This window comes from Ictidomys tridecemlineatus, chromosome Y (genome assembly GCF_052094955.1).
Source record: "Ictidomys tridecemlineatus isolate mIctTri1 chromosome Y, mIctTri1.hap1, whole genome shotgun sequence".
NCBI lineage: Eukaryota > Metazoa > Chordata > Mammalia > Rodentia > Sciuridae > Ictidomys > Ictidomys tridecemlineatus.
Window position 1 is genome coordinate 14,645,070 of NC_135494.1, and position 72,089 is coordinate 14,717,158.

At 36.6% G+C, this 72,089-nt stretch overlaps 1 long non-coding RNA gene and 1 pseudogene across 1 annotated transcript; one reads left to right on the plus strand and one right to left on the minus strand.

Annotated features, from left to right (window-relative positions):
* Positions 1-9,162: 9,162 nt before the first annotated feature.
* LOC144371878 (elongation factor 1-alpha 1 pseudogene) lies at positions 9,163-14,760 on the plus strand (annotated as a pseudogene).
* Positions 14,761-40,309: 25,549 nt separating this feature from the next.
* On the minus strand, positions 40,310-42,160 carry LOC144371869 (uncharacterized). The gene is made up of 3 exons (XR_013431970.1): positions 42,045-42,160; positions 41,613-41,648; positions 40,310-40,540 (listed from the first exon to the last, which is right to left on the minus strand). It is a non-coding gene; the product is annotated as an uncharacterized LOC144371869 (long non-coding RNA).
* Between the last annotated feature and the right edge of the window lie 29,929 nt (positions 42,161-72,089).

Sequence of the window (72,089 nt, forward strand, 5' to 3'; positions counted from 1 at the left end):
TATCCAATGCACATTTGGGCTCACACCTCTCTTCCTGGCCCATTATCACAGGGTAATGCCTGTGCTGACTCGGCAACTAGAAGCCAGTTGGTATGCTTGGCCTCCTCCTTAGAAGAAGCTAAATTGTTTCATCACAACTTTCATGTCAATGCTATGACACTGCGTAGACGGTTTTCCATCTCCAGAGCAGATGCTCGTCAGATAGTATTACAATGTCTCCATTGTGTCACATTTCTTCATCCTCCTACTTATGGTGTAAACCCACGAGGATTGAAGCCATTGGTCGTCTGGCAAATGGACGTAACTCACGTGCCTGACTTTGGTAATCTCAAATATGTACATGTTTCTATTGACAGATACTCTGGAATTATTCATGCTTCTGCTTTATCGGGAGAAAAGGCACGTAATGTTATTACTCATTGCTTAGAGGCATGGGCAGCATGGGGTGCACCTGCATCCCTTAAGACTGATAATGGACCTGCTTATACGGGCAGACAGTTTACATCTTTTTGCTCTACTATGGGAGTACAACTTGCTCATGGGTTGCCTTACAATCCTCAAGGGCAAGGCATTGTTGAACGTGCCCACCGCACCTTAAAAGAAACCTTAGAAAAACAAAAAGAGGGAATAGGAGTTGACCACACTCCTTAAGAACGCCTGTCCTTAGCTCTTTTTACCATTAATTTTTTGAATTTGGATATTCATGGCCACTCTGCGGCCGATAGACATGTGTCCCCTCAGCCCTCTGTGACTGGCTATGTTAAGTGGAAGGATGTTCTTACGGGCCAATGGAACGGCCCTGACCCCGTGCTGACATGGGCACGAGGATCTGTATGTGTTTTTCCCCAGGATCGCACGGAGCCGCTGTGGATCCCTGAACGCCTGACAAGAAGAGTCTCGAGATCTACTAACCAGCAGCAGGAGGTGCCACAACAGTCCCATGATGAGGAGCTTCATTCTGATGAGTGCTCTGGCTCTGATGCTGGTGCCAACGGTACAGATGGCACCAATGCAGTGGTGGGCAGTGGCACGGGCATGGCCAATGCCAATGCCAGTTCATAGTAATTCTAGTGTCCTCCCCACTCTTTTTTCTACCTCATGTGAGATGTCTGCTCCTTGTACCTCTCCTAGAGGGGACATGGAAAATATTTTTAATCAGTCTCAAGTTAATCTCACAGGAGTTTTTTGTTTCAGCCTTGGGAACACTAATTGTATTAGCCTTAAGACCAAAAATTTGACTAACTGGGAGGACCCATTGTGGTCCAGTCGAGTCTCAGGGAGTATTCTCAGTGCTGTATTGAGCCAAGTAGTTTCAGGGAAGCAATCAGGCTCAGGGACCCCCGCAACTAGCTCTGTTTTAAACATAACTACTTTAGCTATTATCTCCGAGGTATTAATCCCAATGCCTCCTTCTTCTAATAGTACTTGCAATGCCACTCATTTCAAGGCCTCTTCTTACTGTACCCCTAATTTTGGTTTTCCCCCAACATTTACGCCTTGTCAGGATCATTCTTGGGAGAAACATCAAGTTGCTAAATGTTTCTCCTTTTCCCCCCCTCTGAAGAGATATGTTTATAACTTTAACAACAATGCCAACTCCTCTACAGGAACAGGTTGGTCCTGGTTTCAATGGCTCATTTCCAATGAGAAGGGGGCTTCAGCCAATATTTCCGCATTGGCTCAATTACTAGGAGCCAAAAGTTGGCTGGCTAATGTTTCTGGCACTACTAAGGAGAGTGAACGAGGTAATAGGCTTACATCTGTTTCGTTCAACTCTCTGTTACATTATGCCACATTGCCTCCTGCAATGGTCTGTATCCAATCCCCGTTCCTGTTCCTTTTAGCTAATCACACCTCATCGGGGATGCTGGATTGTTCTATTATTACCTGTTTCTTATCTGAGTGTTGGAATGGTTCTTGGACTGTAGCAGTAATTATGAAAATTCCAACTTTTGTCCCAATCCCAGTCACTGCGGATCCAGATAAATTTCCTATTGTAGAGCTACTTAGAGTCCGCAGAGATTTTGGAATCACAGCAGCTATAGTGACAGCCGTGGCGGCATCTGCTGCTGCAGCAGTTATGGCCGGAGTAGCCATGGCCAGTCAAGTACAAACTGCTGCCACTATTAATCAAGTTGTTCAACAAACGTCCACTATACTTGAATCGCAAAATGCGATTAATCAACATATTTTGTCAGGGATTTTAGCTACCAACCAGAGAATAGATTTTCTTCAAGCTCAGGTAGAAGAATTGGCTGACCTAGTACTTTTGGGCTGCATTGACCAACGTGCACATTTATGTATAACCTCTGTCAGATTTAATGATTCCAGGAATGCTTCCCACATCATTGGTGGATATCTGGCCGGAAATTGGTCCATGGAAGCGGAAGACATGATCCAGTCTCAACTAACCCAGATAGCTGTCTTGAATAGTATCCGTGTCGATCCCGTGACTCTGGGTCAATTCACCAATTGGATATCTTCTGCTTTTTCCTTTTTTAAAGAGTGGGTGGGAGTAGGCATTTTTGGTGCACTGTGTTGTTTTGGTATGTTCCTCTGTTTGTGGTTTCTCTGTTGCCTTAAGGCTCGTAGTGTTCAAGATAAGGCTATGATCATACAAGCTCTTGCTGCTTTAGAAACTGGCAACTCGCCACAGGTCTGGCTTGCGCATCTTAAGCACTAAACTTTTGACATGGTCATTGCACCCCAAGTTATTATAACATTGCACTGGGATTGACATGTCTTTCCTCGTTATTCTCTTAGTGTCAGAAAGCCCTTGCACTCTGCCGGTCTTGCTACCATTGCACGCAGATGGGTTTCTACACTAGTGCCTTTGAAATGGTCGTTGCACCCCAAGTTATTATAACATTGCACTGGGTATGACATGTCCTTCTTTTGTCTTTCTCTTAGTGCTGGAAAGCCCTTGCACTCTGCAGGTCTTGTTGCCATTGCATGCAGAAGGGTTTCCACACTGGTCTTTATCTATCACTTTAAAGTCCATGCCTTTCTTTCAGGGTGCTGCCAACTTGTTTGTAGTTGTACTTCTGCATGGCCACAGTTCAACCTCAGCTATTCCCTCTTACTCACCATCGTCACGATACAGGAAGCGAGGCAAGGCACTGCACTTGAGTGATCCATTGAGAAGAGGGACCTCAAGGGGAGCATGTCCTATTGCATGCGGGTTTGACGTGTCTCCGCCCCGCCCCACAAAAAAAGGCGTCGGCTGATATGGTGTCAGATCTGGGGAAGGTGCCCCCTGGGGCTGGCCCATACTATGCAGCCACTTTTGCACAGTGGGATAGGACCTCTACTCTCGCCTGTATTGTCTTAGTGAAACAAAAAGGGGGAGCTGTGGTGAGCCGTTCCTGCGGACTGTGGTCGCCATTACATGATGGCGCTGGCTCCGTTGTGGTCTGTGAAGGACAACTCCATATCAAAGAGAGTTGGCGTGTTCCCAGCTCCTTATCAGAGAAAGTTGGCGTGTCATTTTCTAGCACCCTGTGAGAAGGGTACACGTGGCAGCTTTGCATTGGGGTTCGCGGTGCTTTATTAAGGCTGGGAGGGGCATCCGAAGTTTGGTAGAGTAGTAGTAGAAGAATTATTAGAAGAATATCAAGGGCCTGAATAAACTGCTGAAAGAAGATTCCTGAGTCGCGTCTTCCTTGCGGGCAAGGGGGGTCGCGACAATCCTGTGCAGTGACTAACTGTACATATCACTTGGATTGACAAAAGACTTGTCACTGATGTTCTCTTGTAGTGCTATACTGTTAGTTTTATGTTATCTTTGTTAAAAGAAGTATTGTTTGTCAAAAACTTAAATATTTTCCCAGTGTGCTTTATGATTTATTTCTCATAATTTATCAGACTATCCAAAAATTCAAGACCTATTCATTATTTTTATTTGCAGTGTATTTCTTCTTCTTATGGAATTCCGAAGAAGCAAACTCATGTGATAAAAACAATTAATATATGGTGCTATCTTAAACCAACAAAGTAACACTTTGAATAATCCCTAACTAAATATTGTGTACTTCTACAGTTTTGGTAATATTATTTCAATAATCAATGCCACTAGTAGAACATCCTTAAATTTTTTATTTTTAAAAACACAACTAAAGAAAGCACCATCGTAAGTGTTCAACAAATCATTAATATGATCTCATGATGAGTAACAGAATGTATCATGATGTGTTTTAGTGTCATCTAGTGTTTAAAAAGTATAAGTGAACTTTTAATTTAAAAACTTCTCATAAAATAAACAATTTAATTTTTATTTTTGTCAATATTTTTCTTGGGTTCTACATTTCAGTGATTCTAAGACTTTATATGAAAACTTAGCAATGAAATAACTGTACAGCCATAAGGGCTTCTAGGAATTTCTAAATTATCAGGCAATAAGAAGAATTCAGCCATTCCCTTACAATTCTGACAGGAAATTTCAGTCCAGACTTAAAGATACCACTAAGACAAAAAGCTCAGTTCTGACTGAAATGTCCAACCAGATATTTTTCACAGCATCTTAAGTCTAGAAATATAGATTTGATTCAAATCAAGTTCAATCTAAGCTATACATGATATTTTTTAAAATAATGATTTATTTTATGACTAACTTTACAGCTCTGTTAAAAGAAAAAAAGTCTTATTTAAAAGATCAGTTGATTTATTATTATCCTTACCAAGGTAGACAGTTAAGTTCTTTTATTTTATCAAAATAATATAACTTGGGGCTGGGATTGTGGCTCAGTGGTAGAGCACTCGCCTAGCACGGGAGGGACCAGAGTTCGATCCTCAGCACCACATAAAAATAAAGGCATTGTGTTGTGTCCATCTACACCTAAATATAATCTAACTTATTTTGTTTTACTTTTTTAGTTCTATAAAACAATGCTACATGAGCAAAAACAAAAACTTATTTAAGCTATTTTAGTGTAATGTGTGAAGCATAAAACTAAAAATGAGAAAAAATTTCTATAAAGTCAACATGAAAAAATAACAAGAGAGACTTGTTTTTTATCTTTCTACTATTAATTTATTGACAGTATAAAACAACTGAACTTATTATATTAAACTCATATTGCCCTTTTATCGGAGACTTTCGAGTGAGAAACAAGTTTAGATTTTTTCAAAACCTGGTTCTAACTACAAATATCACAAGATCCAGAAAATATTATAAAGTAGAATGATTTTTTTTTAAACTCAGAGTAGCAGACTACACTCCAATCACTCACAAAGATGTTTTGAAAACCCAGCAGTGTCACACAGTGATGGTTATCATGGTACACTGGCACAATGGTTTATTTTATTTATCAACTTGACTAGGCTAAAAGATACCCAGATAGCCAGTAAAAACATTTGTGGGTGTGTATATAAGGATGTTTCCAGAAGAGATAAGCATTTGTGTAAACTGGGTTTAAAAAAAAATCACTCTCACCAGTGTGGTTTGGCACCATGCAACCATTAAGGGCCAAAATGGTACAAACATGAGTAGGTTTGCTCTTTATTTGGAGTTGGGACATCTATGGTCTCTCTTCTGGGACATCAGAAGATTTTATTGAGACTTTAGGCTTGAACCAGGGTTACACGACTAGCTTTCTCAGGCTTCTAGTTTGCAATGATGTAGTTTATGGCATTTCTTAGCCTCTGTATTGATGTGAACCAGTGCTTCATGATACAGTTCTTTCTATGTATCTATGCATATCCTATAGGCTCTGTTTCTGCGGAGACGCCCAGCTAATACAACTAGTGCTTCTAATATAGGTGGAAGCTTGCTGTTCGGTCATTTGCAGATTCATCCAAATAATTCATCACCTCTCAGTTTGCCACCCTAGATTAATCAATCTTTTCCAGATCTACACTATGCTAGGCATTGTAGGACTAAATATTCATGGCCCACCAGAAAGTCATGGAAATATGAAATTAGTTATTTCCACTAAATTATCTATCAATCAATAGATTGGCAGTACTGAAACCCAGTCAAACCCAGGTGGAAAGAAGGAAACATAGGCAGGTGAGTAGTTCCTGGCTGGAAAGCCCCTTGATTAAACTGAAAATTGGGTAACAAGAGTAGCAGTGGTGGGCTGGGGATGTGGCTCAAGCGGTAGCACGCTCGCCTGGCATGCGTGCGGCCCGGGTTTGACCTCAGCACCACATACAAAGATGTTGTGTCCGCCAAAAACCAAAAAGAATAAATAAATATTAAAAATTCTCTCTCTCTCTCTCTCTCTCTCTCTCTCTCTCTCTCTCTCTCTCTCTTAAAAAAAAAGAGTAGCAGTGGTGTGTGTGGGTGTATGTGAGAATCCATGTACATTAAGTGACAAGCAACACCAAGAAGCCTCTCTGACTAATAATCCAGTAGAGTACGTTTTTCTGTGAATTCATCTCTGGTCCATAACTGTAACTGATATTTCACATGGCAGGCTCTCTATTACTCCGCTATACCCTGGAGCTACTTGATAAAAGCCGATGAATGATTTCTCCCTTTAAAAAGAGTCAGTGCAAATGAGAAAAAATTTTTATGTATCTAGAGAGGAAGCAATTTTTTACCTTATTAGTTTCTGATTAATCCAGGTGCTATTAAATTCCACCTGCTGATTAGAGTTGCAATGTTAAAAAAAAAAAGCTCTGAGAAATATTTCCTGAATTATTCATCTTTAATCTGAAATTTATTCTGGTTACAATAGTGCATGGTTGAATCTTGGCTGATAATTCCTGTTTATAATCTATTAGAATATTAGTTCTCCAGCTGAATATAGATACAATAAACAAACAAAAAATGAGTCATAAACTGTCATAAATTTCACTTGCTGCTTGGTTTTGCTCATAATTTTTTACTCTAAACACCACATTAAAGACTGATGCAAATAGGATATAATGCTATTTATTACATAATAAAAAGGTTAGAACATTTTAATTGCACATTATATTGTTTTCAAAAATAAATTTATGGGAAAGTCAAATATTAGTTGTACCTTTTATTTGTAAAATATTATTTTTATTTAACCATTTATTCTATCCTGTCCACATAGAATCACAAATAAGTGGTCTCAGACAGAGGAAATCAAGTTATTTTAAAGAATCACCTAAGTCTAAATTACAACTACTGTCATTGATCTCTTCCAACATGTCACAATTTTATCTTCATAGAAATTCTTTCTAATAAATACCTATCATATTCTCCATATTTCTAGTAAATAATTCAAGCTTACTTTCTAAGCCCCTGTGTTTGAAGAATATCAATATTAAAGCTCTACTCCCTTTCATATACATGAAAAGTAAGCTTTAAAATGTTTCATGAAAAGCTGGGAATGGAACCACCATTGACCTAGCTATTCCTCTTCTCGGACTATACCCAAAGGATCTTAAAACAGCATACTACATGGACACAGTCACATCAATGTTTATAGCAGTACAATTCGCAATAGCTAAACTGTGGAGATAACCTAGAGGTCCTTCGGTGGATGAATGTATTAAAAAAGTGTGGCATTTATACACAATGGAATATAACTCAGCACTAAAAAAGAATAAGATCGTGGCACTTGCAGGGAAATGGATGGCATTAGAGCAGATTATGCTAAGTGAAGTCAGCCAATCCCTAAAAAACAAATGCCAAATGTCTTCTCCAATATAAGGCGGGGGGGTGACTCAAAGTGGGTTAGGGAGGGAGAGCATGGGAGAAAGATTACCTCTAGATAGGGAATAGGGGTGGGAGGGAAAGGGAGAGAGAAGGGGAATAGAAAGGATGGTGGAAGGAGAAGGTCATCATTATACAAAATACATGTATGAAGATGTGAATTTCGTGTCAACATACCTTATATACAAACAGAGATATGATAAAATGTGGTATAAAGGTGTATTAAGAATTGTAATGCAAAAAAATAATAATAATAAGAGCTCATGTATAATGGCATAATTTGGCATAAACATACTTTATATACAGAGTTACAAAAATTGTGCTGTGAATGGACAATTATGAATGTAATGCATTCCACTGTTGTCATGTATGTAAGAAATAATAATAATAAAAAACCCTCACAAATCAGGTCAAAATACACCCCTGCTAAATTTCTTACAATATCTTTTCACTCTACAGACTATTGAAGCCATTCTTCTCATTAGCTTCTGCCTATGTTCTGTCTTCCTTCAGAAACTTCTTCCTCATCCTATGTCAGTAAGATGTAGTAGCAAATGCCTTCAGATAAGAGGCAGGTTAATCTTCTGTTGTGTAATTCAGGATAAACCAGTTTCCTTTTTCTCTTTCCTAAACTCATTTTTTTAAATTTATTTTATTTTTAGAGCCTTTGCAAGTGCTTCAGTATCTTCCAGCCTTAATTATACTTGGTGAACTCAAATGTCACCTTCTCAGGTCATTCTTAACTCCCTTCTGTCTATTGCTGGTCACATCCCTTCCACTTGTTCCATATCCTGGGAGCATGTATCAATTAGTTTTCAGAATATAATAGTCTAATGTGTTTATTATGAATCATCCACACAAAAGTTTTGCCCCTTATAGCATAAAACTTATCTCTCTTACTTACTACTGTTTTTCCAGAACTTTAGCGGTACTTGAAATATAGTATGTAGTTTTTTTAAGCATGCGTTTAATAAAGAAATATGTTTATTGGTCAAAAAATAAATAAAAATAAAAATGAAATGTTTTATGAAGCCCTCCTCTGTAAGATAAGTAATCCTTCCCCAACCTGGTCTTCACTATAAACCTTCTAAGGCGTCCAAGGCTAGCCTCTTCAACTTAGCAAGGCCCTAAGCAACTTTGCAAGACCCAGTCTCAAAATAAAAAATAAAAAGGGCTGAAGTGACACTTCATAATAAAGTGACCTGAGTTCAATCCCCTGTGCAAACACAATAAAATAAAGTAAAATAAACCTTCTAAGTACTTTATTTATGTAAACGGCACATGTTAATTTGCTTGTTCATTCATTTGATATTGAAATCCTTTCTTGATTTCAAAATAGCTGGAAGTATTTTACAGATTTAAAGGACTTTTTTTTTTTTGCCAGAATAAAGCATAAAGAAAAGCAAGTACAAGTGAAACGAAGAGTACCATAAGCAGAAGAGCAAATGCCTTCAGATAAGAGGCAGGTGAATCTTCTGTTGTGTAATCCAGGATAAACCAGTTTCCTTTCTTCAAGTTGTAAGATTCCCACAATGGTGAGAATCGTTAACCATGCGTGGAACATAACACTAAGCAGCCCACACAAATCCTCCACGTACTTGTGCCCACACCAGCTCAGCCAACTCTCCAGGAGCAGACTCTTATTCTCTAGTACCTCCATCACCAAGGTGAGTTCACCCAGGCCTGCTGGCTCAAGAGACCAAAGAACACATTGGGGAGGATTCTATAAAGAAACAGAGAATCATCAAGGCTTGAGTAATGGGTCCAAGCCCCACAGGTCAGTGTCAGAGGGCAAGAAGTGTGTTATTTTCACTTTGGAGAAACAGCATATATGTGACAGATGACATTTTATGAATCCAGTGAGCAGCAAGAGATGAGCACGGAAGCCTGGTTAGCAAATCAGACTGGCTTATTTGGAGTGGTGAACCACCCTCTGGTCTGTAGGCTCCACCTTAAAATTGTGCCCAAAATATGGCAATTCTTCGCATCTCTGCCTCCATCACCCTAGAGCAAGCAGCTAGATTCCCTCTCCTAGATCACTTTCCTAACCTTCTTCTCACTAGCTTTACAAGCTTCCTGTCTTGGCCCCTATCGAATTCTCCACTTAGTAAGTAGAAGGATGCATTTACAATATAAATTGGATCATGTCACTTCTTCTACCTTAAATCTCTTTAATAACTTCCTCATATGCTTGGAATGAAATCAACTTACCTGACCATGACTTGAAACCTGACCATGACTTGAAAGACAGTCTCAAGGCTAGCCGCAGGATACATATCTAGCCTCATTTCCTACCACCATCTCTCCAGTTCATAGCATCCCCCTTTTTCTTTCTCAAATACATTAAAATACTCCCACCTCAGCCTCTTATGGTTGCTGCATAGGAGAAATAAGCACTCTGAGAAAAGCAGAAGCAGAATATGTCTCTGAAAAGAGAATAGGGCTTCTCCTTCTCTCACTCCCTCTGATTCCATATGTGTTTGTAACACACACAAAAGGAACCTAAGGATACTGATAGGGGAAAGGAGAGCAAAGATGAAGCAGTACATCAGGAATAGAGAAAGGAAGAAAAAGAAAAGATGGGCCTTGGTCATGACTTCGTATTCATATTAATTTGCTATTTCTGTCATAACAAAGTACCACTTACTGAGCTGTGTAAAACAACACTATTTTATCATCTCATAGGCCATAAGTCAGAATGCCTCTAGACTTAGGTAGTTCTCTGGGACCTACCAAGTTCAAATCAAAGTGTTGTCAAGACTTCATTTGCTTCTGAAGCTCTGGAGATGAATCTGTAGATATTCGCTCCATGCAATTGTTGGACGCGGGTACCCGTTTCATGGCTAGCTGTTGGCCACGGGTTGTTCTTAGCTTCTGGAGGCTGCCCCCATTCTTTGACTCATGGCAACATTGGATCACATTTTATTCATGGTTCAGATGTCTCTGACTTCTCCTTTGGCCGTCTCTCTCTGAGTGATACTTCTGTGGCTTTCACGGACTCCTACAATGAAAGTGGACCAATCTAGATAATTAAAGGTAATCTCTGTTTTAGGGTCAGCTGATATGTAACGTTAACCACTTTTAGAAAGCTCCTTTCAGGATAGTATCCAGATTAGTGTTTGGTTTAATAATGAGAGATTAGGAAACTTGGGCAGACATCTTCAGAAATCTGCCTACTATGACATCAAATGCCAGCTGAGTGTTTTTCATACATTAGGAAGTTTAATTTTCCTAAAACTAATATAACCAGGCAATAGGTCCTGTTATCACTAAAAACAATAGGAGCAAAAAAAAATATTTAATATTTTTTTTTATTTTCAAACCAAATGAGTATACCTATCAGACTATTTTAATATACCTGTAACTGGATTTTACTGTGTAAAGTTTATACACACACACACACACACACACACACACACACACACACTAAACTCCATGGAATACGTCTATTGCATATGCAAGGGACAAGTATAACAGAGGTTTCTTTGGATCTCCTGTTATCTAAAATCTCAACTTGCCTTCCCTCTATGCTCATTTGAATAGTGTGGCCAAAAATTCTAATGCTGAATCAGTGATCACGGCATTGCCATGGCAACCCAGCGGGGGTCTCCAGCAGGAAGCCACCTTCACTTAACTGCAGCATAAACAATTCACCTGATTATGGGCTATTAAGAGGCAACACCCAAGAGCATGTGAATAGAAAAAGAAAAGAAGGGTTTTGGTAATGTACTTTGAAATACATTCTGGTAATCTCTAATAAGCCAAGATGAAAAGAGAAGATGCTGAGAAAAATGGCAAAGAATCCTTCCCGTAGATTTTGCAAAAAATTGGACAGGTTCACAGCTAGCTGACTTTGTGGAAGTGCTTCTGTGAGATTTCAGGATAGTTTTTTCACCGAATTTTGCAATATTTCTCTCTCCTTTTCCCTCATTTCACACACACACACACACATCCACACATACATAATCCTTTTCTCACCACATTAAAAAAAACACAAAAGTGAGAAAGTTTATGTTATTTTAAGCTGGGGAAGAAGAATATATATATATATATATATATACACACACACACACACACACACACACACACACACACACACACACACAATATTTCTGATATTGGGTTCCTGATACAGGAACAAAGCCCAGGAAGAGAATGACTTTTACAAAACAAAACTCACAAATATTTCTTTAAGCCCATAAATTTATAACACTGTCCTGAGAGATGCCCTGCTAAATGTCAGAGCAGATAGCCCCTCACATCTGACTTGAGACTTTCTAGGCAGACCTCTCACGGAATATCTGCCCTTGCCTAAGCTGTCAACTGATGCAGACATTTCTGCCTAGAAGAAATGTATTAAGTCACATTAAAGTTAATGAGTTTTATCTAGCATAGTTTCTTGCTACCAAAATGTTTATAGCTTACCACCTTCCTTTTTAAAAAGGAGGGAGAACTCTTTCTTCAGGCACACACACTTCTCACATATCTCCTAGGCTGCCTTTTCTTAAATTCTTCTCCCAAGGGTAACTGTGCAGCCCCCACCTCAACTTTATCCCACCCCAACCCTCCACTAATCACCCTTTGTTCATACACCTGTGCACAGCTTTCCTGAGGATGAATTTCAACCATCTATACATGACCCCATCATTAAAGTTTTAATACAAAGGATACTTTGTTCTCTGACAATGACACCATTTTACCAGGAACTCATCAGTAAAATTATTATTCAACAAGGTCAACACTTTGATCTGATAGAGCCTTACAGAAAGGACAGAATATTAAGCAAAGACAATATAGCCTTTCAATATGAGCCTTTGATGTGACCCAGCAAAGCACTCTGTGGTGATCAATCTACAAAGTAACCAAATGCAGCCATTTAAAGAGCTGTTAGCATTCATGAGTAGTTGCATCAGGGAGACCTATGTTTCATTTTGAAAATGGAATTATATTTTATGGAGAACGCTTAACTGAAGTTATGACTTAGCCTATAAAGTCTGCAAGATAAGCAATAAATCATATCTCCCAAAGAGTAAAGGAAGGTAAAGAATGTCCTGAAGAAATTGTAAAGATGTTACAGATGGACACCATCTTCTCAGCTTTAGGGTCAGGCACAATTTTCTTCTAGTTGCAGTACTGGACAATTTAGAAACTGGTTACCTTGGAAAAGTTGTTTAACTTCTCTGGCCATGGTTCTCACCAGTGTGATATACAGGTGATTAGAAAAACATAGACTAGATTAGTCAAATTGAGACACTTTGAACAGTGAAACAGGGGTCATTATTAATAACTACACCCGGACAACAGGAGTGACCCAAGACCACTGGGGCAGGCCAAATACATATGATTTTCCTGTCAAGATAATGAAAAATCAATGCCTCCACAACAACATTAAATGCTGACACAGATGGGGAGCAACAGGAATTTGTATTTGTTGCTGAAGGGGATGCTAAAAGGGTATGACTACTTCAAAAGGCCGTTTGGGAGTTTCTTTAAAAATCAAACACATGAAAGGCAATATGTCAATCAATGGAAGGGTAACTGATGTGATACAGCAATCTGTATATGGGGTAAAGTTGGGAGTTCATAACCCGCTTGAATCAAACTGTGAAATATGATGTATTAAGAACTGTGTAATGTTTTGAACGACCAACAATAAAAAAAAAAAATCAAACACATGCAGGGTTGCAGCCAGAACACAAGTGTTTCGGAAACCATCACTAAATCAAAGCCAAAATGGAAAAGGAAAAAAAAATTGTATTGACATTGTTGTCTTTTTTTTTTATATAATCCACCATAGCCATGTATTTATTACTGTTGTAATTCACAAAGCACTTTATAGAAATAATTTCTATAAAAGGAAAGAACAAAATAAAATTAAAATAGTGTTAACATCTTAAATTTCTTTTAGTAATTTTATCAGCTACTCAAATGTACAAATATTATATAGAATTTTCTAAAAGTACGTCATTGGACATGTTGAATCAGGCAAGTCCACAACTACTGGCCATCTGATCTACAAATGTGGTGGGATCAACAACAACAACAACAACAACAAAAAACATTGACAAAATTGAACAGGAGTCTGCTAAGGTGGTAAAGGGCACCTCAGTATGCCTAAGTGTTGCAGAAACTGAAAGCTGAACATGAGCATGGTATCACCGTTGACATATCCCTGTGGGAATTTGAGACCAGTAAGTATAATGTGACTAGAACTCATGCCCACAGCCATGGAGATTTCACCAGAAACCTGATTACAGACACATCTCAGGACAATTGCGCTGCCCTGATGGTCACTGCTGGTGTTGGTAAATTTGAAGCTGGTATCCCCAAGAATGGGCAGATCCCTGAACATGCCTTTCTGACTTACACACTGAGTGTGAAAAAACTTATTGTTGGTGTTAATAAAATGAATTCCACTGAGTGACCCTAGAGTCAAAAGAAATATGAAGAAATGGTTAAGGAAGTCAGCATCCACGTTAAGAAAACTGGCTACAATTCTGACACAGTGCAGTTTGTGCCAATTTCTGGTTGGAATGGTGACAGTATGCTGGAGCCAAGGCTAATATGCCTTGGTTCAAGGGATGGAAAGTCACCCATAAAGAGGGCAGTGCCAGGGAAATCATGGTGCTTGAAGCTTTGGATTCATCCTACCATCAATCCATCCAACTGACAAGCCTTTGCATATGTCCTTCCAGGATGTCTACAAAATCAATGAAATTACTAATGTGCCTGTGGGCCCAGTGGAACCTTTGCTCCACTCCATGTCACAACTGAAGTCAAGTCAGTTGAAAGGCACCATGAGGCTTTGAGTGAAGCTCTTCCTGGGGTCAATGTGGGCTTTAATGTCAAGAACGTGTCTATCAAATATGCTGATCATGGCAATCTTGCTGGTGACATCAAAAATGACCCACCAATGGAAGCAGCTAGTCTTCATTGCTCGGTGATTATCCTGAACCTGCCAAGCCATCAGTGCCCCTGTCCTGGATTGTTAAACAGCTCATAATGCTTGCAAGTTGCAGAGCTGAAAGAAAAAAATTGATCATCATTCTGGTCAGAAGCTGGAAGATGGTTCTAAATTCTTGAATTCATGTGAAACTGACATTGTTGATTTGATTCCAGGCAGGCTATGACAGTCCAGAAAGCTCAGAAAGCTAAAGAAATATTACCCCCAATGCCTGCCACCCCAGACTTAATCCATTATGAAAGAACAATCTCAAAACTTGTTGTCCCAATTGGCCATTCAGGTTTAATAGTAAAAGACTGGTAACAATGCATCATGAAAACTTCAGAGGAAAGGAGAATGTTTTATGGACCACTGGGGCATTTTTGGTGTGTGTGTGTGTGTGTGGCAGTTTTCAGTTTTTTTAAATCAGTACTTTTTAATGGAAACAAATTGACTGAAAATCTGTCACAGAATTTTGAGAGCCATTAAAACTAAAGTTTAGAGAAAAAAAAAAAAGCTAAACCTACTCTTACCATACTATCCAGCATTGTGCCACTTGTTATTTACTCAAAAGTGGTGGAAACTTATGTCCACACAAAAATCTGCACATGAGTGTTTCTGACAGCTTTATTTAAAATGGCCTAAACTTGGAAGCAACTAAGATGTTCTCTGGAACTGATAAACTCTTATATCCAGGCAATGGAATATTATTCAACATTTAAAGAAATGAGATATCAAGCAATGAAAATACATGAGGCCAATTTAAATGCACACTATTAAGTGGGAAAGAAAACATTCTGAAGAGGCTACATACTGTAGGAGTTCAAATATAGAAATTTCTGGAAAATGCAAAACTATGAAGACAATAAAAAGATTGGTAGCTGCCAGGAATTAAGGATGAAGGTAAGATGGATACATGGAGTACATTTTTTTTAGTGCTGTGAAACTACTCTGTATCACATAATAATGATGGTTACAATCATATATTTGTCTAAATCCACAAAGCACCAGGAGTGAACCCTAATGTAACCCATGGACTGGTATAATGCTGTGTCCATGTAGCTTCATCAGTTGAAACAGGTTTGTGGATAAGAAGGAAGTTGTGGATGGGGGCAGGGCAGTGGTACATGGGGATCCTCTATCCCAAATTTTGCTGTTAATCTGAAACTTCTCTTACAATTAAGACTGCTATATATCCAGAGGACTTAAAATCAGCATACTTTAATGACGCAGCCATGTCAATGTTTATAGTAGCTCAATTCACAATAGCAAAGCTATGGAACCAACCAAGGTTCCCTTCAACAGATGAATGGATAAAGATAATGTGAAATAAATACACATGAAATATTATTCAGCCATGAAGAAGAATGAAATTATGGTATTTGCCAGTAAATGAATAGAACTGGAGACTGTTAGGCTAAGTGAAATAAGCCAGTCCCAAAAAGCCAAAGGCCAAATGTTCTCTCTGATATGTGAATACTAACCCACTATAAGTGGGGGAAGGGATGGAAGTTCATTTGATTAGACAAAGGGGGATAATGGAAAAGGAGAGGGAATCAGAATAGAAAAGACAGTAGAATGAATTGGACATAACCCTTCTATGTTCATGTATACATGTATATACAGTGAAACTCCACATGGTATACAACCAAAAGAATGGGATCCTAACTAGAATAAATTATATTCGATGTATGTATAATATGTCAAAATACACTTTATTGTCATGTATATCTAAAAAGAACAAGTTTTTTTTAAGAGAGAGGGAGAGAGAGAGGGGTAGAGAGAGAGAGAGAGAGAAAGAGAATTTTTTAACATTTATTTTTTAGTTTTCAGTGGACACAACATCTTTATTTTATTTTTATGTGGTGCTGAGGATTGAACCCAGTGCCTCACATATGCCAGGCGAGCATGTTACTGCTTGAGCCTCATCCCCAGCCCCAAAAAAGAGCAAGTTTGAAATTGTCAAAAATAAATAAAATATTCTTTGGTCTTTTATTTTAATATAATCTATCAGCCTATGTCTTTTGATTGGTAAGTTTAGGCCATTAACATTTAAGGTTATTATTGAGACATGAAAAATTGTATTACTGGTCATTTTTGTTTATTTTTGGTATTTAGTTTGACTTAGTTTCTCCTCTAATTAGCTTTTACTTTATTGTAGTTCTTCCCTTTGCAGATTTTTATCATTTTTCATTTCCTCTTTGTGAAATATTTTGCCAAGAATGTTCTGTAGTGCAGGCTTTCTTGCTGTAAATTCTTTTAGCTTTTGTTTATCATGGAAGGTTTTTATTTCATTTTCAAATTTGAAGCTTAATTTTGCTGGATATAAGACTCTTGGTTGGCATCCACTATCTTTCAGAGCTTGGTATATGTTGTTTCAGGATCTCCTGGCTTTGAGAGTCTGGGTTGAAAAATCTGCTGAGATCTGAATTGGTCTTCCTTTATAGGTAATCTGATTTTTCTCTCTTGCAGCCTTTAAAATTCTATACTTATTCTGTAAGATATGCATTTTCATTATAATGTATCTTGGTGTAGATCTGTTGTAATTCTGTACATTTGGTGTCCTATAGGCCTCATGAATTTGATTTTCCAATTCATTCTTCATGCTTGGGAAATTTTCTCATATTATTTCATTGAGGAGATTGAGCATTCCTTTGGTTTAATTTTCTGAACCTTCTTCTATCCCAATGAATCTTAAATTTGGTCTTTTCACGGTATCCCATAATTCTTGGATATTTTGTTCATGGTTTCTTACCATCTTTACTGTGAGGTCAACTTTATTTTCAAAATTGTATATTTTGTCTTCATTGTCTGAGGTCCTGTTTACAAGTGATCTAGTCTGTTGGTGATGCTATCTATTGAGTTTTTTAAATTGTCTTATTGTTTCTTTTGTTTCAAGGATTTCTGGCTTTTTTTTTTTTTAGTATCTCTATCTCTTTCATGAAGTAATCTCTTGCAATCTATATTTGGTCTCTTACCTTTTTGTTGGTTTGATTGATGGTCACTAGTATTTGTTCTCTTATCTCTTTGTTGGAGTGATTGATTTTTGCCTGAATCTGCTCATTTAGGTCATTCTTTAATTCCCAAAACATTTTAGTTATGTATATTCTGAACTCCTTCTCTGACATTTCACCTACTGCACTATCTATAGATTCTGTTGTTGTAGTATCTTGGTTTGTTTGGGACACTTTCCTCCCTTGTTTATTTATGATATCTATGTGTCTTCATCTCTTACAGTGTAGATCTGAGGTATTACAGTTTCTGCTCTATTGTCTTATAATGTCCCTATAGGTTACCAATACCTCACTTTTAAGGGAGAGATTAATATTCCAGCACTCAATGTACCCACGTGCAGCCATATATCAGTTAGCTTCTATTTTTACATTTACAGTTTTGTCACTATAATCAGAAATGATGAGTTCAGTTATCTTCTTACCATCTTCAATAGGTGAGAAGATACCATATAGTCAATAAGCTTGTCTAATGATTTTATAGTTTCTAATGTTATAACATGGGCCTGGGGGTGTTGGCTGAGATGTTTAGGAGGTAGGATGTGAGAATAGGGAGGTATTTGATTTTATGACTAGTGACAGGGTAATCATAAGAAGTTGACTGTTAGTAGAAACAAGACATAGGCAACCCCATGCAAGACTCCCTGTTACCTCAGCAACAGGATAAATGTTAGCACCCCTAGTAGAGAAACTTTTGGAGCAGCCAGGCCAAAAGGGACTTTAGTTATGTCCTACCAGTTTCTTATTGTTGTCCCTTGATAGAAGTGGTGATATCTGTTTCATGTTTGTGTCAGCCTCCAGCCTGTACCCTGATGTTAGTTTACGAAGCCATGCTTGGATAAATAAGGAACCCCAGTTCAGGGTGGCTCTCTGTGCAGGCATCTTATAGGAAAAGGCATCCACAAAATGAAGGTGAAAGTTTGGGATAACATATACCATTCACATGGTCTACATAAACAAGACGGGGTTTCCATCCTCATATCAAGTAAAGTAGACTTCAAGCCAACATTAATCAAAAAGGATAAAGATAGACATTTCATACTGCTAAAGGGAACCATACATCAACAAGACACATAACAGTTATAAATATATATGCCCCAAACAATGGAGCATCTACATTCGCAGAGCAATAGTAACAAAAACAGCATGGTATTGGCACCAAAACAGACTGGTGGACAGAATAGAGGACACAGAGACTAACCCATATAACTACAGTTATCTTATATTAGAGAAAAGATGGCCTCTTCAACAAATGATGCTGGGAAAACTGGAAATCCACATGTAACAAAATGAAATTACACCTCTATCTCTCAAAATGCACAAAACTCAAAGTGAATCAAGAACCTAGGATTTAAACCAGAGACCTTGTGCCTAATGGAAGAAAATGTAGGCCCAAAATCTCCATCATGTCAGATTCGGCCCCAACTTCTTTATTAATACCCCTATAGTGCAAGAATTAAAACCAAGAATCAATAAATGGGATGAATTCAAACTAAAAAGCTTCTTCTCAAAAAAAGAAACAATCAGTGAGGTGAATAAAGAGCCTACAGAATGGGAGCAAATCTTTACCACAAGCACATCAGAAACAGCACTAATCTCTAGGATATATAAAGCACTCAAAAAACATTAACATCAAAAAAACACAAATAATCCAATCAATAAATGGGTCAAGGAACTGAATGGACATGTCTCAGAAGAGGGTATACAATCAATCAACAACATATGAAAAAATGTTCAACATCTCTAGCAATTAGAGAAATGCAAATCAAAACTACTCTATGATTTCATCTCACTCCAGTCAGAATAACAGCTACTACGAAGACAAACAACTATAAGTGTTGGCATGGATGTGGGGGAAAAGGCACACTCATATATTGCTGTTGGAACTGCAGATTGGTGCAGCCAATATGGAAAGCAGTATGGAGATTCCTTGGAAAACTTAGAACGGAACCACCATTTGACCCAGCTATCCCACTTCTCAGTTTATACCCAAAGGACTTAAAAACAGCATACTACAGGGACACAGCCATATTAATGTGTATAGCAGCACAATTCACAATAGCTAAATTGTGGAACCAACCCAAATGCCCTTCAGTAGATGAATGGACAGGGAAATTTTGGTATATATACATGATGCAACATTACTCTGCATTAAAAGAGAATAAAATCATGGCATTTGCAGGAAAATGGATGGAGGTGGAGAATATAAGTGGAGTAAGCCAATCCCAAAAAAAACAAAGGCTGTATATTTTCTTTGATATGAGGATGCTGGCTCATAATGGCAATGGGCAGGGAGCATTGGAGAAATGGAGGAATTTTAAATATAGCAAATGGGAGGGAGGTTAAAGGAGGGGACATGGGGTAGGAATGATGGCAGAATGAGATAGACATCATTACCCTAAGTACATGTATGAAGACACAAATGGTGTGAAAATACTTTGTGTACAATAAGTGACTTTAAAAATTGTGCTCTATATGTGTAATATGAAATGGATTGCATTCTGCCATCAGATATAATAAATTAGAATAAATAAATAATTTAATAAAAAAGAAAGTAAATAAATAAACAAATAGATAAAATAAAGACTGCTAATTTTTTTTAAAAGGAAGAAAACAGTGATGCCTAACCGGTTGTTGTGGAAATTAATAAAAATAAAATACATAAAACACTTAGCATGTAGCTGGCGTTGTGTAAAACCTAACATCTATCTTCTTCTCCTATGACTTTTGAAAAAGGATAAGAGCACAAGTTTTAGTAAACATAACTATGTCGTGAAGAGATTATCTAACAGTATTATAACTGTCTCCCAACTAGGATATTAGAAATTAGATCATATTTAAATTAGTTTTGAAATGCATACAATTCACAAATCTCACCTTCCTTGTTAGATGAGTAATTGAATAAATGAGTCAAAAACTCTTCTCTGTCTCTTTTGTCACTCTTCTGCTTGTCTCTATCATTTTTCATGTAGGGGAGGACAGACTTTGGGATTTGGAAGACTGGATGCCTGGCTCTACCAATTATGTAACTTTGAGAAAATAATGGTGCTTCAGATTTTTCATCTGTCAAACCAGCAACCATTGAGATCTTCGAGAAGATGGCCAAGGAGTTCCTAGCACTTCAAATGACATATGATTTTGACTCCTACACATAAGCATTTTAGAAGCTTCTGCTACACCCAATGGTTCCTAGTCAACCACACTGTACTTCAGATAAACTGTTAATTACTAGCTATTAAAATTAGATAGATTTCAAAAAATTAATAACGGATATAGGAATTCTGACCCAATCTTCAAATCTGGGGATAGGAATAAGAATTTCTCATACCTACTGGTAAACAGAAGAGGGAGCTCTAAGACTGGAATTCAAACTCATGTTTTCATGCTAAACTTATCATATTTCACTATAAGCAAACTGTAAACCAAAAACATCTAAGGTACATAATAAATCCAGAAAGACAGCAAAAATATAAATTCTGAACCATTATCCAAGGATTTAAATATGGGGTAATTTATTTTTTTTCCAAATGAAATACAAACTTTAATGATATTAACATAAAATGCTTTCTTTCAATACACGTTTATTTTAAAATATCCATTTATATGTCGAAATACACACAAAATTGTACAAAGTTTCCTAATGTATGACAACATGAAATATCTATTTTTTGGCACTGGAGAGTGAATGAACCCAGAGGTACTTTTCCACTAAGCTACATCACCTGTCTTTTTTTTAAAATTTTAAGACAGGGTTTTCCTAAGGTGCTTAGGGCCTTGCAAAGTTGCTGAAGCTGGCCACAAACTTGCAATCCTCCTGCCTCAATCTCCCAAATCACTGGGATTACAGGCATGCTCCTCCATGCCCACCTAATAATGTGTACTTTTTGGTGTTCAAAAAAAAAAAATGGGGGGAAGGGTATCGGGGATTGAACTCAGAGGCACTCGACTACTGAATAACATCCCCAGCCCTATTTTGTATTTTACTTAGAGACAGGGTCTCACTGAGTTGCTTAGCACCTCGCTTTTGCTGAGGCTGGCTTTGAACATGTGAACCCCCTGCCTCAGGCTCCTGAGTCGCTGGGATTACAGGCATGTGCTACCAGGCCCGGCTAACAATTTTTGATAATTTGTAGAGGATGGAGTTGTTTTTCCTTTTGTTACATCCTTCTTCTAGCCTGATTTCTCCTTATTGCTAAAATTTAGGGACACAAAAAATTTCTAAGGCCACCAAGTGGCCAAGTTCTATGATTCTCAGTCTTTTATCCACTTATTGTCAGGCTCTGACTCCTGCTGTTTCTAATAGCATCTATCATCTAACTATAATTTCATCAGTTCAGACCGCATAGCCTAAGTGGTCGTAATTTATCAGAGATCAAACAGGAACTACACAAAACATAATTATTTTGTGACTCATTTTTAACATTGTTACATATACAACAGAAAGAGTAAGAGGAGATTAGTGCACAGATAGCTTCAAACCACCTAAAGTATCAAAAGAAGAAAAAAATCAGACTCCATTCAATCAATAACAGGGCTTAATCACATTTTTCTACAATAAAGTAAAAAAAAAATGGGGAATTGGGGTTTTTAAAATGGCTCTGCGACTAATGATCTCTCTGACACAGATTTTACTTATCTCAACTCTGAAATGAGAATAGCCACTGTTCCACAAGGCTCTGAGGCAGGTTGAATGAGAGAACATATGTGTAAGTTCCTTTCTCAGTGCCTGTGACACAGCTGCTAAATATAAGTGACTTTCTTCCTTTCTAATTTTACACGACCTCTATCGTTGAAGGCTGTGCTTTGACACCAACTGCGTACAGAAAACTAACAGTCAAAATACTCCATATTAAAGCTTTCTCATTAATAGACTTGATGGTTGATTATAAAATGACAGCAGCAAGAAAACGTCAACTTCTAATGAAACCTAACATTTTTTTTTTAACACTGTCTACTAGGCATTGAATGTTACATTATCGTGAGCATGCTGTCATTAACGTATATCAAACACTATTGTGTCTCTCCACAATGTCAGCATTTATTGAAAAACAATACATTCACAGGTTATACCACTTTCATCAATGGCAATTCACTGAATATGTGTGGGTCACCTGTTAGTCATCAGCCAGGAGATAGAGAGAGATATAAGACAGAAAGGCTAAGAAAGGGTTGAGGCAGCCACAGGGTTTCAGGAGGGTGAACTGAGTGCAAAGGCAGAGAGCAGATATAGACACAGAGAGTCACTACAGAGCGTCAGATAAGATTATGAGCTCCCCAAGGAATTGTTCAGGGCACGGAGCTGTCAATATACAAGTACTGGTTCTAGGCCAAGGTCTGGAAGGTGGTAGCTTCTCAGTGTATGTCACTGTGGTGATTTTCCTAGGAAAGGCTGCTGACAAGTGACCAGGTAAGGGGGTCAGGGTGCTGCTCTGTCCAGTCTCAGGGTGTCTCTCCTTTTATGGGTCTCTAACGAGAGTTTGCAGAATTTGGAGATGTGGAGTGCTTGATAAGCTCATGGGCCTGATTTTCCAATATGAGTTTGCTATGCTTAATTCAATAAGTTCACAGTGGTCATTCTTATTAGGAGGATTAACTTATTTATCAGTTTATGCCTTATGATTGTGACAGACAGAGGATGGTTGATTATTTGTTCAAACAGGATGTGGCGACACACCACCTCGGCCCTTAAACTGAAAATAAAGTAGCTTATGGCAAGCTACTGCCTCACAAAATGGAGGAACTCAGATTTAGACAGCCTGAATGCACTGTTCTATGCATCATGAGCAACTCAGCAGAGCCCAGAATGCTGTCCTTACACAGGCTAGAGTTAGGCAATCTTCATTCTTTTGAGGTGGGTCATTTTATGGTCACCTTTCATTCATGAAAGCAGGGAGACACTTCTTAACTACCTCAAAACCAAGGAATTAGTGGTCCACAAAGCAGGTGTCTTTGACCATGAAAGTGAGGATTCTGAATTATTTCCCTTCAGTGCTCAAGTATCTTCTGAAATAGAAAATTTTCCAAATTGTTATTTGCAGTATGGTTTAAATACTCGGTAAACAAATTGATTGAACCTGTTGTAATTATACTGGCTTGTATAATCTAAGCATCACAGTCTCCATCTCTTTGATTTGAATCAGAGATTACAATAGTATTATTATTATGTTGTCCTAGGAAATAGAAAACGTAGTAAATAAAACAAATTAAGAATAGTTGTAAATTTGACTTGGACACAATATATTAATAAATAAATAAATTGGGGCATCCCCTTAATTCACTATTGATTAAAGCTCAACGGATACTATCTGTGCAAATACACCTCCTTTGAACTATATTTAAATGGAAATTATGTTTAGTGGTTCTCACCTTCCTAAAATCAATAATTAACTCTAGTGATGAGCCCTTTGTTCTATCTATAACAGTGACTTCCCTAGAGAAGCTAACTTAGTTCATTTATCCTTGAGCAAAATTTCTCTTTAGTGAGCTATGTGTCAAGGTAAAATGTTCACTTGTTGCAGTATATATACAGAGTTTTATGTAACTGGACCATTAGGCTACTACTCTTTATCACATGGCCTACTAAGAATTTGTACAAAACAAAAGCTTTTAATATCAGTCTATTTGCATTAGTTATCTGTCAATCAATCTTTCTGACCTGTAGGTGTGAATTTTTCTTTTCCACAGGATGAAAGTTTATACCATTTTCAGGCTTCGGTTTGCTTTTCTGAAAAGCAATTCCCCTTCAAAGTGTTGCTTTTGCCTGAGGCCTGGGATCATAAACACAATTGAACAGGACACACTTAAGTATTCAGCAGATACCTCAAACTCCCCTTTCTCCTAAGATAGAAACCTCAGAATCATTACCAAACCCCACCTCCACAAATCCCTCACACCTTCCATAACTGAATCCAGAGGATTCCATCAGTCTCTTGAGTATGGTTTTCTTCCTGTTCTTTAATTTCAGCCTTTATCATCTCTTTACTGATAGTTTATATTTTCTATCTCCTCATCTTTCCATACTACATCCAGGTCAATTTTCTTATACCTTTCTGGTCAATTCTCTCCTGAGCTATGCCTAATCTGCTATTTTAATCCACTCATGGAATTCATTTTATTCAATATACTTTTATGTCTATACTTTTCAACAGTTTGTCTATTCAATCCTTCTTTTATTTTCCAATGTTCTGGATTATTTTATTGTCCTCTTAGCATTTCCTTGAAAATTTTGAACATCCTAAGTTAAAAGTTTTTCAATGTGTTCTATATCAAATTGTTGGATATAAATCTCTTAATTATTGCATCTGCTGACATTATTTTGTAGTCCTTCATTTTCTCATGTGGCTTGAAATTCTTGATCATGAGCTTCTTTTTAGTAGTATTTGCAGAGATCCAATGAATAGGATTAGTACCCCCATGAAAGAGAGAGCTAGTTCCTCTCTTCCAGCATGAGGAGAAAGAGCTAGAAAAGTTACCATCTGAACCAGTCAACAGGAGCACACATCAAATCTGCCAGCATGTTGACTTTGGACTTCCCTTGCTCCCAAACTGTGAGAAATAAACATCTTTTGTTTATAAGCATCCAGTATAAGACATTTTGTTATAGCATTTCATAAGTGCTAACAGTGTTATTTTCATAAACTAAGAGTTTCAAGGAGATCTGTATTGTAGAAGCATTTCTACAGAGTAGTTTCTCACTTTTCTTTGGTTTGTTTGGTACTACAGGTTTCACCAGCTCAAGATCAATTTTTTAATTGAAAACTTTATTGAGAAAATTGTAGTTTCACATACAGTTGCAAGAAATAATAGTGAGAGATCCTGTGTACTGTTTGCTCAGTTTCTCTTAAAATTGGCATCTTGCAAAATGATAAAACAGTATCATATTAACAAAGATACTGACATTTCTAATTTACTTAGTTAAGATTTTCCCTATTATTATATTCATTTCTGAGTGTGTTTTATATATCATTTGCATATATGTCCAAATTTAGTTCTACAGTTTTAGCTTTGATGTTTGTTTTCATTTTTAGTTGTTAAGTAATATAAGATTTAGGTAAAGATTCATTCATTAGCCTATGAATATTCAATTTTTCAGAATACTGTTTCTACCATTGTTGAAAAAGCTATCCTTCTGCCACTGCATTGTTTTCGTGCCTTTGTCAAAAATAGTTGAGCGTATTTGTGTGAGTCAATTTCTGGTTTTTACTCTATTAATCCATGTTCATCTCCTAGCCAACTTCACTGTCTTGAATAATATAAATGGTAAAACTTTTCATTAAGTTGGGTTATTCCCCCCACATTTTTCTTTGAAAGGTTTATTTCGGCTGTTCTAGGTCTTGTGCCTTTCCATATAAATTTTAGAATAAACTTGTCTATGTCTAAAAATTATGTCACAAAGATTTTTATAATAAATCTGTACCTCAATTTGAGTATATTGGCATTTTTACTCTGTTAAGCCTTTCAATTCATTAACAAGATAGGTCTATTTGTTTAGGTTTTCCTTGATTGCTTTCATCAGCATTTTTTAAAACAGATGCTATACACATTTCATTCAGTACATACTTAAGTTTTTAATTTTTTTAATGTTTATAAATATTGTATTTTTAATTTCTGCTACTGAGTCTTTCTTGTTCATATAAAGAAATACCATTGATTTTTGTGTGGTGTTCTTGTATCCTACAACCTTGCTAAACTCATTAATTGTAGAGGTATTTTTTTTTAAGATTCCTTGACATTTTTTAATGTAGACAATCTTTTTTTTTTAAATAGAGTGTTTATTTTCTCATTTCTAATCTATATGTATTTTATTTCTTTTTCTTGTCTTATTGCTGTGTCTAGAATTCTAGTATTTTGTTGAGTTAAGGGGAAAGATAACAGAATCTTTGCCTTATTCTATATCTTATTCAGTATTTCAGATTAAGTATAAAATTAGTTGTGGGTTTATTTATTTATTCATTCTTTAACAAGTTGAGGTGATTTCCTTCTACTCCTAATGAGCTAAGTTGTTTATTTTTTTAATCCTAAGTAGATGTTAGATGTGAACAAATTATTTTCTCTAAGAATTGATATGATCATATGAATTCTTCTCCACTAGCCTATTAATATCATTGATTATGTTAAATGTGAGTGAAATATTGAAATAACCTTGTGTACCTCAACAAATGCCACCTAATCATGGTATACAATTGGTTTATGTATTGTTAGATTCAGTTTGCTGACATTTTACTGAAGATTTCTGCATCTAAGTTGATGAGAGATGTTGGACTGTAGTTTTTTTTTCTTTCTTTCTTTTTTAAAAACTATTTTTGACAGGTTTTTATATCAGAATAATACTAATTATGTAAAATGATTTGGAAACTGTATTCTTGTCTTCTGAAAGATGTTGTAAGAAATTGATGCTAATACTTCTCTAAATGTGTTACACGATTCACCAGTGAAGCCATCTGGGTTTGGAGATTTTTTTTTTCTTTTGTTCCTTTTTTTAAGAGCTTTATAACTGTGAATTCAATTTCTCAACCGATTGCAAGTCTGCTTAACTTTTTTCTTGTTGTAGTTGTGGTAATTTGAGATTTTCAAAGAGTTAGTCAACTTTACTCCAACTATAAAATTCATGATTGTAAGGTTCCTTCCTTATTCTCTTATCAGCTACAATGTAAGTAGTGAAATCTTCTGTTTCATTCCTGATATTGGTGATTTCTAGTTTTCACTTCTTATTTTTATCAATCTTGTTTTAATTAGTCTTGTTAGTGGTTTATCATTTTCATATACTTTTTTACAAACCAGCTTTTTTTCATTAATTTTCTGTATTTTTATCTTATTTTCAATTAAAATGATTTCTGCTTCTTATTTTATTTCCTTTATTCTGTTTGCTTTGGGTTTATTTTGCTATTCATCTTATAGTTTCTTGAAGTAAAAATTAAATTACTGATTTGAAAACTTTATTTTCATGCAAACATTTAATACTACATTCCACTTATCTGATATACTGTATTTTCATTTTGGCTGTATCTATCATTTCTGTTTTACCTCTTAATCATTAATATTTATAAGTGTATTATTTAATTTATAAGTATTTGAAAATGTTCCCGTTGTCTTTCTAGTATTAATGTCTAGTTTGACTTCATCAGGACTAAAAGGACTATATGATTTCAGTTTTTGTTTGTTTGTTTTTTAGTCCAGAATATGATATATCTTGATTACTTTTCCACAGATACTTTTAAAAATATAGATTCTGCTTTTGTAAAGTGCAGTGTTCTTGCACGTTCATAGATCTCTTGTATTTGTTCAAGTCTTCTTCAGTCTTGATATTCAAACTTTGAATTTGTCAACTTCCCTTTCTAACTCTACTAATTTTTGCTTTGTGGTTTTATTTTTTTAAAATGAATATTGTTGGACTATATGAAGTTAGGTTTGTTTCATCTTCCTGATGGCTGAGTCCTTTTGTGATTACATAATACTCTCACTTTGGTAATTTTCAGTGCTCTGAAGCCAACTTTATCCAGTATTAATAGGCCACTTCTTTCTTTTTAATTAATATTGGCATGGTGTACCTTTTCCCATCTTTTTTTTCTATTGATTCTTCCCTGTGAGTGTGTTTCTCATACATAGTCTGAATGTGGGTTGTTTGCGAACAGCTTATGCTTATTTCATCGGCTTAAAAATCTGAACATTGTGGCAAATATTAATTATGACTGATCCAGGGCTGTTTTGCCTACTTTCTTTTTGAAGGTGACACTTTGACCTGCGAAAACGTATCAAAGAAAAATGTTCTGGTCACACCTGATACAACAGTGAGTAGAGATTTTCTGGCCCCATTTTCATAGATTGAGCAACATTTCACTGCTTCTAGCATTTCAGGAAGAACTTAATTTCAGCTTTCTCATGTACACATCTTGAAGATGACATCTCCATCTCTTGGACATCCTGACCCTCAGCCATAGGCTCCAGATCTGATTTGAATACCCTGTGTGTCTTTGTGCACATTTCAAGCTCACCTATATTAAAAAAAAATTGTAGTTGTAGAAGGACAGAAGGCCTTTATTTTATTTGTTTATTTTTATGTGGTGCTGAGGATGGAACCCAGTGCCTCACACATGCTAAGCAAGCAGGCTGCCATTGACCTACAGCCCCGGTCCCAGGCTCACCTACATTTTAAGCACTACTGTCACTTTATTCAGACTTCTCTATAACTTTTTACCAAATAAATTTCGAAAGTCAAAAGAAAAAGGAAGAATTACGGTCTTTAAAACCTTGCTTTCTGTGATCTAATCTTAAATTCTCATGCTCACACTTTCTAAAGTGTCAAAAACAGCAAACTTGGAAACAGCTGGAAGAAAATAGAGGATCAAGAGGATGCAGCCTCTGCCTCCTCTAGAAAGAAAGGAAATTTGAGAGTAACTCACATTTGAAAACCAATAACCACTACAGACAAAGACATATAATATAAAAGCCCTCATTTTCTGACCCTAAACTACAACAGCACTTCTTCCAAACAAGATTCAGGGCAGAGGGTGGAGTTGTAGCTCAGCGGTTGAGCACTTGAGGCATTGCATTCCCATTCCCAGCACCACATATAAATAAGTAAATAAAATAAAGGTCCATCAACAACTTTAAAAAAATTTTTAAAAAATGATTCAGAGCAACTTATTTAAGTTTCTAGTTCTTCATAGCCAGGTATTAACAAATAGCCCCCACTGTGCCTGAGGATAGAATATTTTATGAGGAGAAAAATAAATGGATAAAAGTTATTGAAGAATAGATGTGCCGCCAGATTACCATTTATAGAACTGACTCACCATGTACCCTTATACATGCTGGGTAGTTTCCCTATTTATAACATGGGGTTCATAGAACTTGTCGGCAAGAATGTGTGAACCCTCAAGTAAAATTTAGCACGTGGCGCCTAGCGCTCAAAGAGTTATCATATTATTACCCAAATTGGAATTGGCTTTGTGACAGATTTCAAATACCAGAGTCCTGCAAAGCAACTGCGACAAGTCTGTACATTCCTAGGAAACCTGAATGCGCATTGGAAACATGGGTGCATCTGGTTTTCCCTGAGGCAGCAGCTGCAGCTGCTCAAGTTGCTGTGGAATCCAAAGTGACAGTCCCCTCCTGGCTGGCAGTGTCACTGTCATTCAGGAGAGAGATCACAGAGCCTGTTCATTTCTGCCTTTGAGGTGCAGCTCACAGACATCAGCAGGAGACCAAAAGGCCTGTGGGGCATGAGGTTAAAAACCTGCAAAACAATAATGCCTTCTCCTCGCATGGAAATTCCACCATTCCTCTGTGGGTCCTGGGGAAATCCGGGACTGCGAGAAAAATGCATCTGAAATCCTTTCCTTAGGGTTTCAACAACATGAGACAAGCAAATCCAAATGCAGGAACCTGGGTGGGGTGAAATTTGTTTAAAAAAAAAAAAGTGAGACATTATGTTCAATGGCTCCCTGAGTGGGGCAGGAGTTTAAGAAAACATAAGCAAGCTACATTTTTCCCCCTCCTTTTTCAATGACTTTTTTTCTACACAGGATATCCTGGTCACATCATGAGGAACTAGGTAAATATGCCCCCTTCGACTGAGTGGCAAGAATCATTTCCTGTCTGTTCTTTCAAGGAAGAAAGAAAAAGACCCCCAGCCACCCAAAAATAGAAAAGTACAAACTGTCATTTGAAATTTGATCAGGAAATTTTGTTAACACAGGCAAGTATTATCCTGTAATTTGTTTTTAACTTGGTTGTTTTTGTTTTGCTTTGTTTTGGTATTTTTTTGGTCAAATACCCGGCCTACATTGTGAGATTCACTGCTGTTTCTATCTCGTGATTATTGCTCAAATATGTGTCATTTCTTGAAATGTTTGGGCCTACGTCAAGCACTAATTCATTCTGAAAAACACTCCTCTTTCTCTCCAACCTCATTCCCACCTTGTTTTATTTATTGTGAAAATAGGAAATCTTCAGCTGACACAGAGGCAGAAGGATCCCAAGTTTGAGGCCAGCCTTAGCAACTTAGAGAGACCCACAGTAACCTAGCAAGATCCTGTCTCAAAATCAAAATTTAAAATAAAAGTGACTGGGGGTGTATCTCAGTGGTAAGGTTCTATCGCCAGGACCAATAAAATAGAATAAACAAATAAATAGATATCCTTCGAATCATATTCAGTCTCAGGCTGGCAAGCAGAAGTGTGAGGACAAAATGTTACTACTGGTGTAAACATGTGGTGTTTTGTGGGGAACTAAGTTCTTATGGAACTCTTTATGTAAAACATTTCTCAAAGTGTTTCATTAAAAGAGAAGACCCCTGCATTAATATTAAGAAAGAGAAAAGAGACTGTGGTCTCGGGAAAATGTAAACTACTCTATGCCACATATGTCTCTTGGAGATGTATAATGCACCATCAAATCTTAAAGATCCCACTTTGATTCTTTAAAAACCAATATTTTAAAAAGTTTACACTGAAGCTTTTTAAAAACACAATGCTTATTAATACTCTATAGAGTATATGTTCTTTAAAATGCTTCTTAAGAATAACAAAAAAAGTATCTAAACTGCCTCTGAAGAAAAATTCTAATCATTTTTGAAGGATTTGACATTCATTTTCAAGATTATAAATTATGTATCATTTTCCCCAATTAGCTCACTCCATTGGCTTACTATGTCACTTGCTGCCACTTTAAATATTCCAAGTTCAACCCAAGAGGCTTCATTGTCCTCCCATTCCTGTTATTCCACAGAAGAACTAAATGTTTCCACCATGACAAGGTACCTTCTTCAAGTGATCCAAAATACAAGTTCTATGCTGTGACAGAGAATGGGACACCAAGAAGAGTCCCCTTGAGGTTGAACTATTTATTAAGTCAGTGATACATAAAGTGGTTAAAAATGGAAATGCTAGCGTAAATATTCCAGAGACAGAAATGCTTACTCCTTTTTAATCAGAATTCACACCTCAGCTCTTTTCTCTTCCACTAAACTCTATGGCACAGTCACATCCCTCCTCAGCAAACACCTGGTTCGTAAACTGATGTTTGACATTAAAATATTATGGGCTATGTGTGGTGGCGCATGACTGAAATCCCAGCCAGGGAGGCTGACACAGAAAGATGGCAAATTCAAGGCCAGCCTCAGCAACTTATTGAGGCCTTAAGCAACTTAGCAAGATTCTCAAAATAAAAACTAAAAGGACTGGCCATGTGGCTCAGTGCTTAAGCACCTCTGGGTTCCCCAAAACAAACAAAAGAAATTTTGAATGGGGCTGTTACCCAATCACAGAGATCATTAGGCAGGATCCTTAACCCACATGCTTTCAAAATCTATAGATGGAGAAGATGTATAAACAAGTAGTAACTGAACACAGTTATAAACATCATACTAGAGGCTTGTAGAGCTGTACACAGAGGCATAAAACATGATTGTATATTGGGGACTTTCTATGTGGATGAGATGGTAGGTTGTATTAAAATTGTCAAAAGAAACTAGAAAGCTAAATGGGGGTCCTTGAAGATGTCAAGAGCATCAGCACGCTGATAATCAGAGAACTGATATGAAGGGATTGCTCTTTTTCTTATTTCAACTGTTCATTAAATCAGACTTACTGTCTCTTCACATTCTTACATACACAGCAGAAACCAAAATAAGACCAAGTTGCTAATCCATGTCTCCAGACAGAAAACTTGATTCAAGTTCTCAAATAAGAATCATGGCTCCCTTTTGCCTGTAAAAAAAAAAATACACTTCTTTCAACAATTTTTTTTTTTGATGGTGGGAGAGGTGGCTACTAGTAAGGTACAGCTTTAGTCTACATACAGTTTTACTTTCTTAGTGCAAAGTCTGTTGCTAAGTAGAGGATGGATCTCTTCATCCCCTGAGACAAAGCAGACTTGTTAATATCAGAAAGACACAAGGTCTTTATTAGATAATTCCAATTGGTTTGAGACAAAATACAGACATGAGCACATAACTAGTCTAGTACCTTCAAAATCTCTCTCTTCTTTTTTGGCCAAGGTTGAACCTTAGAGCCTTAAACAGTCCTAAAGCAATTAAGACTCTACTGAGCAAAATTTGATGGTGTGTTCAAAAAAACCAGACAGTTACAGCCTGGTTATTATTGCAAACATACCGTAAAATCCCAAATGTAGCATATGGAATGTAGGAAGAAAAACTGGAGGAGACAACTAAAGTAGAGTTGATTTTCCTGGCTTGTTTTTAGCTCCTTACTGCTATACCCAAACAAACAAACCTCTTCTTATCTGTCAGTTCATCAGTCATGTGTGAAATGGGAGAGGAGTAGGGCCTTCCTACAGGATGCATGCCAGGGCTCAAATGAGACAGAGTGCTGAAGAAAAGTACTCTGGAACACCAACTGCCTTGCAAGCTTAGGTTGTTCGTACTGAGTAACTGTGTCTGTGTGCCTCTGACCTTTTAAACACTGGCCTACAGAACCATTTCCCTTCTGCCGTCATCCCACCAACCAGTTATGCACAGCTCCTTGGAATGAAATGTACTGATTCCAGAACTTTCTGTCTGATTCATCATGACCTAAGGCCAAGGTAATCCTGGCCTCCATAGTCAGGGACTATGAGAAAGGTTTAGTGATAGAGGACTTACAGGTCTATCGTTCTCTATTCTGAAGATCTTTTCTACACCCATGCTGTTGCCTTTCCCTGAGATCTACCTCTTCTGGACTTTGGGCATCCTACTGACCCTTTCTTTTGCATTCCTTTAGGCAATGTCTTATCTTCCTCACTGGGCAGAGCCTCCCTCAAACAAGGATTCTGGTTATTTTCTTCCTTCCTGAGAAAGTCCATCTGTTTAGGTCTCTGAGCCTTCGTTTTTTTGTGAATGATTTACCTACTGACCCCACCCAATCCCACATTTCTTCCTGTTTTTCGGATGGGTGACACCTTCTGACCACCCTGTCAATGGAAAAAAAGATAAACACCAAAGTCTGTTTCCTCCCAAGGCTGTCCCAGTCTCACAACCTGGACTGTTCTCAATGGCTCCAAGTCTGTGGAATCATCTCCCTTTCCTCTGCTGTCTCCCAAGAGCTTCTTTTCCCTCATCACACTTAATAATCAGTGGCCGGATTTGCTGCTCTTTCCTCTGTGTTATCTTGGAGATCTGCTTCTTCCTCTGGATGCAACAGACAGATCCCTGCATCTGATTCTCTCATCTTGGACTAAATTGTCTCTCATTTTCCTGCAAGGAGCGAGTCCTAATTTTCAAAGTTTTCAATTAAAAAGAAAATCGGTTCAATCAGCTGTTATATGCACTTCCTTGGTTGTGTTTTACTCCAAGCTCTATTTTCACTCTGTACTCAGTTCTTTGTTATAGGTACTTTGTTAGGAGATCTACCTCCAAAGCAGTCTGCAAACATGATCTGTCTTCTTCACACACCTCTTCTTTACATTCTGTTTGGGGAAAGCTTTCTCTCTCAATACTTCAAAACTAACTTGATCTGGAGTCTACAAACAGTATCACTCTCTGAAATTTCATGGCTGAAAGTGGCCTTGATCAGCGCTATTCAATACAACTTTGCCTGATGATGCCAATGTTCTCTATTTCTGCCCTTCAGTATGGCAGCTACTACACACCCATGGCTATTGGGTCCCAGAAATGTGGCTGGTGCATGAAAAGAACTGAACTTTTTTTTTTTTTAAAGAGAGAGTGAGAGAGGAGAGAGAGAGAGAGAGATAGAGAGAGAGAGAGAGAGAGAGAGAGAGAGAGAGAGAGAGAGAGAGAGAGAACTTTTAATATTTATTTTTTAGTTCTCGGCGGACACAACATCTTTGTTAGTATGTGGTGCTGAGGATCGAACCCGGGCCGCACGCATGCCAGGCGAGCGCGCTACCGCTTGAGCCACATCCCCAGCCCCTGAACTTTTAACTTTACTTAATATTAATTAATTTAAATGTAACTCACCACATCTGGCTAGTAGCTACTGTACCAAACAATACAGTCTCAATCTAGGACCTAACGTGTCAAACCATACTATGAAAATCAAATTCATTAAATATAATGTTAAGCTTTTCAGGGGCAAAAGGAAATACATGAGACCTGAAAAAAAAAAAACTAGTTTTACAAAATAAAACTCATAATCAAAATTAAAGAACATTTTGATTTAGCATAATTAAATATTAACATGTCATTTTTGTCAACTTAAAAATATTTAAATAAAAACTCAAGAAAGTTGCTTTATTTTTCCAAATAATTTGTCGGTTATGTCTTTCTTCTTCACAAGAATTTCCAAATACACATAATAATTGCCACAAAATCGAATCATGGCCAATTGTAAATTAAACAAGTTTCTCGTGGCCCAATTCTATCAGAAACAAAAGTATAAAAAATTCTTAATATTTTGAAGCAAAAAAAAATAAGTACTTAATGTGGTACACTTTTCATGTTTTACATGGTGTTGGGTGAGACCTCTACAAGAGTGCCTAGTCTATGCCCAATTTAATATCACATATTTTATACTTGCAATAGTATGTAAATAAAATTAATTCACCTGCCATACACCCAGTCTCTCCTACCCCTTTACTCAAGTCCACTCTTAGCATGGACAGGATAAGACAAAGGTGTAAATGGAGGCGCCTGCCCCATGTCCACCTTCCTTTCCACTTTGTTTCGTTCTGGGCCAAGAAAGACCTCACATTCAAGCCTAAGAACAGCTTAGTCTGGACTTCCTGCTTCATCTAACAGTTCATCTGTAGCTCACTCTTTTTTTAAAATACAAACCCTGCCCTGGGAGCAGGGAGTTCTGAGACTGCTGTTTTGGAGAGTGCCTGACTCCTAACCCCAGGGACATTTTGCTTCGTGGGCAAGAGTGTAAGAAGAAGGTCCTTACTGATCTTTAAGGCATGTGGACTGGTTAGTATTATTATTACCTTTCTATATTTATATCACAGAATTTAGCACTATCTGAAATGTCATTGTTTTGTTTCATTGACTTATTATTATTATTATTATTATTTGGTGCTGAGGATCATACCCAGAGCCTTGTGCATGCAAGGCTGAGCTATAGCCCCAGCCCTAGTTATCAATTTTTTAAAAAAATATTGCAACTAAGAGACTACAAATAAACTCTGGTTATCATAATACCTGGAATCACAATGCTCCTGATGCTAGAATAGCATCTGGTTTATAGCAGATAGTAAATAAATGTTTACTGAGAAAATAATTATTTTTCTCATGATTTTCCTAGAAATTGATAGTATTCCTATTGAAAAGATTATAGGCTTTGAAACTGCACAAATTAAAATTGAATTCCCTCGCATCCTATTATTAGCCATGATCTTGGTTAGTGGGCATAAAAACAAATCTAGCTCAGTGACGTTGCTTTAATTTCTTGTACCTTTCCTTCTTTTTCTGTTTTGTTTTTGTTTTTCTTCCTTATTATATTCTCTTTGTGAAACCCAGGTCTGTCACCTGTTGGTGGGTTATCAAACCAACTTAAGTGTTACAGTTCCCAAAGTGTAGACTATAAAGCCCTGGGGATCCAAACACTTTCAAGGAGATCTATGAGGTTCAAGTTACTCACAGTGGTACTAACACATCATTTACCTTTGCCATGGTGTTGACATTTGCACTATAATACAAAAGGAACCATGTGTAAAATTGTTGTACCATTAAGGCCCATGATAAAGTTCAAGAGGTCAAGCAGAAATTAGAACTTTGGAAAACTTGTATCCATCACTGTGAGCCTGAGAGCTTCCCAATAACTTAATGACTTTTTTCACATGGTAACATGGTAACCATGGTAACACTAAGACATGTGACTTTTTGATATTAGAAGTTTGAAACATTTGGAAAATAATTCAAGGGATAAATATTTCCCAAATGACCAACTCAGGGTATTCTCAAATCACATGTGGTTAAAAGATCCATTAGACATCTAGCCCGGTGTACAAGGCAGGTAGGTAGGTACACATGTATTGTCCCAGCCACTTGGGAGGTGAGGCAGAAGGATCAACTGAGCCCTGGAATTTGAGACTAGCCTGGGCAACTTAGTGACTCCATATCAAAAACAAAGAAATGAAGTCCAAGATAAGCCAACGAATTATAATGAAAATACGCTAAGGTAGACAGCCATCCTCCATGGGCTGTGTGTGGACTGTCATACATCACAACCCAGTGAATAGGAGAACTGGTGTCTGGGATCTTCCAGTTGACATTTCCTCTGGTTGACTACCCAGACACACTGTGAGTCCTATTCAGTTTGATCCAGGTCCCACAAAGCACTGGAAATGGAGTGACCTGCTGTAGCTGCACAGCCACTCTGAGATAGATGTGACCTGCCAAGATGCCATCCACCTGCTGCCTGCAAGAATCCACCCCTGTAACCTTACCCCTGCCTCTGATGTACCCCCTTAAATAAACCACAGGAGACATTTTCTAACAGTCTGGTTCCAGCTTCTGTGTGGATTGGACCTATCAGGTGCTCCAATCCTTTAAATCTAATTCTGACTTCTCTCTTGTTCTTCACTGATTATTGTTGGCTTTAATTTCTCAGGTGGCTTATGCCTTCCTTGGCAGGAAGAAGAACCCCCCCCCTAACAAGGCTCTGGAAGCCTCCCCGTGCACTAAAAGTTCATCGGCACAGTTTCAGATTCTATGAGACAGAGAATATCAACAATTACCTTCAAAAAGCCTATTAAAATTCTCTTCCTTTTAAACTACAGACAGTCCTTGAGTAACAACGGTTTGATTTACAATGTTTTAACTTTTAGTTGGTACAAATAGGATCTCACTCGTGTGAAATCTAAGAGTTGATTTCACAGAAGTTGAGTGTAGATGAGTGGTTCCCAGAGGCCAGGGAGCACAGAGGGAAAGGAGGGCTGGAGAAGATGGATCAACGGGTGCTAAGATGTAGTTAGATATGAGACCTAAGTTCTGGCTTGCTATTGCACAATAGGGTAACTGGATAGCAACAATGTACTCTACACTTGGAAGAAGTTAGAAGAAAAAAATATTGAGTGTTTTCATTACAAAGAAATAAATGTTTGAGGAAATAGACTTTCTTACCCATGCTTGAACATGACACAATCTATACATATATTGAGATTCTAGAAGGTACCCCAGGCCCATGGATAATATTTATGGGTCAATTAAAAAATACTTTGAAATTTAAAGATAGAAGTTTCAAAATGCAACAAAAGATGGTGACAAAGCCATCTGTACCCAGGAGAAGTCATACTTCTAATATTGAATTTTTATCTTTTCCCAGGCTAGTGATAGGCAGCATGACTCTCTTGCAAAGTGGGACAGCAGCATCAGGCTTCAGCTCCCAGCCAATCACATCTCCAGAGGAAAGACGTGGTGCTTTCCAGTGTACTCTGAATCTAAACTACCATGCTTGGAGGGTTAGGTGTGTAAGAGGCATTTTCAAGCTCTAATATGATCAATTTACAATGAGTTTATCTGAATAAAACCTTATTGTAAGTAAAGTCCATCTGTAGTAGTTCTATAAGGCCAAATTTTCTTGGTATACTTCAATTAAAATAGCATATCTCAACAGACTTAAAGTCAGAAGGTATGGAAATCTAGCTATATTATACATTAGAGGAATTTGAAAAATATATATATAAAACAATATATATTTGTATTAACTTCTTTTAGGTTTTCTTTAGAATATTTTCATTAAGATAGATATTTTACTGGCAAATGCCATAATTTCATTCTTCTTTATAGCTGAGTAATATTCCATCTGTACCACATGTTCCTCATCCATTTATCTGTTGAAGGGCAACTAGGTTCGTTCCATAATTTAGCTATTGTGAATTATGCTGCTATAAACATTGATGTGGCTGTGTCACTGTTATATATTGTTTTTAAATCTTTTGGGTATAGAGCAAGGAGTGGGATAACTGGTCCAAATGGTGGTTCCATTCTAAGTTTTCTAAGGAATCTTCATACTGCTTTCCAATGTGGTTGCACCAATTTTCAGTCCCACCATCAATGTATGTGTGTACCCTTTCTCCCCACATTCTCTCCAACATTTATTGTTACTTTTATTCTTGATAATTGCATTTGTTGGTAAATGGATGGGACTGGAGACTATCATGCTATGTGAAATAAGCCAATCCCCCAAAACCAAAGACTGAATATTCTCTTTGATATGTAGATGCTAACACACATCAGGGAAGAACAGAAGTTCATTGGATTAGACAAAGGGAATGAAGCCAGGGAGTCAACTTGGGAGTAGGAAAGACAGTATAATGAATTGGACATAACTTTCTTATGTTCATATATAAATACATGACCAGTGTAACTCCACATCGTGTACAACCACAAAAAATGGGAAGTTATACTCTCTGTATGTATGATATGTCAAAATACATTCTACTGTCATGTCTAACTAAAAATAAAAAATTAAAATAGAAAAAATAGGTATTTTAACATGTAATGAGCACATGATTGTCATTTTAGATGAATTAAATAAACATTTTAATTATCCATTTTAATTTATAACATAGTAAATCTTGATAGGTATAACCCACATAAACAAAAACTATTTACTCCATTCCTCAAATAACTTTTAAGAAAGAAAAAATTTGTGAGACCAAAATGTATGAGAACCACTGATTTAATGTATTGTGACCAGCATTTTTAAAATGAAATAGAATATATTTCTACTACATTTTAGTATTACTAAAGTCACATTTCATATTAACTTTATACTTTATATTAATACACATTATTTAGGGAAGTATGTAATCTCTTGAAATCTTTCTTTCAATCATGCAGATACAAATAGGCGTCTGCAGGTAACGGGTCACATGATCAAATGTATTTTTTATTTGTGCAGTCAAAAGTCTGGAAGAAAAAAAAATAAGAGAGATGTACTAGATCATTTGCTCCTTAGGAGCAGGAACTGTGCTTTTTTATCTTTCTAGGCCAAGGTATTTAGCACAATGTCTAACACGTATACCAACTCAATAAATATAGAAGGAACCTTGTGTGTCTCTTAGTTTCCGCATCCTATGTATCAGCACATCCTGACAGCTCTGCCTTCAAAACCAGTCCAGAACCTGCCCACACACCTCAAAAACCAGGCCCTGTCTTTTCTGCCCTGGATTGCTGTGGTGGCCTCCTAACTGTTCCCCGTGAATTCAGCTCCTCTTGTTATAATCCATTCTTGATATATATGCTGGGGTCTTCCTATGTTTAGAAATTTCCCCATCTCTAAGAGCAGCCCCTGTTTTCTTCCCTCTGCTCCTTCCCCTCCCTCTTGTTCCCAGAACATGCAGGCTGTGTTAGCCAGATTTGGGTGCCGTGAACGAAATATCTGACCAGAACAACTTAGAGGAGGAAAAGTTTATTTGGGCTCACAATTTCAGAGGTCTCCATCCATGGTTGGCCCACTCCACTGCTCTGGGCTGAAGGTGAAGCAGAATATCATGGCAGCCAGGAAAGAGAGGGCACCAGGAATAATATACCCCAAAGGCATAGCCCAGTGACCTACTTCCTCTAGCCCTATCCTACTTGCCTAAGTCAACACCCATTGCAGTGGTCCTTTCAAATTACTTACCCCTCAAATGGATCAATCCACTAATTAGGTTTCAGCTTTCCTGATCACTTCACCTCTGAACATTCCTGAATTGTCTCACAAAAGAGCTCTCAGGGCGACCTCATATCTAAACCGTAACACAGCCTGTGGGTTGGGCTCAGATTTCACCATCATCCATGTTCCATTTACAGACTCACAGTTGGAACTCCCTTCTCTTGTCACCCCTGGCTGCCTGCTTCCCCACACCACAGTTTTCATCAGGGGTCTCATGTCCTTTGTCGAATTCCTCCACTATTCCCTCAAATCCTACATTGCCACCTGTACTCGTCTTTTCAGAACTGAGATAATGGTGATGGCCAACCTTGTCATTGGATCAACTCACCTGAGATGAGTAGTTGAGAAATGAGCAGCCCTCACATCTGTATGTTGTCCGTAAATCAGCTCCCAACATGCACTAAAATAGAAATTTAGCTGGGGTAATGTGAAATACAGTAATAATGCAAAATTGTTTTCTGGAATAAATAAAAAGCAAAATTCCTTGGACACACCAGTTCTAAAACAGAAAACAGGAAAGTTAAAACACCGAAATTCAAACCAATAATCTTCTGCAGGTAGATATCCAGTGTTCCCAGTACCATTTATTTGAAGAGTATGCATACTACAGTGACACAGCCACATCAATGTTCATAGCCGCTCAATTCACAATAGCTAAGCTATGGAACCAACCTAGGTGACCTTCAACAGATGAATGGATAAAGAAAATGTGGTAGATACACACATTGGAATATTATTGAGCCATAAAGAAGAATGAAATTATGGCATTTGCCAGTGAATGAATGGAATTGGAGAACATCTTGCTAAGCGAAATAAGCCAATTCTAAAAAAACTGAAAGAATGTTCTCCCTGATATGTAGAAGTTAACATACAAATAAGTGGAGGATGGGGAAGATAGAAGTTCATTGGATTAGATAAAGGGGGATGAAGGGAAGGGAGGGAGGATGGAAATAGGAAAGACAGAAGAATGAATTGGAATAACTTTCCTATGTTTATATATGAATACACCATGGTAACTCCACATCATGTTCAACCACAAGAATGAGATCCTAATTAGAATAAATTATACTCCATTGAAGTATAATATGTCAAAATATACTCTACTTGTATATCCAAAAAGAACAAATAGAAAATGAAAAAAAAAGCATTCCTTATTTTTTAAACAATGTTCCTTATTGAAATTTTTAAATTCCAGAATTAGATCAAAGATTATGCACTGTATTTGGTTGATATTTAGTTATAGCCATAAGGTCATTTTAAAATAAATGATAATGTTATTAATGAATAAAATTTCAGGTCTGAGTTTTTTGAGGTGGCTATGCCTCTACTACCTAGTCATAGGACAGCGTTCTCTGTCTTTCAAAACTTGATTCACGTATTAGTAAGCTCAGAAGTTTAATATCATCAGTCATCAAAATTATCATAGTTGAGGCTGGGGACGTAGTTCAGTAGAAGAACGGAAGATCACTTACCTGGTATACATAGGGCCCTGAGTTCAGTCCCAGACACTAAAAAAAAAAAAAATGTGTATACATATGTCATCTACTTGTCAACCTACCATCTTATTTTGTACTGCATCAAGATACCATCTTCTACAAGGCAATTCAGTTCTGTTGATAAAGTGGCTCTGGACTAGTCTCTCTATTCTCTTTTCTCAAATCGTTCTATAATATAACATTAGAAACTCAAGTTTTTCAATCACCAGTGAAGAATGCTGTATCCATACTGTGTGGCATTCATCCTCCACGAGTTCACTAAGAGAATGGCTCTAGTGCAGTACAATGACATTGTAACATATCTGTCACCTAGCCCTAAAAGTGGAAGCATTTTGGAATCAGGAATGGTATGGGGCTGTCACCCCAATGACAGGTTTTTTTCTTAGTGTCTAAATGGCAGACTCTAACCTCACGGCAGTACAACAATCACTTCAGAAGACTTGAAGCAGGACATTAGAAGTGTGGGATCCTCCTCGTCTTGCCCATGGAATCTTTGGTAGAAAATTGTACTTTTCTTGACCTGGAAGGTAGAGTGTGCTTCCTCCCTTAGAACAGTTTGAATCATTATCAGCTTTACTGAATTCTAAACAAAATATAACAAGGGAGAAGAGTTAGCTACAAAGCTAGTTTCAAAACACAGATTCCAGTATTAAGATCTTTTTTAACATCTCAATCAACATGTAATTCAACATGTAAAGTGTGCAATTAATTGGGTTTTACTATATTCACCAGCAACCACAATTTTAAAACATTTTCATCATCCTGAAAAACAATCCTGTACTCATTAGGAGTACATTTCCTCCCAGTCTTCCCTGTCTGGCCTTGACAACCTCTAATCTACTTTCTGTCCAATTTTCCTGTTCTAGACATATAAACATAGATGACAATATAAATAGGCTTTTGTGAGTGGCTGTAAAAGTTAACATAATGTTTTCAGTGTTCATCCAAATTCCATGTTGTTGATGTGTATTTTCAGACAATAATATTCTTTCATGTAGATATATTTTGTTTAGACATTAATTAGTTGAGAGACATGTGGGTTGTTTCTACTTTTTAGCTATTATGAATGATGCTACTATGGACATTTTGCAAATGTTTTGGGTGAGCATTATTTCATTTCTCTTGAATATACCGAGGAATGGAATTGTTAGGCCATGGTTACTCTATTCTAAATACTGGAATGAAGCACTAAGCTATTTTCCAATGGAGCTGCCCCAGTTGACCTTCCTACCAGCAGCATATTAGCATTCTAATTTTTCCATCCTTGCCATCACTTGTTATTGTTTGTTTCCATCTTACAACCATCTAAGTAAATATAAATCAGTATCATATTATGGTTTTAATTTTTACTTTCCTAATAACTAATAATGTTGAACATCTTTTTGTGGACTTTTGGTCACTTACCTATTTTCTTTGGGAACATGTCTATTCATATTCTTTCCTTATTTTTTAATTAGTTGACTTTTTGTTGTTGAAGTGTAAGAATTTTATATATTCAAACTGTAAGTTCCTTTTTAGATGTATGACTTACTAATATTTTTTCCCATTCTTTTTTTTTCTTCTCAATTGAGCCTTTCAATTCATGAATATAATTTACCTTTTTAGATCTTCTTTAATTGTTTTCACCATCAACACTTCTTTTTCAAATTTATTCCTGGAGATGGGGTGTATCTTAGTGGTAGAACACTTGCCCAGCTTGTGTAAGCCCTGAATTCGATCCCTTGGCACTGAAAAAAATAATAATAAATAATAATAAATAAATGACTTTATTCCTAAGTGTACTATGCTTTTGGATGCTATTGTAAATGAATTGCTTTTCTTAACTTCATTTTTACATTGTTCCTTGCTAATGTGTAGAAATACTATTGATTGTTATATATTAATCTTGTATCTTGCTGAACTTATTCATGATTATTCCAATTTTTATGAAATTGAAGCAGTATGTTTGGATGTGAAAATCTGCACTCTAATATTTCAAAAGCTGCTGATGACCCGGACTGCATCAAGGACACCAACTTCGTACTTAGTGTGTACTTTGCTCAGTTTTAAAATGCAAACTGACATTTTTACCAAACAAAATAATTTTCATGTAAGGGATTACATTAATCCTCAACTAATCTTTTAATGAAAGAACTTAATCAAAATAATAGTACATAAAGGATAAAGCTCCCTGGCACATAGTAAATACTCAATCTTAAAATATTAATTCAATATTAACTAAACATAATTATAATTTTTCTCACAACAGTTTTACTCCAGGAGGTTTCGTTCTTGTTGTTGTTTTTAAAATATTTTCTTAGTTGTCGAAGGACTCTATTTATTTGTGGTGCTGAGAATGAAACCCAGTGCCTCACACATGCTAGGCAAGTGCTCTATCACTGAGCCCCAGCCCCAGCCCAAGTTGTTGTTTTAAACTCACCTTTATGGTCTATTTCTACCCATACTCCAGATTAGATCTTAAAAAAAAAAAGAGGAAATGAATTTTTAAAACATGATTAGTGGGCAATTCCATTAGCAAAGACCATTCAGTTTATTATTACTTCTCTAGTTCATTCTTTTATTTATTTGACCATTTCATAATCATCTATTGTGTGCCTACAACTATGGTTGCAGAGGCAGAGATGAGAAAAAGTTGTTTTCCTTGAAGATCCCCCAGTCTCCTCTCTGGCTGTACCTGCAAACATCAAGATACTATAGCTAATAAGTTTCTAACATGCATAAATAATCACGAATGTTTGTTGTTTAATATCTCTTAATATTTTAAATAATGTACAGAATATCTAATAATAATATCTCAGCACAATTCCCTAGACATTTGAACTAGAAATTTGGTAAACACAATCCACAAATAAGAAAAAAAAAAGAGTTCATAGAACAATCACATAGCTTTGGAATTGTAATATCATGGGCATTCTCTAGAATTGTTTAAATGAAAGAAACAGAAATGACAAGAGGGTCATTCCACCAGGCCATCTAGCAGTAGAAATGGACTTCGAAGAAGGCAGATCTGATTCCATCTGTAGTTTGGCATAATCCAGACAGTAGGACTAAAAGATCCTTTTGAGATTTCCTAAACCTTTGTTTTTCCTCTACATACTATTTTTGTGTATTTTCCTATATTGAATGGTAATAAAACCCCTAAGTGATAAGAATCATGGAGGAAGAGGAGTATTTTGTCAAGGCTGACCCAAGGGATGTGGTACAATGAACTGGGTTGAGGAGAAGAAGCTAGAGAAAATGTTCTGTGGTTTGCCAGAAAAAAAGAAGGGCAAGGAGGGGATTTAAAGAACCCTAAGACTGTACTCCACTTCCTGAGCTCCTGCCTATTTCCCTTGCATATGTTCCCTTCTCCCAGAGGAAAAATATTTTGGCTTTTCAAGAATGTATTTCCATTACACCCCTTCTCATATATTATGATAAATATATTCTGATAAATTTATGAAAAGCAAGCAAACTCCTTCTTTCCTTATGGAATAGATAACACTGGATTACATACCAAAGGTAAACTCTGATAGAGTGCATATCCTGTACCACTCTGTGTGCCCTCATTTAATCTAAGAGGAACTCTATAACACACACCTTGCAATTAACCTTAAATCACACTTCCGTGCTAGCAGTTTACTCTCCCTATCCTGTAGCCACTCAGTGCTGTGACTGGGAATCACAGGCTCCAAAGTCTTAGATCCTGTACCTGCTTCTTTCACCCTTGACCTAATCCTGTTTTCCTAATGACTGTGCTGTTTACTGAATGCTCAGTACTGCACTTTGTCTTGCTGGTTAATGTGATTTGCACCACAAGTGTTCTCAGCCGTAAACCTCCTGGCTTCTGGTAAAGCATTCATGCCAGGGGACCCATCCGACCCATCGCATCACCAGGCAGCTGTGTTATCTGCTCAGGTCATGAAATCCACGCCACCCCCATCCCCCCCCCAGGCCTCTGGGAAACTCAGGAGATAGATTTGATTATCTTTGAGCTCCAGGCCTCTGTTGTTGATTTTCCATTCTGGTATAAATTATAGACATCACAGATGCTTCCAGAGTCTAATTGATTTAATCTCACTAGATCATTTTGTTTGTGAGGAAGGTCCAGAAAGATGGTAATGAATGTAAGTTAAAGAAGGGAAAATATGTCTTCTTTACAAATTTACTCTGAGGCAGCTAAGAAAATAAAGACATGAGGCTGAAGAGCAAACATCGATTTTTATGGTTAAAAAAAAAACATGTAAGATGTAAAATGTACGTTTTGACCACGGAAGGATACAGATCTATGACATTCAATGCACTCAGACTGCCCTGTGGCCACCACCACCACCATCCTTCTTCCTTTATCTTCTCCACTGAGTTAAGCAGTCATTCCCCAATCCTCCCTTCTCCAGCACCTGGCATCCATATTCTACTTTTTGTCCCCTTAAATTTGACTAATTTAGGCATCTCATAGGAATCATACAGTCTTTGTCCTTTTGTGACTGATGTACTTCATTTAGCATAAGATCTTCAAGGTTCATCCATGTTGTAGCATGTATTAAAAATCTCCTTCCCTTTTTAGACTGAATAATATTGTGTGTCTATGCATATGTTGTATGTCTATATACATGTGCCATATTTTGTTTGTTTATTTTTCTGTTGATAAAAACATGCATTTCTCTCTATTTTGGCTATTATAAATAATCCTACTATGAACATGGGAGAGAAACATCTTTTCAAGTTCTTGCTTTTCATTCTTTTTTTTTCTTTTTTGGTACTGGGAATTGAATCCCTCTGAGCTGCATCCCAAGTCCTTTATTTTTGAGACAGGGTTTTGCTAAATGGCTAAAGTTCTTGTTGGTTTGCTGAGGCTGGCCTCAAACTTGTGATCCTCTTGCCACAGCATCCCAAGTTGCTGGAGTTGCTAGTGTGTGCCAAGAGAGTCCTTGCTTTTCAATTCTTTGAGGAATATACTAAGTGCAACTGATAATTCTATGTTTAACTTGTTGAGGAACTGCTGTAATATTTTCCACAATGATGGCCATTTTACTTTCACACCAACAACACCCAAGGTTCTTGGTTTCTCCGTGTTTGCCAAGACTTGTTATTTTCTGGGGTTGTTTGTTTGTTTCCCTTTGTTTGAGTAATAGGTATCCTTATGGCTGTCAAGTAGTATCTCTTTGTGGTTTGCATTTCCTTAAGGAATGGTATGTTGAACATCTTTTCGTGGGTTGGTGACAATTTGTAAATCTTCTTTATTATATCAAGTCCTTTACATGTTTTTAAATCATAATCTTATTTTTTTGAATTGTAGAAATTCTTTATATACTTTAGATATGGTTCCCTTAGAAAATATATGACTTGCAATTTTTTTTTCCATTCAATGTGTGTGTTTTAACTCTGTTGATAAGGTCATCGATATACAAAAAAATTAATTATAATGAAGTTCATTGTGATTGGACATCCAAAAGTAAGAAAAAAACGTTTTTACTCACTTTCTGTTTATTTGGTGTCACATCCAAAACATCATTGCCAAATTTAATGTCACTAAGGTTTTTCTTTTTCTAAGGTTTGTCATTGGTAGCTGTGAAATTTAGATCTTTGGTCCATTTTGAGTTAATTTTTGTTTATGGTGTAAGGATCTAATCCAAATTATTCTTTATTTTTATTGTTCACTTATTTTTTTGCATGTAGATTTTCAGTTTTTTTTAACATTATTTGTTGAAATGATTATCCTTTTCCCATTGAATGTTCTTGACACAATTTTAAAAAATCTTTGACCATGTAAGAATTTATTTGTGGACTCTATTCTGTTCCAATGGTATATTATCTGTCTTTATGCCAGTACCACACCATATTGATTAGGGTAGCTGTATAGCAAATCTTAAAATCAAGAATTATGAGATATTCAGTTTTCTTTTTCTTTTTCAAGATTTTTCAGGCTATTCAGGAAATGGTAATTTTTAGTGAGGAAATAAACAGACTTACAAGTATTACTAAGAAAACATTGTATCAGATGTAATATAAAATAGTTTATATTAAACTGTCTTATCCCTGAATTAATAAATATTCATTGTCAAAGAACTATTTCTTTGGTAGGACAATGAATTCTTAATGAGACTCAAAGTAAAAGAATAATAAAAGAAACTAATAAATAAGCAAATTTCAGGGAATGAGGAATTATTTCTGGTGAAATTAATAAAGAAGTTAATGGAGGAGGTACAATTTGAAATGAGTCTTTTTTGAAAGGCTAAGATGGGAAGGTTATATTTGTCATTGATTGGCTCTTGTACCTTATACTTCTACCTTGATTCCATAGACCATGTTGGATGGTTCTAATGTGCTTTTACATTATTTTTAAAGCTGTAGTTAAAAATGAAAACTCAAACTGGGCAAGGTGGTATGAGATAATAATCCCAGCAACTCGGGACACTGAGGCAGGAGGATTGCAAGTCTGAGGCAGCCAGCCTGGAAAATTTAGCAAGACCCTGTCCTAAAATTTTAAAAAAGACAAAGGTCAGGGATGTAGCTCAGTGGTAGACCTACTCTGAGTGCAGTCTTGTTATTCCAATATGGGGGTGGGGGAGAAAACTCAACCCCTACTTAAGCAATATACTATCATTTGTTCCATTATATACTTTCCACCCTTCAAGGAAGGGCTTCACGAATGTTTCAACATGCTTTTAGAACTCATGATTTTAAAGGTCTTATTTTAAAAGGCCTTATTTGAATTTCTGTTTGGGATGATGGAAAAATTCTAGAAATATATAGCAGTAGTGCTTACTCACCTTGTGAATGTATTTAATACCACTGAATTGCACACTTAAAATGGTTAAAATTATATTTTACCACTGTTTTTCATAAAAGAGAACTTTTTAATGTCTCAGATATAATAAATGTTTACTAGAGAAAACTCTTATAGATTTTTTCCAGAATACACACACACACACACACACACACACACATCTACATCAACTACCTGCATGGATGTGTGGGAAGTGTGAAACCTATGATAAATGGCATAGAAATGTTGGGTGTATGGTATCAAACTAAAAAGCTTCTTCATAGTAAAGGAAACAATCAAGAGCAAGAAGAGAGAGCCTACAGAAATGGCAGAAAATTTTTACCACCTGCACCTCAGATTGAGCATTAATCTCCAGGATATATAAAGAATTCAAAACTCTTAACACCAATAAATCAAATAAACCATTCAATAAATGGACAAAGGAACTGAACAGGCACTTCACAAAAGAAATACAATTGGTCAACAAATATATGAAAAAAAATGTTCAATATCAGTAGTAATTAGAGAAATGTAAATTAAAACTACCCTGAGATTCTCTCTTTCTCTCTCCAGTGATAATGGCATTATCAGGAATATAACTAACAATAAATACTGGTGAGAATGTGTGTGTGGGGGAGTTTCATTCATACATTGCTGGTTAGATTGCAAATTGGTGCAACCACTATGAAAATCAGTATGGAGATTCCTCAGAAAACTTGGAATGGAACCACCATTTGAATTAGTTATTGCACTCCTTGGTATATACCCAAAGATCTTAGAATCAGCATACTACAATGACACAACCACATCAATGTTTATAGCAGCTCAATTCACAATAGCTAAGCTATGGAACCAACCTAGGTGCCCTTCAACAGATGAATGGATAAAGAATCTGTGATGTATATACACAATGGAATATACACAAATATACACAAATCTCAGCCATAAAGAAGAATGAAATTATTGCATAGGCTGGTAAATGGATGGAACAAGAGACTATAGTGCTAAGTGAAACAAGCTAGTCCCCAAAAGACAAAGGACAAATGTTCTCTCTAATATGTGGATACTAACACACAGTAAGGGGGGTAGGAGAATAGAAGTTCATTGGATTAGACAAAGGGGGATGAAGGGAAGAGAGAGGGATAAGAATAGGAAAGACAGTATTATTAACAAATAACCAGTGTAACTCCACATAATGTACAACCACAAGAATGGGACCCTAATTAGAATAAGTAATACTGCATGTATGTATAATAAGTCAAAACACTCTATTGTCATGTACATCTAAAAAGAACAAACAAGAAGAAATGTTGGCCATTGTATGGGCTGATTTAAATTCCATGGTAGGTAAACATGTGGTCTTTCAAAGAAACAATAGGGCTGCCAGAAAATTCTGGTAAGTGGATGAATTTTTAATTTTAGCACTAAGTTTAAGAGAGAAATGCTCATCTAATTTCTCAGGATAAATTCCAGAGGATATACACGAAAGTTGGAAAGTCAAATAGTCCAGGTATATTTAAAGTGAAAATAAAGAAAGAGCACCTAATAGTGCCCTTTCAATTTTTTTTTTCTCTAGAAATCCAGAGGATTAGATAGGAAAGCTCAATTCAGTTCTGGGAGTCCAATCAGAAAGCACCACGGAAATCTGCAGCATCTTTTCACTGGTCAATGTGTCTTCTCTCCCTCATGGCTCCTCTCAAAGAAGAGTGATGGGCCTGTGCAACACATCGCCCTTCCGTGGCAGGCCTCCAAACAAGCATTCTAGATCAAGCATTTTAGATCAAGCAATCTAAATCAAACATGTCACAAGAAGCGAGGAAGATACTTGGGTACTTTAAAACAATGCCAGGCTGCTGGAGAGGTTGGAGGCTGGGGGCCTCTCATTCCACTCCATGATGGGCCTTCGGAATTTGCTCCTTCACACTCCTTACCGCTGAGGTCCTGATGTGCTCTGGGCTTGACAATATTAAGAGTATACTTATATTTACCAAATATTGGTTAAGCCCTATTTTATGGGATGAAGGGAAGAAAATGCATAAGATAAAAGGCCACTAAAGGTCTTTCAGCCTAAAAAGGAAAACTGACATAATCAATCTCTGCAACACAGCTCAATGTTAGACTTACGGTATGTTCATTCAATCAGTGATCTCTGTCTGACTAAGCACTGCCCGTGACCTCTGATGGTTACAGGATACCAGATGATTTAGATAATATTGGGCACGTGAGCAATGGAGGAACCCTGGAGGATGGTTGTGATCATAAAACATAACAGAAGCAAGGGCTCTGGATAACATTTAGCATTTGTTGGACTTCCTCATCCATATTCTAGTCACTTTACCAAAAATTTTGCTTTTAACTCATCTAATCCTAATCAAACTTCTTTGAACAGAATTAATAGCCTCATTTTACAATTGCAAGCACTAACGTGTAAAGAGGTTAAGTAATTCACCCTTATAAGTTCATAATTTTCAGTCACAGTATTCCTGTCAAATAAATGCGACCCTTGGGGCTAGGGTGGTAGCTCAGTGGCAGAGTATTTGCCTGGTACATGCGAGGCACTGGGTTCTAGCACATTAAAATAAATAAATAAATATAATAAAGACATTCTGTCAATCTAAAACTGCAAAAAAAATTGTTAAATAAAATAAATGCAACCCTTTTAAAAAAAATCATCCACCTGATGAAAAATTATTTTATATGAAAAAAGTCAGTATGGTCATTTTTGTAAATATGGTTTCTTCAGGACCGCAAGATAAAAGGTAATTTTTACTCTTTATTTCTTATATGTGATTTTACTATTTTTATTACAACTATCAGGCATTATTTTGTAATAAAAATGTTTTGTTGGAGGCAGAGTTCAAACCCTGAGTTATCTAACTGCAAATATTATACTCAGGCACCATTTTGTTTTGCAACCCATGTTCAGTATAAAGAGAAGTCTTTACCCCTCACAGCCAACCTCGTGGGACAATTCTGCCTTCTCTCTCAAGTGTACTTGTTTGTTTGTTTGTGGTGCTTGGGATCCAACCCATAGCCTCACACTTGCTAAGCAAGTGCTTTACCTCTGAGCTATATCCCCAGCCCTTTTTAATTTTTATTTTGAGACAGGGTCTCACCAAGTTTGCCCAGGCTGACTTCCGGCTTGCTATGCTCCTGCCTCAGCTTCCCAAATAGCTGGGATTATGGGTATGCGCCACTGCGCCTGACTCTCTTTTGTAGTTCTTAAGAAGAGTAGTTGAACCTGCTGGGAAAGCAACACCCTGAAGTGCAGGAGAGCTGGCTGGAACACCTGGCCTCTGATCCAGCCCCGGAGAATGGTTGGTCCAGGTAGCTTTCCTCACAGTGAATTCTGGCCTTCCTTTGTTCCTTGGGGCTCCTCTGTGAGCAACAAACCAGATTCAGGTAACTTGCATGAGTGGGTGTTCTAGCTCATCAAACTCAAGACACGTTACATAGGCTTAGTGAATCTGCTTGACACCCCTTTTGGAATAATTTATCAGAGAAACGCCTCAGGCCCCTGTTTGTTGAAAACAAAGGAGAAAGTTCTTAGTCATGTTCAACCATGTCCAAATGCGCCCACTGAGCCTCCAAGACCTCTGGTTGTGGAGAAGATTCTACCTTTTAAAAGACAGTGTGGACATTATGGTCTGAGTGACATCACGCACGGTGTCTCTTTTGTTGTTTATGGTTTGGTTTGGTTTTCTTGACATTAGGAAACAATCTACATAATTCTCAGGGAATTATTTGCAATCACTTCAGAAATAAGAGAGACCTAGAAAAGAAGAAAACAAACATAGCAAGAAACTTTACATTTGCAGAATTATGCCCTCTGTACAAAAACAGATGGTTGTTTCTTTTGTCTCCTCCATCTAAGCTGGGTTAGAATCATCTTCCCTTAGAAGTTAAAATAATGGGGGAAATCAAACAATTAGCATATGATTGCAGAGAAAAAAATAAATATATGAGAAATCCTTTTGTTGGTGCTACCATAAAGTCATTCTTTTTCTCTCTTCAGTTGCTGAAGAAGGATTTTCATTGGACACAAAGAAACTATCCAGAGAAAAAGGTTTATTAATGGTAAAAGCCAAACTAGAGGATTCAGGGTTCAGGATGTGACTCAAAAACAGTCATAATATCATTCTTTCATGGTAAACTTTTTAATGCATTGATAAGCTTAGAATTATAATATTGTAGCCTAACTTCTATTCAGTGTCCTTTCTCGGCTCAAGTAAAAGCGATCAGTACATCCATTTTCTCTTTCCCTTGAGCTTGCCTTCCCTAATTAAGGGAGATAGTAATGGCACTTGGATTTCATCTTATCTGGCTTTAGGTAATTATGGTTCATTGCAGCAATTACAAGTTACATTTATAATGAACAGTAAAGGGAAAACTTTTCAAGTGCTGTTTATCGGGCTTTGAAAACCCGCAACAGAATGGACACTCCAAATATATTTACTGGGCAATCAAATTCTTTAGTGAAAATGTTGAATCCTGTCTAAGAATCCACATCCGTAGCTCTCTTTACACTTTAACTCCCAAACCATTTCCTCCTCAATCCTCCACTAATTAACCCTAAAATAGCACAGCCATTCTCATGCTTCCCGGGCATTCCACATGGACAATCTACAATATTAATTTGTATAATACGGTCCTTTTAAATATTTCATGCTTTTTTTTGGAATAGTCTTTCCACTTATATGTAAGTTCTGTGAGGGCAGAAATTACCACCTTTAATTTTTTTTTTCTTTTTGCAGATCTGTGCCATCTTTCTTGTCCCTTTACTTTTCCTCACTGGGACCCTTGGTCATCTCAGAATCCAACTAGGACCCTATTCCTTTCCTCCTGACCATTCTAAGACCAGCAATTTCTTCTACTAATTACCCACATGCCTTAATCTACCGCTTATTTTCTCTTATAATATATTGTCTAGTGTTATTAAAAGTTGTAGTTACTTAAAAAGAAAAATATTTTTCTTTCGCTTATCTGCCCTGTCATGAATTATCCAACCTTGCCCATCCATTAAAAGAGCATTAAATTTGTATGCCAATCTTGGACCCCAATCTTTTCATTCTAGACTTTGTATCTGGCATAATCTTATATAATTTAAATCTTTATCTACCATCTATAGGCCATCACCTTCCAATGACCTCTGTTCGGATCTTTCTTAAAAGATACACACACACACACACACACACACACACATATACACATATACATATATATTACATATATACACATAGGTATGTAGTTTACTCTCAGTATTTTCAGTTGAATATTCCATGAACATATGAAATTTAACCAATCAAAAACTGAAGTAATCATCTCTGCCTGCTCTATACATCCATCTCATTGTTCAAGTTAGAAACTCAAGATTCAACTATCACTTCATCTGTCCTGTTGTTTGACCAAACATATCCAAATCTGACTAACCTGTTCCAGAATTTCCCTTTTTTTTCTTTACATCTGCTACTGCTTTATCCCAGGGAATCAATATCTCAGACAAACTACTATCATAGATCCCTAACTCTTCTACCTCATAAATATATAAAGATCAGCATCCTTAAAAGACCCTATAGCTGGGCAGAGTGGCACATGCCTATAATCCCAGCAACTCAAGAGGCTGAGGCAGGAGGATTGTGAGTTTAAAGCCAGCCTCATTAATTTAGTGAGGCACTAAGCAACTCAGTGAGAACCTGTCTCTAAATAAAATACAAAATTGTGGCTAAGTGCTCTGAGTTCAATCCCCAGTACCTCCTGCCCCCCCACCAAAAAAATGCCCTATAAAAAACCTCAGGTGACCACACCCTTTCCTACCTTTCTAACCCAGTTTTTGTCACTCTCTCCTTTTATAATTGTTGTCTAGCCTCCTTGGACTCTAATAAGCTTGGTCCTTCCCAGCCCAGAGTTTTCCACATGCTAGTTCCATACCTGGAAAGTTCTTCTTCCCCTCTGCTCACTGAGCTGGCTCTGTGAATGTATTCAGCTCAACATTCTCCCACACTAGGTTATTCCCTCATTGGACACTTGCTAATGCTTCATGGTACCTATCATATTTGATATTATATATTTGTCTATTTCTCTCTTCTTCACTGAGGACCAAAAAGCATGGCTATGTAGCTCACTGCCATATCCCCAAGCCTCAAAAAGTGCCCAGCAAGTAAGAAGGGTTCTATAAGCATTTTCTGAGTCATTAGTTAATAAGTTAACCAACTATTTGATAATTTAATACTATATCTGCTATTTTCTGTGTTCCCCAAAAGTTGTATGTTGAGACTTAGTAATTGGTGTTATAGTCGTCAGAGGCAGGGCCTGTACAAGAAAATGGAGTAGTAATGGTACAACCTCATGAACTGGATAAAGGGCCTTAAAAATGAAGTGTGCCAATCTGCCCCCCAAAAAAACAAATTCTGAGTGTTTTCTTTGATTTAAGGAGGTTGACTCATAGTGAGGTAGGGAGGGAGAGCATGGGAGGAACAGATGAATTCTAGATAGGGCAGAGGGGTGGGAGGGAAAGAGTAGGGAAGGGGATTAGCAAGGATGGTGGAAAGTGATGGACATCACTCTACAAAGGACAGGTATGAAGACTTGAATTGGGTGTCAACATACTTTATATACAAATATAGATGCAAAAATTGTGGTATATATGTGTATTAAGAATTGTAATGCAAAAAATGAACATGTATAAAGGCATAAATTGATGTGATCATACCTTATACAGAGATACAAAAAAAAATGTGCTCTATTTGTGTAATAAGAATTGTAATGCATTCCACTGTTGTTGTATATTTTTAAAAAATAATAAAAATCAATAAAAAAGAATTTTAATGCAAAAAAAGTACACGTATAAAGGCAAAAATTTTTTAAAAAAGAGTAGCATAATCTTAGATTACCTTAGATTAGGTAGAGGGAAGTGAAAAAAGGGGAAGGCAGGGGATGTGGAGATAAGGAAGATAGAAGAATGAAACAGACATTATTACTTTATGTAGGTAGGTGACTGTATAAGCAATGTGATTCTACAATATGTATAATCAGAAAAATGAGAAATTATATCACATCTATGTATGATATATCAAAGTATATAAGTGCATTCTACTGTCATGTATAACTAATTAAAACATAAAAATTTTAAAAATAAAATTACTCACTTAAAAAAATAATGAAGTGCGAGGGTGTCCTTCTTCCCTTTGCCTAGCCATCCTTTCCACCCTACATGATGCCATCTGTAAGGAGTGGACCTTCACCAGACACCAGACTTACTGGTACCTTGATCTTGAACTTCTCAACTTGTGGAACTGTGAGGTATACTTTTCTTTTTTGGGGGGAAGGGAGACTGGGGATTGAATTCCGGGGCACTCAACCACTGAGCCACATCCCCAGCCCTATTTTGTATTTTATTTAGGGACAGGATCTCACTGAGTTGCTTAGCACCTCGCTTTTGCTGAGGTTGGCTTTGAACTTGCGATCCTCCTGCCTCAGCCTCCTGAGTTGCTTGGATTACAGGTCTGTGCCACCACACCCCGCAAAAGATACTTTTATATTGTTTTTAAATAGCCCATGTATCCCAGACTTGGTTTCAGCAGTATAAATGAACATTGATAATACCCTTTAATTCTTTTTATCAACCTCATCAACAAAATGCAGCCAAAAATAGTTGCTAATGCAGGGTGTTGTAGTGAACAATACCTGCCCCATATAAGCACTGTGTGTCAGCTCATGTTTACTACTAATGTTTATTTTATATATATTAAAAAAAGAACAAGAGTTGTTTTGAGTATTTTAATCTAAACTTGGCCACTTTTTAGACACCTAACTTAGGCAGATATTCAATTTTTCTATTCATAGATGGATGATTGATTGCACATGGTGACTCTTTATAAAATTATGTCTGAGTCCTACTATTTTCAATATTTTTTGTGCTCAGTACTCTTAGCATGAGTTCTACTCCTTTTACAACGTTTAAGGAAATAATACAGTACAGCTAGCCACAGAAACAATGTTATACAGAAGAATTCCAAAATTAACCATCTTGCATAACTGAAAGTTTATATTCATTGTTAAAAGATCAGATTTGGTATATTAAATTTTAAAAACGTTTACTTGAGCCGACAAGACTCATGAATTGGAAAGCTCCAAAGTGAAAGTGTTCAGGGGGTCTGCCAGTGAGGCAGGAGGGGAGGTCTTTTATAGTGTGAACACAGTAGCAAGACAAAGAAAGCATTTGATTCATCTGCTGATGCTGAGTTGGGTTTCCACTGTAGGAATCCAGGGCATTGGAGTTAGCTAATTGTCTCTCAGGTATTTGAACACCACTTAACAGCAATTCCTTGTGTTCCTCTGCTCCTGTCTCTGGTAAGTACCATTCTACCCTGTTTCTATGAGCTTGACCACTTTAGAGAACTCATGAGAATGGAGGCATGCAATATTTAATCTCCCATGTCTACATTGTTCCATTTATCATAATGTCCTATAGGTTCATCAGTGTCGCTGAACAGTATTCCGTGGTTTGCATGCACCACATTTTCTTTATCCAAAATTTTACATAAATTCCTGAATCATAAATTTAAGCTCTGAGTGAAGCATTAATACTAGGAATCTCTTCAGCACTTTGCCTATTATTTTGCAAATATCTCAAAATTGATGAGTAAACTTCTGAAATTGTTCTAGTAAAATTTTTCTGCAGTATATTTAAATCATTACTGTGCTATCCACAAGAAAGTATAGTTTAGTATTTTCTGTCTCTACTATATGTTCTCCTGCCAAAATATTGTTTTTCATTTTTTATATTAAACATAGTTTAAGGAACAATGTGTTAGATGCCATCTGTTTGGGGCAAAATTTGGCTCTGGTTTTGAAATTTGCAACTAAGATATTTATCTTTTCCTACCCTTACATGCCAAGAACTCACCAAAATCTTATATCTTGGTACAAAGCTATCCCTATTTTTCAAAGATTAACATCTTTGTTAATTAAGAGATATAGCTTTATTATGGCAGCTGGTTATTGATTGAATGAAATGAGAATATGCCGCCCTGTAACATGCCACTTTGGCAAAAGATTACATTAAGCTGTAGGCAACTGGGAATCAACAAATACTGAAAAGAAACCTTCTGCTTCCCTTATCTGACCAAAATCTGCAAGCGCTAGAAAATAAATTCCTACAGATTCCCTCTTCAAGGTGGATCTAATTACAGAAAGAATGAAGTGAATAAAATCTATCCCAAACCTCTTTCTTGAAAGAGGTCTATATCCCTAGTGAGGGAAAGACTACTCATACATGTATAGACAAATGTTATTGCAAATGTTTTTATTTCTAGTTTGTTCTTCTAAAATCCATTTGTCTTTCAAAAAAAAAAAAAAAAACCTTTTTGTGTTCTCATGAGTGTATTTTCTTCCCCCACCTTCCCACCTTTCACCTACTAAACTAGGTATACAAGTCTCTAACCTTAATCATTTTGTGAGCTGACTACTTATGGCTCCTTTCTGCCTACTAATAACTCTCACCTTTCTGTTAATCTGTCTTTTGTCAGTTTGATTCATGGACCCCCAGGAAACAAGCATAATAGGATAGAGAAAAAAAATTGTTTTCTTTTCCTGTAAAAAAAATATTGTTACATTGTCAAATAATAAAGCCAGAGACTTGTAGTCGTGCTGACCTCTTAAGCCTTACCAAGTGACCTTCTTTTAGGAGAAATCACTTAAGAAATCACTTAAAAACTAAATCCGTCTATCTGACCCATCAACAGATGTATTAACAAAGTACTCCTGGATAAGGCCCGACATTAATCAGTGAGATCAAAGTCTGTTTTGTGCAGGAAATGTTAACACGGCCGTCCTGATATCTCTTTTAGAAATGTGGTGCTGAGGTAGGAAGGTCTGTGTGATGGCCTCGCTCAAGGCTGTGCCTGGGAGATGTGTCTGGCAAGTGCTCCCTCTTTTTAAAGCAGACCATGCTCTGCCTACCCTCCCTCACCAAGTTTCTGCTGTTTCTTTAGCCACCATCCTCACCCACCTTCAAACATGCACTCAGTCTTGTCAACCTATTTCCTTTTACATGTTTAATGCCCCCAGAGATCTAATAAATGACAAGTATCCTTTGAACATATTTGACTTTTAACTCGTTTGGCCTCTCAAGCGAGTTAATAGCATGACAGATTTTGCAGATCAATTAGGGAAAATTTGTTTTTTTAAAGTTCTAGGTAGCATTTCCCTCTTTCTTCCTGTCTGAGAAGGGAAATTTTATAATAAACAGTGTTAACTTACTCCTGTTAATTAGGTCTTTTTTTGTATTCTATGAAATTAGTGCTTCAAACACCAAATATTTGGGCTTGAATGTGCTGTGTTTTGTAATATTAAAGAGGCAGAAACAAAATTAAATGTGAAAAAGAACTCCTGAAAAGCATCATGAAGAAGCCTTATTTCATTATTTTCTTGGGCACAGGAGCGGGCAGGGTTTGGCATTAAACCCAGGAGTGCTCTACCACTGAGCCATATCCACAGCCCTTTTTATTTTTTTTTGAGACAGGGCCTTGCTAAGTTGCTTAGGTTCTTTCAAAGTGCTGAGGGTGGTCTTGAACTTACAATCCTCCTGCTTCAGTCTCACAAGTTGCTGGACTTATAGCCTTGGGCACCATGACTGGCTTCTGTTAAATTCCAATAGCACAATCATTTTGGCGATGGTTTGGGACTGCTTATATGATATGACTTCAGTAGGATTTTCCTACGAGGCAAATTGTCAAATGACGAAAATAAATGACTTTAAAAAATAAAGCATCCTTAAACCTGTAAGATATTTTTGAAATTTTAGTCTTGCAAATGTAAATTTTTTCATCTTTTATTGACTTTATTCTTTTTAATGCATGACAGCAGTGGAATGCATTACAATTTTTATTACACATATAGAGCACAATTTTTCGTATCTCTGTATATAAAGTATGTTCATGCCAATTTATGCCTTTATACATGTACTGTTTTTTTTTTGCATTACAATTCTTAATACACACATATATATATACCACAATTTTTCACATATCTGTTTTTATATAAAGTATGTTGACACCAAATTCAAGTCTTCATACATGTACTTTGTAAAATACATTGAAATTTTTCTTACCCTTCTACTTTCAAAGAAATAAAAGGACTTGTATCAACCTATGTCATACAACAAAATTGTTCATCACTTTTCTATCAAGAATCCTTTGATTTTCAGTTAATAAGAAGATATTTCTTCAATCACTATTATTTTACTCACAGCATAGCTAGTCATGCAGAGAATCATTCCTTGGGGCCCCAAATTCCAGTCCTCCTGATAGGATACTATGATTTGAAAGTTGGTGTCCCCTTCAAACTCCATATTGAAACTTAATCCCCGATAAAACAGTATGAAAAGATGTGAGGCTTAGAAGTTTATTAGTCCATGAGGGCTTTGCTCTCGTGGATGGAATTAGTCCTCATAAGAAAAATGGAGGAAGTTGGGCCTTTTGCCCTAGCTTGTACAAGAATATAGCAGGAAGGTCCTCATCAGACACTGAATGCTGGTGCCTTGATCTTGGACGCCCCAGCATTCAGAACTGTAAAAAAAGAATTTCTATTCTTTGTCAATTAGCCTCGGGTATTTTGTTTTAGTAACACCAACAGAGTAAGATAAAGGCGCACTAAATTGCAGTCTGACTCAATCTTGGCCTTTCATTCTCTTTCCTTGCTTTGTTTTGTTTTGTTTTGTTTGTTTTGTTTTTTAATTCCTCATGAATTAAGATTCCTAGAAGTAGTCACTGGTCATCCCATGAGCTCACATGCACCTTGCTAGACATCGGTGTGCATGTCCCTCAGGAAGAGAGTCTAGCTTCTATAAAATTTCATTATATCTAACCTAGGACACATTTATATAATACACTGACATTTGTACTTATATCCGCTGGTTTTATAATTCCATTCAAAAACAAGAGCTGAGAACTTTTGTACAAAGTGTGCTTGCAGTAAATGCTTTAGAAGTAAAACAAACGGGTCCCACACTCAATTGCCTGTGTCCTGCCAGTGTAGAACAGAGAAGGAGAGCATGCCTGGCGGTGCTGAGGTACAGCAAACCTCACAACGGGGGTTTCTTTTGAAATGTGGGGGGGCTGCGTTTTGCTCTGCACTCTTAAATACCCTGCAGAAGGTCAGGCTCTCATTTGCCAGCCTTTCATACCAGGGTAATTTGAAGCATGCCTCTCCCAGTCCTCCCTTCCCCCCATGCAATGACTTTTAGCCCACAGAGCAGATTTCCCTGAGACAGGGACTTCTGTAGCTCTGCCATTACCCAGGCGTCACCTCAGCATCCCTTTCTACCTACCAAAAACTTTTTGAAAAAGGAATTCATTTAATCCCTTCTTAATGTGACCCAATATGTTTTCACAAATGGGAGATTTTCTCAAAAGTGGCTTTCATAACCGTCTGCGTGGTTTTATGTGGCATGAGTAAATAAAACAGGGACCTCACCATTTTGACAGTCTGATTTAACTGGACCATTTTTAACGCACTGTGAGTGGCAAGAGCAAACAGACACAACGACCAAGGAATTTTTAAGCTGGCCCAGTTGAACCACATATTTGTTCACACAGACAACCTCGATCACCTGAAAAACTCTGAATTTAATTATATTCCATGATTTTAGGGATTTCATTAGAGATTTTAAAGACAAGATTTTACTCTGTGCCCTACCAAAAGAAATATTGTGGTTAGCATGTGCCTGCATGGTCTAGATCCATGGCTCCTACTGCATCTTCTTTTCAAAATGCTCCAGAGAACATGTTTGGGCCAATACTATTCATAACTGTTTGGGTAATTCCATACAAAGCTTGATTGAATTTAATTTGAGCCAGTCAACAGGATTGATTTTCTTTTGTCTTAATTGTTTGATTTTAGTTATACATAATAGCATAGTCTATCTTGATATGTTTATACAAGTATAGAATATACCTTATTCTAATTAGAATCCTACCCCTGTAGATGTACACGATGTGGAGATTTACTGTGGTGTATTCATATAAGTACATAGAAAATTATGTTAGATTCATTTCATTGTTTTTTCTATTCCTATTGCTCCTCCCTTCCCTTCATTCTCCTTTGTCTAATCTAATGAACTTCCTGCCCACTCTTATTGTGGGTTAGCATCTGCATATTAGAGAAAACATTCAACTTTTGGTTTTGAGGAACTGGATTATTTCACTTAGCATGATAGTCTCTATGTCCATCCATTTATTAGCAGATGTCATAAAAACATTCTTCTTTATGGCAAAGTAATATTCATATGTATATATACACTACAATTTGTTTATCTGTTCATCTGTTTAAGGGCACCTAGGTTGGTTCCATAACTCAGCTATTATGAATTGTGCTGCAATAATAATTGAGATGGCTGAGTCACTGTAGTATGCTGATTTTTTTTTTATTGGTTGTTCACAACATTACAAAGCTCTTGACATCTCATATTTCATACATTAGAATCAAGTGGGTTATGAACTCCCATTTTTACCCCAAATACTCCTTTGGATACTGAGGAGTAGGATGACTAGTTAAATGGTGGTTTCATTTCCAGTTTTTTGAGGAATCTCCATACCCATACTGCTTTTCAGAGTGGTTGCACTAATTTACAACCACTCATACACCAGTGAGTGTACCTTTTCCCCTACATCCTCACCAGCATTTATTGTTACTTGTATTCTTGCCACCTGTACCTCAGACAGGACATTAATTTCCAGGATATACACTATTGGTTTTCTATGTAAGCACCAAGAGGCAAATAATTCAGTTGTGTTTTATGTAGAAAAACTAGTTCATACTTTGCTCATTTAAACAGAAGACTGACTTAGACCAGCTTTACCAGGTTGATTCAACCCAAGTGTGTGCAACCTCCATGCCAGTCTTACAGTTTGATGACTTTGTATTTGAGGCTACAATTTGTATTGCCAGGACCTAATCCTGTGAAGATGTACTTGGGTCTACTTGAGGACCCCAGAGAGATAATCAAGAACACATGTTCCCTCCAGAAGCCAGTGAGCAATCTTCTGGTTACTTAAGAGAGAGGAGAAATTCTCTAGACCTTCCAGTCAGCTCTTAAAACTTTGTGGTTTATGAAAAGGGAGGAATTAGTTACTGAGAAATCAGTCTTTCTACTGCGGCTATGTGTGCAATAAGGAAATCTATAGATAAATTATGATGAGAAAATGTAGACCTTTCAACTCCATAAAAATACTAAACAAAAAAAAGAAAACTTTGTTGTTTCATTTTTGGGGGGTGGGGGTGTACCAAGGATTGAACTTAGGGGTACTCAGCCACTGAGCCACATCCCCAGCCCTCTTTTGTATTTTATTTAGAGACAGGGTCTCACTCAATTACTTAGCATCTCACCTTTGCTGAAGCTGGCTTTGAACTCATGATTGTCCTGCCTCAGCTTCCCAAGCCACTGCATTTATAGGCATGCACCACCATGCCCTGCAAAAGAAGGAAACCTTGGGCAGAAAAATTAAAAATTACATAGAGGTTAAAAGAAGGATGAACATATTTGACTAAAGGGAAGAAAAGAAAAATCCACTCCAGAAATATTTGATATAGAAGAGAATTCATTTCTTTTACATGTTAGAAATTAGCTTAACGGGAAGCCACAGCAAGAAGAGTTTTTAAACATTGTCCCCTTTTAAGAATTCAGGCCTTTATATTTAAGCATGATATGATTGACTCAATAATAGTTTGGACAATTTTTCCACCAATTAAATATATGTTTTGAAAGGGATTACTATGTGCTCAGTTCTGCTTATCTTTAACAATATATTACATTTTTTCTTTTTTTTCTTTATTCTTTTTAAATATACATGACAGTAGAGTGTATTTTTTTTGACCTATGATACATACATGGAGTATAACTCGTTCTAATTAGGATTCCATTCTTGTGGTTGTACATGATGTGGAGTTTCACCCGTCATGTATTCATATATGAACATAGGAAAGTTATGTCCAATACATTCTACCGTCTCTATTTCCATCTCCCCTCCTTTGCCTTCATTTCCCCTTATCTAATACAATGAACTTCTATTTTTGAAAGTGAAAGTTCTTGTTATCCTATTCCCTGAGAGTTATGATACCTACCTTATGCTTTAGTCCACTTTATACCTATGAGTAGTTTTGTCACTTATTTGCCTTGAAATTCCATTTCCTTTATACTGTTTTGGGCTCAGGACCTAAAGCCAATAATACCCAAATTTGAACCCTCTTCTAGATATTTAATACCTCTGTAACTTAAGGCATAATTTTTAATGTTGATAAGTTTCAGTTTCCCCAGCAGCAAATGATGATAATACAATAGTATTTTTTTTCTTATACAAAGATTAAATGAAGCAATCCTGGAAAGCCTTTATAAGGTGGAATAAATGCAGTAATGCAAAAGAAATTTTTTGATTCTTATATACAACTAAAAGCATATATGTTTTCATAAAGCTTAGGTTCTGTCCTCAGAGAAGTTATATTTTCATGGACCAATCAGTGGATCACATAATTCCAGGTAGTGAAAAGTCCTGGGAAGAGAAGTAAAACAGGATAATGACATGAGAGTGACGTCAACCTACAGGGTAACAAGTCAGAGTCCTAAGTGGGGTGCAATGTTAGCTATGCTTATATCTGGGAGGAGCCATGGAAAAGCTGAAAGGGCAGGATATAGACTTCAAGGAGGAAATGATCTTGGGGGAAAAATCCCAGTCCACGGTGGAGGAGGAAAGGACTTCGTAGAGGGGTCAGGTGACCTCACAGCCATGGAGGCTTGTTTTACTCAACCTTACAAAGCCATTCTCCTGCTGAGAAAGAACAGGACCTGATCTAAGATGGCTCTGATGACTTCCTTTCTTCCTTAGATTATAAAAGATTATAAAAGACGACTGTACATTTTGGGGTGTTATTTCTTTCATTCTTGTACCTTAATATGTCTTTTCCCAAGCACCTATTTTGTCTCCAAAAAGACCTCTGATTCTGTTCCCAAAACACTATAAAACAAACAAACAAACAAACAAAAAAACCCATATTTCTGACTGGGCTATCATGGTCTCAATTCAGTGTGTCTTTAGATGAAATGGTAACTTCTTAGATGAAATATACAAAACTAATGTTTTAAAATGAAACCTGTAATTTTAGTTATGCGAATAAAATCTTTTTCTAAGTTTTCTCCATAGTATCAACAGTATTTACAATCCTTATGAAACTCACATGGATGTATTGATCAGGGTGCTACTGAAAGTAAATTACTATAACTGTGTATGTAAAAATTATGTGTTTTCAAATTAAGATGTTGCAAATTTATAATTGTTTTAACATTAATGCTTAAAGAATCCATTTTAATGCATACTTTAATACTGTTCAGTTTACTGAGCCTAGATCTAGAGCCAAGAAGTTACTTCAACCATGCTAGCCAGCTATGTGACAGAAAGCAAATGTCTTACCCAAATATGACCTTGATTGCCTCATCTACAAAATGAAGACACGAGATAGATAATGGTAGGTTTTTACCCCATGAATGTTTTTCTTAGTAAGTTGTAAACATTTGATTTAGCAATTATTCAGCATGTTTTTTATCCATTTACTTGGTATCTTAGTTCATTTTTTGCTTCAATAACAGAATACCTGAAGTTGAGAGATTTACTCTGACCTATTCAGAGTCTCACCTTAAGTTTGCAACACATGAACTTGAGGGACACAACGCATTGCACTCCTTTAGTCTTCTCATTTAATCTAACTTTCCAATGTGTCAGTTAAACTATTCATTATTAAATTTTTATATAGGTTCTTATTTCTTAAGTAATACCTGACTAATTCCATGTCAAGTAAAAATATTTTTTAAAATTAGTATTATTCATTTATGAGTTTTTCTTATATTTCCCCAAAATTAGCTTTCTTGATTTTCCTACATGATAATATATTTCTTATAAATTCTCAATGGAAACTCATTTGGAGCAAATTCTTGAGAAATGATATAATGGTATTCTATCCTCATTGAACTTTTTCTTTTTTGCCTGAACTTAAAAATGTCTTGTATGCTATGTTATAAACCCTAAGCAAAGTGACCCATACTTCAAAATACAAAAGAACTAGTATTTTTAAAGTTAAACCTATTTTAATTACTTATATTACAAATCATATATTGAACATCTTAATAGTATGTCTTCAAATCTTGTGCCTGGAAGATTTTTACTGCTGAATTTCTTCTCCTGGAAAGCTGGTCTTAATTTGCATTGAATTTCAATGACTTCCTTAAGCAAACACCTGGAGGTCTTCCAGTCTAATGGAAATGCATGTCCACACAGACAATTCTGCAAACACAGTGAGCTCTTTGGCAGTTTTAGAAAGGTTGAGGATTGGCCATCTTCCAGACCTCAAGCTGTCCACACTGTTATTCCCAGACAGAAAGGGCTAGCAAGGTACAATATGCCTCTCTTGAGCAAAAGGATTAGAGCCCAGATACTGCTAAAAACAGGTATTTGTACTACAGAGTAGTTCCATTGTTGTGATGGGTAGTGTTCATGTCTTGAGAGGCTCCTAAGCACTAAGCACTGTGCCTCTGGGCCTCTGCCAAGTCTCCCCTGAAATGCCAAACCTTCCAGAGGTATTTGGGTGGTCTGACTGAAGGACTGTTTAAAGAATGGAAGAACAGAGCACACCCCAAATGCTCTGTTTTTCTGCTCCTATTTATAAAGCCTAGGTCTAAGGCTATATAATTTCCTTTCTTCTTCTATAACAGACCAATTCCAAAAGTTAGAGTGCATCCAGAGAAAAACAAGCATTGGTAGTGGATTTAGAAAAAGGAGAATTAATAAGGTTAACTGCTCAATTGCAACCCAAAGGTGAAATAGAGTAATGCTCCAAATGGAGAATGTTCACTGCATGCCTGAAAAATATTAAATGATGCAGAACAATGAGAAGTTTAGATCAAGTTGAAAAAAAAATAAAAGCATAAATCTGGAGAAAAGAAATGGACATAATCAGACTAGATTTTAGATGAACATTTCTCAATTATAACATTCTGTGTCCCATCATGTTACTGAGAATATTCTGGGAACTTCAAAGTACTTTGTGGAGTTCTTTCAAACTTTATAGTGTGTAAAATAATTTCTCTTATAAACACACCTATATAATATTACAATGTGAACACAAGTGAGTAACTTGACAAAATGAGATAAAGTTGGTTCTAAGGAAAACATCAATATATTGTCAAGTACAAAGGATGTTAAAGAAAAGTCATGTGTTTACAGGGATAGGCAATACATTTGCTTGGTAAGCATAAGACAGAGATTCGAGCAGTGAAGATTTTTTCCTCAAAGGCCCAGTTCAGCAAAGGAATCAAATTAACAATGTGGTGGCTACAGATATTTCTAAACTGTGTATTGTTATAAGCATGAATGTTTTTATTGTAAATTTTCCTTATTTGTTTGGAGGCTTTCAATTGTTCAAAAATTCCAGCAATATTTTTGTTTCAAAAGGGTGTCCCAAGTACAAAACGGTTGTGAACTAATGACCTTGATTTTTATTTTTGAATAGGGCAAAGAAGTACCACTCTAGCCCATTTCTGACTCAGCCACCAAGGGACCAGGCTACCAAGACCTTTTGCAAAAGAGTTTACACAGGCTAGAGGAAAAGAACAATTTTTAATTGAAAAAGTCTTTTCTGAAAAATGTTTCTAATTTGTGACCAATTTGATTGTGATTACCTGTCCAGTCTTTTAACACATCAAGGAATTGTGTAAAATGAAACTTACGGGATCTCTATACTATATGTTATGGGTATCAAGTTAATAAAAAATAGAAGCCAGTTGTGGTGGTGCATGCCTGTAATCCCAGCAACTCAGGAGGTTGAGGCAAGAGGACAACAAGTTTGAGGCCAGCATCAGCAACTTAGTGAGGCCCTAAGCAATGTAGTGAAACACTACCTTAAAATAAAAATTAAAAAGGGATAAAGATGTGGGATGTGTTTCAGTAGTAAAGCACCCCAGATTCAATCCCTAGTACCAAAAAGAAAAAGAAATAGAAAAAAAGAAATGAGTATATAAACTATAACTTTTTCCATAATATTGAAAGATAATTTATTTTTGGACTTAATTTTGTTATTTTAGGAGTTACAAAGTTATTAAAATTTATATCAGAGCATTCATTATTTTAAGTTTTGTACTATAATTAACAGATAAGCTTTGTAGAATAAAGTGAATTTCTTTGGGAAGCAAACAAATTATCTGGAATCAGGTGATAAAGGAAGTTTTATTTCAACCAATTTATACTGGGTCTTCTATTTTAAAAAAATTAATTCTGAAAGAGAATTTTTCATGAGGAAAAAGAGAAATGTATTAAAATTGCAAATTTGAACATCGCATGTATCCATACAGATTTATCATCTTTAATTGCTTAATTTGATTACATTCTAGAATACTTTTAAATTATTAACATTGTGAAACTCTCATATTCTGAATGATGAAATGGTATTTTAAAATATTGCCATTCTAAATGAATCTTTTACAAATGTTCAGTGCTTAATAAGGTTTCAAGTAAAGGAAAAACTATACAAGGGGAATGATAATAAGAATGGCTGTTCTGTTGAGACGTATACATGATCCAATTTAGATAATACAGTGAGTTAGTCTTAATTTGTTCCAACATTCACTTATATATTAGAATGAACAGCTGGTTAATTTAATAATTTCTGCTATAATTATTTGCTTCTTGGTTATGATTTTCATCTTCCTATTGTTTGTCAGTTAGTACTATGGAAATGTTTAATTCAAAAAAGATTGCCCAAATATGCCCTCTTTTGACAAAAAAAAAAGGTGGTTCCTAATATATGGATTCTTCTCATGTGTTTGCAACTCTAAATTAGATTATAATTTTAGATTTCTCAAACAGCTCTGCTAAAAAATACAAAATCGGGAAAAGTCCATTCCATTTGTTTCTACAATTTGAGTTCTAAAACTATGTGCTCATTTTATTTTGTCATTTTGGTAGTGACAAATGTCAAGACAACCCTTTTAAGAAAGCCTCTTCTATTTCTCTGCTGAAACAAGCTCATAATAGTTCTTCTCTTTCCTTTACTCTTTTCAGGTACCTGTTGAAATTCTGACTCTTTCAACACGGAATTCTTGAAGGATGAAGTCCTGCATGCTGGAAAGCATACACAAAGTGTGACACATCAAACATGATTGTTTGGAAAAGAACCATGATGAACTTAGACGTAGAGGCACAGAGAAAACACTGCTGTAATCCTGGTGGTCCACATAAGTAATGGGAAACTTAGAAAGTCAGAGCTTGTTAGAAAATGCATATGAGCCCTTTAGAGATATTTCCTGTGGCTACCACTCTATAGGTTTGCATCTAACTTGTTGAATCAGTAAAATCATGGGTGCCTCTAAGGAAAATCGTTTTAAAAAAAAAAATGATTGGCTAACATGAGCTTGCTCATCTACAGTGCAAATTAATATATTATAATAGATAACAGGTTAATTTTTTAATGTAAATAAACCAATAAGTAGAAGAATGGCCAAAGATTACCATCAGACTATTAAAATGAGAGTTAAAAATAGTGAATAAGCATGCAAAAATATTCAATGCCACTAGTAATTGAAGAATCGTAAGCCACTTGGAAAAGAGAACAAGTTAGTAAATTAAAAGGGCAGGACATTCTCTATTGATTTTGTGAAAAAATGTGTCTATCCTATGTTATGTGGAAATTCTTTTGTCTCTTATCTTTATAGGAATTAAAGTCATTGCTTCAAACTCTCTGTTTTGACTGTTATATTTTGGTCTTTAACAATAAATATAACAGGGATAAAATGAATTTGGAAAGTTTTATTTTGGATTTACTTTCTACTTTAGTTTTTGAAAATTCTACTAAATATGCTGTGTGTTTCATTTATTAGGTAGTAAAAGAAAAAATATATATAAACATTTCCAGTGAAAATAATTAAGAAATTAGGAAATGATTAAAGGATCTGGCACAGTGGAATGTTTTAAAAAGAAAAGACTGTTCAGCAGACTACGTATCTTAATAGAAAAACTAATTTATTGCTTACATGTTTACATTCAGACTTTCTTCTCCAAGAAATCACAGAATGTTAACTCTCAGTGAGATCATAGAGATCTCAAAGGTTTACTCTTCATCACTTAAACATAAAAACTGAAATCGTGAAGGCTAAGTAATTTGTGCAAATTTTACAACCAATTCCCTGTCAATTTGGCACTAAAATATCATGGTCTTTTCACTAAACCCCAACTTGATTGGGTTGATTAATTAATTTATTTAAAAAGAGGTGCAATTCTGTTTTGTTTTGTTTTTTTTTCACTCGTCCCCATGTTCCAATTTTCCAGGAAACCTTGCTTTCCTCCCAGTAAGTCACTCAGGATACCTAGGGTAGGTTTCAATAAACTATGCCTCTCTTCCTTCTTATGCTGGAATGGGACTGTCATGAGCTCTGTCTCAGCTCCTTACCTATAAGCATGACATCTCTTCTCTGAGATCTCTTCGGTATCTCCCAGTGAAATATTGCACAACATTCTGGAATGGGAAAAGCAGGGACTCTATGAAAAGGCAAGATAGTGAAAAGTCTCAAGAAAAGAAAATGAATGAAGTGCAAATAAATGGAGAATATCCAGATGCAATTACACTTGAGACCAATAAATATAAGGCAACAGAAATACATTTGTGTGGATGTTCCTTCTGGAAAATCAGGTCAGACAACTTAATCCATTAAATCACAGTAATTTATTCAATATTTTGCTTGCTAAGGAGGTAAAAGGAATTTTTAATACCAAACACTCAAGCTCTTCCAGAATACTTCGTAATCATGGTTTCAGTAAAACTGATTCTTCTATCCAAATCCTCTGCTCTTACCATTTTTAAAATTCTACCTTCCTTTTTATCCCACTTCCCCACTCCCATACCAAGGGAACATTCTCTTGGTTTTTTTGTTTGTGTGTTTTTATTTTTTTACCTCTCCTGCTTCCCTTCACAATTCTTTGCCAGAATTCTCCACTCTTTTTCTCCATGCTCAGTGTCAGTGAGGGGTTTGCACCATTATTTCATCCCTGGGTTAACAAGTGCCCATACGTCGTGATCCTTATTGCAGAATAATCCCACAATTTTAGGTGTATCGTGAGCCTCTCCTTACATGAATCACCATTAAACAAACAAAATGGAGCTGGGGATGAAGAAGAACAGAGAAGAGCTCTAACCACAAAGTACTTAAGATGAGCTAGAGATCATAACAAATAGACTGGCAAAGGATGAGAAAACTATAGAAGACATTGGTAGATGATAAATCTTATTTTACTTTATTTTAATTAGAGCATTATATTTGCACATAGTCATTGGGTTCATTTTGACAAAATCATGCAAGCTGGAGTGAGGTTTCAATCCTGTTCTCCACCCCTTTTCTTCTCCTCTCCCCTCCCCTTATTTTCCTTCCTCTAATCTACTAAATTTCCTTTCTCTCATTTACTTATTTATTTTGGATTGGCACTTTCTATATATACACAAAGGTGAAATTTCCTGTGGCATGTGTGTGTATAATGTGATTTTATTAAATTCATTCAACATTTCCTCCCCTTTCCCATTCCTTCTCTTTCCCTCTTAATCTCCTTCTAGTCCACTGATCTCATATCCTTATGATATCCAATCCCCCCAACACTGCCTTTTTTTTCCCTTATTTTGCTCTAGCTTCCACCTCTGTGTGAAAACATTTGATCCTTGATTTTCTGAACCTGGCTTATTTCACTTAGCATGGTGTTATCCATTTCCATCTAGTTACTAACAAATGCCATGATTTCATTCTTTATAGCTGAATAAAACTCTACATTTTCTTGATCCATTAATTTATTGGTGGGCATCTGGACTGATTCCATAATTTGGGTATCAGGAGTTGTGCTGCTATAAATATCAATATGCCCATATCTATAATATGCTGATTTTAGTTTAGTTTAGAAGTGGGATGGCTGGGTCTTATGGTGGTTCCATTCTAGGTTTTCAAGGAATCTCCATACTGCTTTCCAGAGTAGTTGTACTAACTTGCAGTCCTACCAACTATGAATCAGTGTACCTTTTCCCCACATTCTTGCCAATATTTATTTTTGTTTGTATTTGGATGATAAAATTTGAAAGGTGAGGTCATAAGGCTGAATATGTTCCCAGGACTCTAAATATCAGTGTACATATAAAGAGGCGATAGAAACAGAATACTGCCTTCTGTCCTTAGTCATTCGTTAAACAAATATATTTAAGGCCTACTATACGTGAGACATCTTCTAAGCACCAAGGCTGAATTTATAACAGTAAAGAAAATACAAGCAGTGAAACTTGCATTCAAATGGAAAAGTCAACAAATAAACATACATAAGATTAAAAAGAGAGAGAGAGCATCCTTGTCAGTAAGCACTAGAAATAAAATGACTCTGGCTGACCTGATAGAGGATGACTGAGGAGATTATATTTGGGCTGAGACCTGAATGTGGAGAAGGAAACAGCCATTCATAAATGGGGAGAGGAGAGTGCATTCTAGGAGAAATCAGCAAGTTCAAAGGCCCAAGGTCTGGATAACCTTGGCATATTGGGGGGAAGAGAAGGCATCTAGAAGTGGAACACAGTGTAGAAGAGAAAGTTGTAAAGTTGAAACAAAATCCAGATCATTTGGTTCTTTGTCCAAATAAGAAAATTGA